At 32.4% G+C, this 72,089-nt stretch overlaps 5 protein-coding genes and 1 pseudogene across 8 annotated transcripts; 4 read left to right on the plus strand and 2 right to left on the minus strand.

Moving 5' to 3' along the window:
- The first annotated feature begins 2,950 nt into the window (after positions 1-2,950).
- On the plus strand, positions 2,951-5,797 carry LOC123888310 (xylan glycosyltransferase MUCI21-like). Its single transcript, XM_045937310.1, has 3 exons — positions 2,951-3,513; positions 3,632-3,709; positions 4,195-5,797. Exons 1-3 carry the CDS (start codon positions 3,294-3,296, stop codon positions 5,523-5,525), a joined length of 1,629 nt encoding a protein of 542 aa, XP_045793266.1. The 5' UTR covers positions 2,951-3,293; the 3' UTR covers positions 5,526-5,797.
- A 2,342-nt stretch (positions 5,798-8,139) lies between these two features.
- Positions 8,140-15,797, minus strand: LOC123888311 (kinesin-like protein KIN-14L). Of its 4 annotated transcripts, none has more exons than XM_045937313.1 (19): positions 15,524-15,797; positions 15,205-15,362; positions 14,811-14,957; positions 14,164-14,416; positions 12,767-12,867; positions 12,598-12,681; positions 11,982-12,089; positions 11,778-11,852; positions 11,566-11,647; positions 11,368-11,463; positions 11,084-11,257; positions 10,868-10,974; positions 10,528-10,706; positions 10,220-10,381; positions 9,863-10,113; positions 9,586-9,749; positions 8,845-9,485; positions 8,558-8,745; positions 8,140-8,230 (listed from the first exon to the last, which is right to left on the minus strand). In XM_045937313.1, exons 1-19 carry the CDS (start codon positions 15,597-15,599, stop codon positions 8,157-8,159), a joined length of 3,120 nt encoding a protein of 1,039 aa, XP_045793269.1. In that variant the 5' UTR covers positions 15,600-15,797; the 3' UTR covers positions 8,140-8,156. The 4 variants fall into 4 exon arrangements, with proteins under 4 accessions (XP_045793269.1, XP_045793267.1, XP_045793271.1 ...); XM_045937311.1 differs by having other exon boundaries at positions 12,767-12,870; XM_045937315.1 differs by having other exon boundaries at positions 12,598-12,669; positions 15,524-15,796.
- Positions 15,798-21,359: 5,562 nt separating this feature from the next.
- Positions 21,360-23,139, minus strand: LOC123888312 (annotated as a pseudogene).
- A 1,363-nt stretch (positions 23,140-24,502) lies between these two features.
- LOC123888313 (short integuments 2, mitochondrial) lies at positions 24,503-31,543 on the plus strand. Its single transcript, XM_045937316.1, has 6 exons — positions 24,503-25,006; positions 25,089-25,308; positions 25,809-25,879; positions 26,529-26,625; positions 30,192-30,406; positions 31,197-31,543. Exons 1-6 carry the CDS (start codon positions 24,737-24,739, stop codon positions 31,443-31,445), a joined length of 1,122 nt encoding a protein of 373 aa, XP_045793272.1. The 5' UTR covers positions 24,503-24,736; the 3' UTR covers positions 31,446-31,543.
- A 1,037-nt stretch (positions 31,544-32,580) lies between these two features.
- On the plus strand, positions 32,581-40,143 carry LOC123891815 (ABC transporter G family member 15-like). The gene is made up of 9 exons (XM_045941699.1): positions 32,581-32,804; positions 33,809-33,888; positions 34,320-34,781; positions 34,862-34,975; positions 37,208-37,333; positions 37,444-37,713; positions 37,990-38,262; positions 38,363-38,470; positions 39,669-40,143. The coding sequence occupies exons 1-9, from the start codon at positions 32,651-32,653 to the stop codon at positions 40,023-40,025; spliced, it is 1,944 nt and encodes a 647-aa protein (XP_045797655.1). The 5' UTR covers positions 32,581-32,650; the 3' UTR covers positions 40,026-40,143.
- A 7,782-nt stretch (positions 40,144-47,925) lies between these two features.
- On the plus strand, positions 47,926-55,307 carry LOC123891816 (ABC transporter G family member 15-like). Its single transcript, XM_045941700.1, has 8 exons — positions 47,926-48,158; positions 48,349-48,428; positions 48,950-49,411; positions 49,492-49,625; positions 52,461-52,734; positions 53,301-53,573; positions 53,743-53,850; positions 54,631-55,307. The coding sequence occupies exons 1-8, from the start codon at positions 48,005-48,007 to the stop codon at positions 54,997-54,999; spliced, it is 1,854 nt and encodes a 617-aa protein (XP_045797656.1). The 5' UTR covers positions 47,926-48,004; the 3' UTR covers positions 55,000-55,307.
- The last annotated feature ends 16,782 nt before the right edge of the window (positions 55,308-72,089 follow it).

Here is a 72,089-nt window from a genome sequence, read left to right on the forward strand (position 1 = left end):
GAACGTGAATCCCATTTTTTCAGCCGTCACAAAACTTCCTAATGGTTAATTAGGCTTGACCCTTTCTATTAGGTTCTTTTTTTTTTCTCAAAGGACTTAACACTTATATAGCAAAGGAGAATAACTAATGCTACATAATAGGAACACATGCTTGACTTTTTCTACTACTCTTCCTATTATTATATTTATACTCAAAATACACATTAGTATATAATACTATAATACATACTAATATGTTCTAATACCCGATGTGGGACTCAAACATTTTATTTTATTTTCAATTCACACAATATTGTGCTCTTTGTTCCAACAGTTCTCAAAGAAAGGAATAACGTGATCCCGCACATGAAGGATCCAAATGATTTTTACAGTATCTCCTAAATTCACCATTATTGTATTCAGTTTATTTTTGCCCATATCTTTGTTTGTATAACAGGATTGGAGAATGTTAACTTGTGCCCTTAAGGCACATGTTAAGGAAGTAAAAATAGAAATTATTAAATGTTAATTTGTGCATTTTGACTTTTGAAACATTAAATTTCTTATATCATTAAATGTTGAATTTCTATTTTGGTATATCTTAACATGTGCCCTTAGGGCACATGTTAACAAGACCCAACAGGATTTTCTTTTGGAGATGTGACCGCAGTGATTTGGAAGTGGTTTATGCAAAGTAGATAGGACTTCACCTAAAATAAAAGTTAGATAAGCCATACATGATGCACAATTTCTCAATAAATGTATAACGAATATAATTTTATAAAATTCATGGTTGGATTGAAAGTTTATATTATATAGATTATTCATACAAAGTTAGATAACACATCAAATTATTTTTAATTTTTTTAAAAATTTGTATGAATAATTCATATGATATAAATTTTCAATCTAACTGTGAATTTTGTAAAATTCGTATTCGTTATATTTTAATAGTACATTTGAACTTAAGTAAAAAAAAATAAGTACATTTGAATCTTAATATAAGAGCACATGTTAGCAACTTTACAAAAATTGACCAAATGTATTTTGGCGTCTTTAAGTTTAAAATTTATAATAGATGGCTTTCTTTTAGTTTCTTAAAGTTTTAAATCGATTTTTTTAATGTTTCTAGTATCAAATTGGTCTTTAACTTTATACTACAGATTGTACAGTTACTCTTTTAAATCAACTATTATATAAAATGTTTATAAGTGTTACTCATCACTGCTATTGTTACCGATAACATTTGATTACTTGGATCACTACCAACCGCCGCAAATAATGTACTATCATAATATCCCTTTAGAAAACATTCATCAAGCTTAATGAATGATCAATATCTTCGGAAACATTATTTACAGCCTTCAAGACACATGCGCACAATGTCATATTACTCGGTAAACTATTATATGAACATTTTTATAACGAATGATCATCATTAAAATAATAACGTATATTCTATCACAAAATTAAAAGATCAATTTAAAATTTAAAAATATTAATAAAAATCAATTTATTACAAATGTTAAATTTAAGAACCCATAAATACTTTTGACCTTAAAAATATATAATGAAAAACTATCCAAAGCAAAAGCACTATGTGTCAACAAGACTCAAGAAAACAAAAGGTAATTACATGTCATGAATCCTAACTCTAAGGTCAAAGACAGTCAAATAAAAAACAAATTAATACGTCTCATGAACTTAACTCCGTTGGCTGGACATTGCAGGACATTGCATTATAGTATATGTAGGAAACTGGAGCTCGAACTCCGATCATCCGGTACTTATCCATCTTAAGGATGAAATTTTTAATCATTTGACTCCTTGACAAAAAAAAAACAAATTAATACCAAATATATTCATAAATACTTCAACCTACTTCTCCCTATGTTCCTAACTATGTGTCATTGTCATTTAGCAAAAATGGTTTGTCTAATTTCATATGCCATCTTATGATACCAATCAAATATTAATGTTTCTTTTCTTATTATAAATTTATAATATTTATTATTTTTACTATTTTTTGTTTATATTTTCTCTATCATTGATAAAGAATAATTTTATAAAATAATTCACAATTACTTGTTCTCGTAGGAAATGGCTAGAGTATATATAATTTGAAACAAAAGAAAATAATAAAAAGTATAAAACATATTCCGATAAACTTAACTCAGTTGGTAAAGACATTTCATTATATATGTAGGGAGTCAGAGTTCGAACCTCAATCATCTCACTTATCGATCTTAAGGATGAAATTATAGCTACTAAACTACTTTAAAAAAAAAAAGTAGTCCAAATTAGAAGGACCTTAGCCTCTTTTTGTAAAAAAAAAGTACAAAGTAGAATAACGTGTCCAAAAAACCCAGTCTCTCTATGTTGTGGTCTTATGATTGCCGTTGGTTTTGGCATGGTGTTTTTGGTCTCCGGTTCGTGTTCTCGCATCTTAATTTTTTGATTGTTTTCAGGTCAACTAATGTATCTGAGACACTAATTAAAAAAATAAATATGATATTGTAAAACGATATTGAAAATTCAATCTTTTAAAAATATAAAATATTTTTTTATATAAAATTATTTTTTATTTTCTTAATTAGTGTATCAGAGACACTCATTCCTTAATTAATGTCTTAGGATATGACAAATAAAAAAAAATTATTGAACTTTGAATTATCAGAGTCTCATTCCCCTAAAAAGCTAAGGGTGTTTTTGATCTATAAAAAATAAGGGACTGGACATGATAATTTTAGTTATACTATGTTAAATTTTAAAACAATTCATGATACCGCACATGCTGGAGTTAAAGAACCGGACAAAAACTGAAATTTTCGTTTTTTCATCAAATCAGGTGACAACTTTTTATTCTAAAATAACAAAATAACTTTTTGTAAAAAAAAAAAATATGACAATATAAAGTTATTAAAAAAAATAAAATTGAAGGAATATAGTGAAAGTCTTAACATTTGTCCGCGTGAATAGACTGGACAAAAGCCATTAACCAGCCAACCAGATATGAACGAGTCGAATAACGTAAACAAAACCACTTCTCTCTGTACGCTGTGTATTGCTATCATATCATGTATGCGTGTCTGTGTATATAGCTACAACTACACTACATACATAGAAAACCGAGTTCATTTCACTTTCCCCAAACTTTCAAACCTTCCTTCATTTCTTTCTTTCCTAATTCTTTCCTTTCATTCTCTTTCTCCTCCTCACAATAAAACCATCTCAACTATACTACTAACTTTCTTCCAAAAACCCTCTTTTCCATCCTTCTATTTTTCTCTCTCAAAAAGGTGACAACAACAAAAATGGTTCATCACCACCGTTACCATCAATTCAGAAAACCAACAGACTACATAATCAAAGATGAAGAGTCACTAAATCATCTCATGGATTGTTCTAGTTCTGTTTATTGCAAAAGAACAAGACCAAAGTTGTTGTCTTTTCTTTTCCTCATCACTTTTCTCTCTTGTTGCTATGTTTTCGCACCTTTTTTCCTTGGACCCTCTTTCTCTTTATCCCTATTATGTAAGTACTATCTCTTAATCTAAACTTGTTTTTTCAACTTGTTTCTTTTTCCTCTGTTTTTTGTTTTTTTGTCTTCTATTTTGCTTTGTGTTGATCTTGTTTTCTTACTTTTTTTCAGATTCTTATGGACCTGAAAATGATAGCAACCAAGATGGTGTTGATGTAAAAGCTTCTGCATGTTCTTCTGTTTCAACTGGTAAACCATTATTTAGTTCTTCTTGTTTTTCTATGATTGTTTAGTGTGATTTTACATGTTAAGTCATATAGCATCCACATAAACCAAAGTGGTTAAGTTTATCTGGTTAACGAGCTTCGGTTAAAGTCGAATCAATCAGGAGAACCCGAGTTCAATACCTGTCAGGAACAATCTTTGGTCATATGTTATTTTTCTTTTGAACGAACTCCGGATTAGTAGAGCTTTTTTCCTTAGGAATTGTAGGGTTAAGACAATTACCATCTCGTTCCTATAGCAAGGAACCCTGGTAATTCGTGGTTGAGAGGTAATTAAAGTCTGACTAAGATTGCTCTAGCAGGGATTCGAATTCGGGTTCTCCCAAATGATTCGACTTAAACTAAGTAATTTATCGAAATGGTACTTATTTTCCATTTTCCATATTCTCATTGTAACATTTTTCTTTATATTATTTTCTCAAAATAATCATTTTTCTTACTTCATTACAGGAACTATATGTTGTGATAGAAGCGGTTACCGTTCTGATATATGTGTGATGAAAGGTGACATAAGAACACACTCTTCATCCTCATCAATATTCCTCTACAACTCAATAAGCCATGTCGATAATGTTTCACGGACTGATGAAGCTAGAAAAGGCGAAAATGAAGCGGAACAAGTGCTCCAACATGAAAAGATAAAGCCTTATACTAGAAAATGGGAGACAAGTGTAATGGACACCATTGATGAATTGAACCTTGTTGCAAAGAAAGTGAATTCAGGTAATGTGCAAGGTTGTGATGTGCAACATGATGTTCCTGCAGTGTTTTTTTCTAACGGAGGCTACACCGGCAATGTTTATCATGAGTTCAATGATGGAATCATACCTTTGTACATCACTTCACAGCATTTCAACAAGAAGGTTGTGTTTGTGATACTTGAATATCATAGTTGGTGGATCACAAAATACGGTGACATCCTTTCTCATTTATCGGAATTTCCACCGATTGATTTTAGTGAAGACAATAGGACTCATTGTTTCTCCGAAGCCATTGTTGGTCTCAAAATCCACGATGAACTAGCTGTGGATTCTTCATCGATGGAAGGTAGCAAAAACATTGTTGATTTTAGAAACCTTTTGGACAAAGCTTATTCGCCTCGGATTAAAGGACTAATTAAAGACGAGGAAAGGGAAGCTCAAGAGAAACTGCGCCAACAACGACAAATCTCCTTATCTCCATCATCAGAACCAGGATCAAAAGCCTCACAAAGATTACATGAAATTGCACGGACGAAACCAAAATTGGTTATTGTCTCTAGAAGCGGTTCAAGAGCTATAACTAACGAGAATTTGCTAGTGAAAATGGCCGAGGAAATTGGTTTCAAGGTAAAAGTTTTAAAACCTAAACAAACAACAGAATTGGCAAAGATTTATAGAGTACTAAATGAAAGTGATGTGATGATCGGTGTTCATGGAGCAGCAATGACACATTTCATGTTCATGAAACCTCGTTCAGTGTTCATTCAAGTTGTTCCTCTTGGTACAAATTGGGCTGCAGATACTTATTATGGCGAACCTGCAAGGAAGCTTGGTTTGAAATACATCAGTTACGAAATTCATCCAAAAGAAAGCTCATTATATGGTAAATATGATAAAAATGATCCTATTTTGAGAGACCCTGATAGCATTACAGAGAAAGGGTGGGAATATACAAAGAAGATTTATCTTGATAGCCAAAATGTTAAATTGGACCTTAGAAGATTCAGAAAAAGGTTGCATAGAGCTTACGAGTACACCGTTCTCAGATCAAATTTGAATCTTCAACACCAACCACAGTGAAATTTTCGATTCCACGGTTTCACATTCTTTGATGTAAAAAAAAAATTCTTTGGTTTTGAATTGTTTAACATTCTTATGCATATTATGACAACCTGTAAAGTTCTTAGCATGTTGTGTACAGCAAGTACTTAGGACTAAGTATACATACTATGATACTAGGATGTGTAAGTAAGAAAAAAAACAGCAACTTGTTATTCTATCATTTTTGGTGTGTTGATAATACTCATGTAACGTTGTTTATTGTTTGCTACAATTCAAATTCAATTGTCAAATTTGGATGGTTTCATATTCTCTTGAGAGATTAAAGTTGATTATGATGATGTTTGCCAAACTAACAAAGTTTTTTCTTTCTTTTATTTTGTTATAACTTCAGTCAATTATTGTGGGCATTGTTAGGTTAGATAAACTTTTTCATGAGTACTAATAGGAAAATATTGCAATAACTAATCATTTTTCAAAAGAAAAGCTTCTTTTATATAATCTGATATTAGTCTATGCATTTTAACTTAATTTTTTCTGAAGTTGTAAAGAATGAGTCCATGTTTGACACATATAAAGAATTGGTCTAATATTTGTATCTGTTTATTGCCATTTTAGTAAAAATTAAACCTTGATTTCCAACACATTATTTGTAAGAGGATAGTTTTTTAGAATTTCACTAATAAGTGGAGTGTTCGAGATTTGAATCCAGACCCCTCTATATATAATACGATGTTCCTACTAACTGAGTGAAACTCACGAGAACGAGGAGAGTTGTCCTATATCTATTCAAAACCTAATATTGTATTTTTGGTTCATTTTCTAAATTGAAAGTAAAGGACATAATGGGAATCTTTACAACAGTGCAAAGCTGCCATAATATGAAAAGGATGTCTTGGATTCCAAACTTGGATTCCTGTTTAACATAGGCCAGAAGGCACTAGGATATGTCACCATTGAAGGCAGAAATGTATCTTTGAATGTATATAAAGTGGATCAAAATTTACTCTTAGTTAAAATTGAGTTAACTTTGAAGTGGTTTTACTTGTCTAGAATCACTTTTTGTTCTCCCTATTCTAAAACTAAACACACACCAACAGTTATGTGGTGAAATTATAAGATTCTCTTGCTAATTATTATCTTAACGAGCACAACTAATCGGAGATTATGCAACAAATTTTTATCTTATTGAACCTAATTCAATCCTACCAATCCAATTTATAAAGTCGATTGCCACAATTTATAAGCATATATTTTAACTATATTTCATTTAATACGAGACTCTTAAACAAATAAATGAAAATCTACCGAATATCACAGATTTATCAAAGTGCATGATCACAAAGTTTTTCTTTGTACTCAACAAAGTTGCTTGATGGAACGTAAAAGTATGTATGTGACATTTGTGACATGTGCTAACGTTATCTTCGAGGATTATGTACTACTTAGTTTGTGCATGTGATGATACCTTGGTGAAGACATGATTGAATCTCAGTATGGCAAGTGCATTATCCACATGTGACTTTGTTAGGCAGATTCAATAGGGACCACTAACGTATTATGAACTATGAAGAAATGGTACTACGCAACATAGATCCTTGTTCTATTCTGTCTTTCTCATTTACAAAATCATCGATTCATCACTATAGTCTATAATTAGTAATATCTAAACCAAACAGTTATCAGAATTTTTAGGTTTGTTAACTAAACCGAATACTTAAATGGAATGTTTTAGACTTTTAGTACATAAGTTCTATTTCTAGGCTAATGTTACGGTGAACTACCTTCACAACTGGTCCACCGTGGACAAGTGATCTACCGAATATGAATTTTACAAAATTCATTGTTGGATTAAAAGTTTATATCGTATCATCCATAAATTTTTTAAATTTTTTTGAAAATTATTTTATATGTTATTGAGACCCGTCAAGATTTACGTTATTTAATAAACCGTTAATCTTAATGTGTTTCAATAACATATCAAATGATTTTCAATTTTTCTAAATTTTTCTATGGACGATCTATATGATCTAAACTTTCAATCTAACAGTGAATTTTGTAAAATTCGTATTCGTTATAATGTTATTCGTGACTGATCCACCATGGATCACTTTATGAATGCAATGAATCCTGGTCCCATAGTTCCATACTTATGTATTATTGTTAAGTCACTTACTGTTATGGATAAATCATGGTTTTACATTAGATGTCAGTTGATAATGTATGCAGATTAAACTCTAAAAAATTAAGAGTATCATTTGCATTAAGACATACTACTATTGCTAAAGAAACCCTGCAACATGTTAAACTTAAAATGATAAAATTGAATATTTTTTATGAAAAATTATTACAAGAAGTCAAGAATGCCCTTATGAAAAATAAGGTAGACAGCCCCCTTGAATATTTTTTTTAATCTAAGTATCTACACTGACTCTCTTTCCATACTTGCAATTTTCACTTCAAATTTCCCTCCCCCAATTTGTTTTTTAAAAAAAAAAAAGGCATCTTTGTTAATGTGAAAACAAAAAACTCCAACAAAATTGGAGCTTGTCCTAAATTAGAGTCAGGTCAGGTCCATCCAGCCTTGGTGTGCTTCAAGTCAAAGCAAAGCACCTATTTTTTTGAACAACAAGCAAAGCACCTATTATCCTCCTATAGCCACCGTTTTGAAGTTTTGCTTTCTGAATGAACAGGAGGAGGTGTTCTAGCATTTCTCTCCTTCTCATCTACATGCATGAAACAGACTCAGTATATTAACATTAAGAAGAGTATAAGCTCAAAATGATGCTTTACAAAAAAAAAAAACTTATTTGGCCTATGATAATCAAAAGTATTAAGTTAGTCTTTAAGAATCTCAAATACTGTCAATGTAGTCCATGATGAGGACTAAAGTATCCTTACAAAGAACCAATATTAGAGACTTTTGAGGATCAAAATTAGTACTTCTCATTTCTCAAGACCCAAATAAGTTAAGTTACAATGATTATGTCAAATTGTCAACTATTCCATATCAATGAGAAATGAAAAATGGCAATTCTGCAGGTTTAACTTACATGCTACTGGGACCGGTTTCACTCCTCCAAGAGAAGATCTTCGCGAATTGTTAGGCCCGGATGGTTGAATTCCTGTTAAAGATTGCCTCCTTTTTTTCCTCTCACTTGCTGCTATTGGCGACTTTATCTGATTTGCATGATTGCTGCTCTTGATAGGTGACTTCACTTCAACCATAATTTGTTGGCTCCTGCATATTGTTCAAAGTAGAAGATTCGGTAAAACACTTGAAACACTGAGAAATATTAAAAACAAAAAAAAACTTAGAAAGCCTCTAAAAAAAATATACTTCTTATCAGGGCCATTAATCAGTTTCCCAATTGTTCTAAGGGATCTTCTTAGCTGGGATCCTTTTCCATTTGTGCTACCAATCGCCTTTGTTGTTATGGAATCAGCAAGGTCAGTTGGCACAATTCGGTTTGAATCATTTTTATCTAGCAATTGTTGTTCAGGTGTTTTAGGTAGTTGAAGAGGGTGTATTTGGACTCCACTATCAACTTTTATCAACCTCTTCTGATACATGTTTGTAGGACTTGAAGGAGCTTTAACATGCACATCTGATCTGGAATTGCCATTGCTCAATTGGCCATTTAGCTTTGACACTGCTTCTGGATCTTGCTGTAGACGATATTTCTGTTGAGACATTGGCTCAAACTGTAAAGTTTTGTTTACATCAGATGATGCTTTTTTAATAGTTCTTGGACCTTCCAAGCTTAGCCGTCTTGAACGGGGAATGTAAGAAGGTGATTTGGCTCCAGTTTTATCCTCAGCTTTCACAGGTTTGTCAGTCTTTACCGTGCTGCAATTCTCAATACTAAGTCTTCGCAGGCGCAGTGGAGTTTTTTCTACTGGAGTGAGAGGCTCTTTAGTTTTATTAAACATTGGTCTTGAATTTTCTTTGTTTGCCAATGCAATCTTAAGGTTCTCAACCTATATAGCATTGATACAAAAAATGAGGAAAACATGGTTACTTTAACTTTTCGTCAGAATGAAGCAATCAAATGTTGTGCTTTTAAGTAGACACTCTTACCTGTGCTTTAAGTTGCATAACTTCACTGCTTTCTTTGTTCATCCGGGCTGCACCAAGTTCCACAGTGGAAACCCTCTGAGCAAATTTTAGAGTACTCACTGTTTCACTAAAGGAATCTGCTTCGGGACTCACATGTGCAAACATCAAAGTTTTAGCATGTCCACCTATAATGCAGATATTTCCATTGAAAACATCAAGATATTGTTTTATGGTGAAAAAACAAAGGTGTAGAGAGTCTTCAAAGCTTTTCTTCGACATAATGGACACCAGTACGTACCTAACGAGTCCTGCAAAAGTAGTGTGAGTTTGCTATTCCTGTAAGGAATGTGAGAATTCTTCTGTGCCAGTGCTGTGATCACATCTCCCAAACAAGAAAGAGACTTGTTAATATATAGCGCTTCCTTAAGTCTATCTCCTGTGACTTCAGACTTGTCAACTCTTTCGCTTCCAGCAAGGTCTACTAAATGAAGACAACTTCGAATGGAGTTGCCAGATGTATCTTTGCCATTGATATGCACCGTAAGTACACTGAGACACATTCAAAAGCCTTATCAATAAGTGCCTAAACCATACAAAATCATTATATATAGAAAGGGAAAGAAGTTTCTAGAACTCCTGAAAAATGAAAACTCACCTGTGTGAACGACTACTCCTATTGTTTATTGCTGTAGAACTGACGGCGCGGTTAACCTCGCCAAGTTTCATGAGGGTCAGAACATCAGTGGTAGAGTTTACTGACCGCAATCTAGCATCAGGAAGGCTCAACCCATCATCGTTGCAGCTCCGGATCTCTAATGTGAGCTTAATTAAGGATATAAACTTCTTGCAAGAAGTAAGAACAAAAGACAAGAAATAAAACAGATTTCTCTGCTTTGCATTTTGAACAAAAGCATGAAAATATTTCTGACCCTATTTAATAATAATGAATAAGAAAAAGGATATTTGTTTTCTGTTTTGTCCTCTGCAAGTAGGTCTCTTACTTGTTCATTGTAAATCTCAACCATTTGGACATAAATGTCATACTTTATATTGTCCCTCCTTTCATTAGACATTTGAAACAAATCATTGAGAGCCAGATAATTGATCCCCATATCCTTGGATGTTCCGTCGGAAGGACCGCTCTACCACATGAGAAAAATATTAGATGGAACCACTCTCACTTTTCATGTGCAAATAAAATATAGTAAAACAGTTATTGCTGGTTCTTGCATGAGTTAATGGCTAAAGATAATACGAACGAACGAATAATAATTTAAAGCAAAATTTATATCAAGTATCTTACCATGGTGTGAGTCTTCCCAGATCCCGTTTGACCATAAGCAAAAATACAAACGTTGTATCCATCCATCACAGACCTAATTAAAGGTTGAGTGTCTCGATAAACCTCGTCTGAGTACAAAATAGTAAATTTCATCAACAAAGAGATTGAAAGAAAGAGAGGGTGCTGGTTATGATAAGCGCACACAAATTCTACATTATTTAGCTTTTAGAACTCTACCTTGGCCAGCTGTTGGACCGAAAATCCGATTAAATTGAAAAAGTTTTCTTCCATCTTTTAGTGTTTTAGATGGATCTATAATGAATAGAGAACCGTCTTCCCCAATGAAATCAACAACATTCTTGGATTCGGAACTGAATGCAGGTCTGATTCTGCAGTAAACTCGAATATTACCTGCATTTTGCATTTGAAAAGGTAGACAAAGTTAACTTAGAGACCAAGGATAGTGAAAAAGATACAGAACTTTAAGTTTTAACTACAATTAAATCTAAAAGTAAATCAACCTTTCAAATCTTGGACCATGTTGTATAGTTTTCTGTTCTCTTCTACTACTTTGTGATAACCAAGAGCTTTGGTTGACATCTCATTTACTTGACTTCCTAAATTCATGTAGTAACACAAAACCATTAAAATCCATCTCTTATTTTTGTGAATGATTGATGTAAAAATAAGAAGCTTGCAAAGTTAATGGCTATTCATACCTATATCATTGAAAAATTTCTGAACCTGTGATTGCATCTCTTCAAACTCATTCTTAACTTTCAATTTCAAAGCCTTGAGATCCTGAATAAAGACATGATTTATATACCTTGCCTCAAAAATGCAGGCCGTGCTATGCTTAAAAAGTAAATATATACGGTACACTATCTGAAAAATGCAGTAGAACCCTATTGCAAGCTGCGCAAATGCCTACCTGAAGTTCTTTTTCCTGTATGTCTATGAGATGCTTGTGATTGCATGTGCACTTTCCGGGGCAAGCTCTGTAACACTATGAAATGCACATTGACCATATTAGTACTCAAAGTTGACATAACTGTAGTAAAAAAAAATCGGAAAATAATTTAATTGAAAGCGCAAAGAGAAAGCATTTAAACAAAAAAGAAAAAACAGATGGTACCTTGGAAATTTGACTTGCAGAGAGAGCATTTGATTCTGTCGGTTTGGAAGTGAAATCAGGTGGTAAGCTACTCCCTTCTTTTGTAAAATTCTTTAGTAGCAATGGCAACTGTTTTAGGCCAAGAATTCATTTGTTAGGTATCATAAGAAAACTTTGGCATAGAAAGAAAATATTTACATTCACAATATTTCATGAAATAGTCCTTTTCAAAATATTTAAATTGTTTCTCATAATAGAATGAAGAGGCATAATGGAATAAGAGAATAACCTTTATGTATATCCTTTCACATGTTATACCTTAAATTTTCAAAATAGATTGGTGTGATAAAACATGACTTGTAGATTAAGGAATTGTTTCCCTACATATTATTAATGAAGAGGGCATTGCAAACAATAAATAATTTCTGACCACGACATTGGTTCATGAGCTTAAGAAGACCACAATATACATCAAGGATTATAAATTATAATATTGACAAGAGCATTCTTCAACCAAAAAATAAAAATCAAGGATGAGTGTTTTCAATTATTTATCTTAACCTCACATAATTTGCAGTATATGACTCATTAAGAAATTAGCACCAAAAAGGATTACTTTGGAAAATCTCCAACTAACCTCAGGGACCTTCATAGATGGCTGTTCCCCACAATAACTAGTCAAAATCTGATTAAATAGGATTAATGGATCCTGCAGTAAACACTAATAATGATTAGGCAACTGATGTATTTCAATATGTTAATTAAACCCATTTGTTTACATGGTTACAAGTACAACTTATGATTACCATGTCTCCATTACAAAGAGAAGCAACAAGTTTTCCGTCGATATTTTCTTTGGCATCAAGCATACGGTCAACTAGTATCTTGACAAGTGATTCTGTAATTTCTGCTGCATCCAATGAAATTAGTTTATAAAGGTCCGCATCCAATGCATCAAAACAAAATACACATACATACACACAGGTGCTTTCTTTTTCAATTGTCAAAGTAGAATATCTTAATTTTTTTTCACATAGTAGGAAATGTATGAATGAACGAATCGGGAAAAAGGTTAAATTATTTATTTAAATTAAAAAATTAGCCCATGATGTACACAACAAGTCAAATATATTTACAGCCTCATGTTCATTGAGTTTAGGCTTAAAAATTTATTACAAGGCAATTGCAAAAAAATTAAAAGCAGGAAGCCTAGGACCTCATGCATACTACCCAAATCCCTCACCACTAGATCAAACCTAATTGCTTTCAAAAGCAGTAATTTTTTTTTTTTATAATGGAACTAGAACTTTGACCCATGCGGTGCATGGGTCTAATTAGGTGTAATATGTAACAATAAAAAATAAAATACAAAAATTCTAAGAGCATTTTCAATAAGAGTAGTATAGGAAATTTCATGGACTAATTATTCTATATTTGTTAATGTGCTTATTTTATATTTTATATATTTTTTAAATAATTTTGGAACCCCATCGTTTTGTTTACTTATTAAAAAAAAAATTGCTGATAACTAAAGGTTAAAAAATTGATGATAATTAAAGGTTAAAAAAAAATTAAAGACATAATCAAGAACATAAACTTAAGTAGACATCCATAAATAAATAAAAATTGTGATTAATTCCGCCGTTCAAATTTATTGAAAACATGGTTAACATATTAGGATTCCTAAATTCTTTCATAATTGAAGCACATGTTTTAGGGGTTCGAATCATAGTCAAGACAAAATTGTATTATTTTTTAATAAAAATTGCAAAATAAAATGGAGGGAAAACATCGAAAACAAATTAGGGTTTAAAGTTTGCTTATGTATACAAACTTATAATATAAAAGATTTGTATAATTGAACATACAACTTTTACTCATTAATGTATTGAATGCTATGATTTCAATAAAAACTTTCCATTTCATTACCAGTGCGTAAAGCAAGAAGCGGTTGACAATTTTAGTAACTTCTACAGATTGATTATACAGCCAAGGAACATATCAATTAAGTTCTCCATCATTCTGAATCAATTATCCATAAAAAGTGCAAAATGCCAACTAGCAAAGTCAGGTAATAAATGCCAACTAGCAAAGTCCGGTAATTAATGTTATACTTTAGAAGCTAGCCATCATCAGCTAAAGGATTCAATTTCAATTCAAATTCAAATCAGATACAAATATGAGTAAGGTTGAGAAATCGAACCTTCCCGTTTTTGAGAATTATTCTCAGCAGGAGGCTTTTTTTCCGATGTTGCAGACAAATCCAAGCGCCTGCATGCATCAGAGGGTAATGCAGTTGTGGCTCTTTGTTGCAATCTACTGATTGATTGCAAAACTAAAGGAGATTTCACGTGTTTGCTTCCACTCTGATTGCCCATCTGCTTTGACTCATGAAACCCTTTAAGTGATAGAATGCAATCAACAATTTTTCCTGCTGATCCATTCTCTACACTTTCCTGAAAACAAATACCAGCATACTTGTTCAAATTCAAACACACTAATTTAAAACCAAAAGCTTAACAGCAACTAGATATATCTAGGTTTCAAAACATAAGTCATGACCATTGACCACAATCTAGGCCGCAACATCAATAATTTCTCGATGACCACAATGCGACCTCAATTGAGGCCGCATTAGCCACATTTGACCATGATCCGTTGCTAATTGCTATATGAAAATGATAATGTGAAAGTCATTCAAAACCTTGAATTTATCCAAATTTACTAATAAAGCACTAGTTTTTTTTTTTTCTTTTCTTTTTTCCATTTCCATGACACTATTTGCTCACACATGAAAACAAGCACAATGGCATTTGGACATGTATATGGAATGGAACATAAATTACATACCCTTTCGAGATCAGAAGCTTCGAAAGCTGGAACCTTTAATTCTGCAGCAGCATCCAGAAAGTTTCTGACATTTTCAAAATACTGATAAGCTGGCAAAGGCTGGGAATCCCATGTAAGTGATTGCAATGGCACTTGATTATCCACAACCTTACAAAAACAACATCAAATGTAAGCATTTATGGCAAAAGTAAAAATCCAATGGCAAATTCAAACAATCAAATTCAAATGTCAAATGTCAAATCTTATCTTAATCTTAAGTATACAAAAATAACATCACACATATTATAAGCATTTATGGCAAAATTAAAATGAAATATCAAATTCAACCTGTCAAAACATGTAATTAATCATTGATCACTAATCATTCCATAATTATAGAATCAAAATGCAATACCTTTGGCACTGCACCTGGATGAATCTTGTTAATAGCCTTACAAAGAATCAAACCATTTCTCAAGCAAGAAACAAGATCTCTCTCAGTTGGTTGATTTGATATTCCAAGAGGACCCACTTGATTTTCAAGCCATTGTGTTGCCTCATAACGTCTCCAAGCTACACAATTCAAATCAACATTGCATCAAAATGGAAACATAATTAATCAAAATAAATAATTTAAAAAAAAAACTTTTTTTTTTTTTGCATAATCAACATAATCAATGTAATGATGAAAAAGATTGAATTGAATTGGGGGAAAATGAAAATTGAAAACTTACTTGCTTCTTCAGCTTTTCTTGAAGCCATAGTGAAATCATGAACACCACTTCTTGAACAATTCTCCATGATGATCATCAACAATCAACAATCAAAATCAACAACAATAGAAGAAAAAACAAGAAATCTTTGTTCTGTGAAAATTGATCACAGAGTGAAAAACAATGAAACGCAAAATTGCATTTTTCTTCGAAGCTGAAGAATGAAAAGAGAAAAAAAATGAAATTATGATTTGTGAAGTTGGAATGGGACAGTGTTATTTTGCTTTGGTTCGGATTATAGTGAGGGTTTAGGTTCGGGTTACGAAGCTTAGGTACAGAATCGTAACGTTGGGTTGAATTTGAATTCAAATTGGTAGGGCACGTTGGACTGAAGGATCATTTCCGTTCGTTGGATATACAAACTCAATTGATCCAGCGGTGTTTGTTTTTCTTGTATTTGTGAAGTTCTCAATTTCGGTTCAAAAATGACTTATGGTATAAAATTATGAGATATTTGACTGAATATTCTATGAATTGTTTAGTAAAAATGACACTATAGTTTGATTTGATTAGGGCGAATACATTCTTTTTTAGGGGATTATTATAATATTAGCTAATTTTAGTATATATAGTATATCTATGGAAATTTCATAAAAAAAGAAAGAAAGTGTATTTATTTATGGATCCTTTATTTATATATGGAAATAAAATAAAATCTTTGATTTTTTTTTTGTGTGGATAATTTGACAATTAACCATTATAATAAACTAGTGGCCAAACGGGCACGTTCCGTGCCCGTTTGTGTGATCCGTATTTTTTATTCTGCTAACGTGTATATATTTGACTATTATGAGTGGAAAAAAATCATTTAAAAAATACACACATTGTAGTAGAAATAAGACAAAAAAAATTCAGCACCATAAGTAATACAAAAAACTTAAAAAACAAACATGTTAGCAATAGAAACCAAAGAAGAAGCTATTAAACCACTTGAAAAATATAAACATTGTAGCATAAATTGAAAGAGAAAAGAAAATAAAAATTCTATTCTTTTTCTCAAATACTCCAATAGAAAGCACTTGCTCCACGTATATGTTTGTTGATCCCATGATCATACATTAATTTGTGAAGACAAACATTCACATTATCCATACTTGAATGAAACTTTGGATAGAAAATTGCATCATACAAAAATAAACGTTCACATTTACTCCTTTTTTTTTTGTCATCGACAATGCTGCTTAACATGAAGGTTGAATATAAATTCAATCAAGAGTTAACAAAACATCACTAAAATGTAAGGACTTGATATTCTTATATACAACTTTAATCATGAGGTAATTCAAGAGATGAATAATCTTATATTTTTCATCCAACCATGACATAAAGGAATGATTTAACACGCCATAAAGGCAAAAAATTACAAATAATATACTACTAAGAAAATGCACTTGTTTGACCCTATAAAAAAATGCACATGTTAATTTAAAATATGCTCACAGCTACTCATAACATTTGTTTGTTCACGCCATTATTTTCTTCACCATCTTCATTGTGAGTGATTTGAGACTGCAATTTCCTATTGAACTTATATTTAAAGAAAACAACAACCTATAGTATTGATTTGATAAATTATTCCAAAGTGGATTGTTAAAATATTTAAAAGGAAAAGGGCTAACATTTTATCAAGTAGTCAATTCTCACGTACACAACTTAAAAAAATTCCTCCTATGCATGATAAACTTTATGAAATCAAGAAATATTATACTTTTTGAACATTAGATTTACTCAACAAAAAAAAATCAATTTTTTTTTATTGAATAGGAAAAGTAACTAAAAATTGAGTAGTACTAAAAGAAAGACAAATAATAAGACAACATAAGAAACTCATTAAATCAATCGAAAAATACAAAGAAAAACATGTACATCTTTCACATCATTATAGAAGACTACTTTTTTATCTCCCACTCTCGCTCTTTGTCTATAATTATAATTAGATATTTCAATTATAATGCAATCATTTCATTCATTTTTTTACTTTTAATTATAAAAAACTCATTATATTGAACTATTCATTTGTTTTTCTCAACGTTGTTATTTTGTTTTTCTTACCGTAACTTTTCTTTCTTTTGCAAAAAATAAAAATCAGTAGTGTTCTTTTTATTCAAATTCTTTTCATTGAATTTTGATTTGAATCTTGATGTAAACCGTATTTGGGATGACCTTTTTATTTTACTTTAAATGTTTTGGTGTGAACAAATTTTTTTCTCCCGAATTTAAAGTTTGAGAGTTGAGTATGTGGTATCAAACATTTAAAATTTATATTAGATTACTATTGGTTAAGTTTTCATTTTTAATTTTCATGTTGAATTGATTGACATGTGTATATTTTTTTCTTTAGTCAAACCTGACAGAACGTTAATTTCTTTTGATATTATAAAAGGAAATTTTGAGACTAATGGTGCATGAAAAACAAAGGTAATTAAAGAGAAAAGTAATAATTAACTACCATAAAAGAGATGACTCAGGAGAAACAATTGAAGGATTGGAATGGAGACGACGGGTGGAGGCAACAAATACAAAAATATAGACAAAGAGCGAGAGTGGGAGATAAAAAAGTAGTCTTCTATAATGATGTGAAAGATGTACATAGGGGTGCTCGCGGTTCGGTTTGGATCGGTTTTGAGGCAAAAACTCATCCGATCCAAAAATAAATTCATTTGCGGTTTGGTTCGGTTTTGGATGACAAATAAAAAAAATCCTATCCAATCCAATCCAATATTATGCGGTTTAATTTGGATCGGTTTTTGGATATCCAAATTATAAATTGTAATTTTTTTTAATAAATATAAATATTATAAAAAACGCTACAAAATAATAGTTTGACATTTTTGACAAAATAAATATTAAGTTTAATGTAAAATATAACATATAATATATTGAAAATTAATATTTTAGAATGACAATTACCAATTATATTCGAAACATATAAAAAGTAAAATAAAAATAGATTAAATTAAACTAACATATAGTATTAACAAAATTTAAAATGAAAAAAAAGGTTAATGCAATATATATATTTATACTAATAAAAAGATAAATAAATATTAAAATATATGTATGCGGTTTGGTTCGGTTTGGATCGGTTTTAAGAAATCAACCCAAAATCCGATCCGATCCAGCGGTTTTCACAAAAGAACATCCAAACACATCCAAAAAACTTCGGTTTTTTGCGGTTTTCGGTTTTTTTGGATCGGTTCTCGGTTTTTATTTGGATTGGTTTGGATTTGAGCACCCCTAGATGTACATGTTTTTCTTTGTATTTTTCGATTGATTTAATGAGTTTCTTATGTTGTCTTATTATTTATCTTTCTTTTAGTACTACTCAATTTTTAGTTACTTTTCCTATTCAATAAAAAAAAAATTGATTTTTTTTTGTTGAGTAAATCTAATGTTCAAAAAGTATAATATTTCTTGATTTCATAAAGTTTATCATGCATAGGAGGAATTTTTTTAAGTTGTGTACGTGAGAATTGACTACTTGATAAAATGTTAGCCCTTTTCCTTTTAAATATTTTAACAATCCACTTTGGAATAATTTATCAAATCAATACTATAGGTTGTTGTTTTCTTTAAATATAAGTTCAATAGGAAATTGCAGTCTCAAATCACTCACAATGAAGATGGTGAAGAAAATAATGGCGTGAACAAACAAATGTTATGAGTAGCTGTGAGCATATTTTAAATTAACATGTGCATTTTTTTATAGGGTCAAACAAGTGCATTTTCATAGTAGTATATTATTTGTAATTTTTTGCCTTTATGGCGTGTTAAATCATTCCTTTATGTCATGGTTGGATGAAAAATATAAGATTATTCATCTCTTGAATTACCTCATGATTAAAGTTGTATATAAGAATATCAAGTCCTTACATTTTAGTGATGTTTTGTTAACTCTTGATTGAATTTATATTCAACCTTCATGTTAAGCAGCATTGTCGATGACAAAAAAAAAAGGAGTAAATGTGAACGTTTATTTTTGTAGGATGCAATTTTCTATCCAAAGTTTCATTCAAGTATGGATAATGTGAATGTTTGTCTTCACAAATTAATGTATGATCATGGGATCAACAAACATATACGTGGAGCAAGTACTTTCTATTGGAGTATTTGGGAAAAAGAATAGAATTTTTATTTTCTTTTCTCTTTCAATTTATGCTACAATGTTTATATTTTTCAAGTGGTTTAATAGCTTCTTCTTTGGTTTCTATTGCTAACATGTTTGTTTTTTAAGTTTTTTGTATTACTTATGGTGCTGAATTTTTTTTGTCTTATTTCTACTACAATGTGTGTATTTTTTAAATGATTTTTTTCCACTCATAATAGTCAAATATATACACGTTAGCAGAATAAAAAATACGGATCACACAAACGGCCACTAGTCCTCAATTCTCTTTAAGTTATAACAAATAAGTCCTTCCGCCAAGTTTGGCCGTTAAACATGCTTACTTGTGGCGTTAAACAGTGATGTGTCATTCCATATCACATTTCACATGTGCAAGGACATTTGATAGGAAATTTTGATTATTAAAAAAAAATTCAAAAAGAAAATTCAAAAAGAAAAAATTCAAAAACCGAAAAAAAGAACAATTTGAGATCCATTGCCACTATTTATCTTAGAATAAACAAAACAAACCAATTCGTCACTGCCATAAAATTAAGAGAGCTTATCAAACAACTCCACCACCATCACATCTTCACCACCATCACATTTGATGCATCAATTCCAGACTCTATTCGTTTCAACTTTTTTGAACACTTTTATCACCGGATTGCTATCTCGGGGAATAAAAGTTTATTGTACTTGGTCAGAAGGATTATGGGCGGAGAAACAATGCATGTGAACAGTGGTTGTGCGGGAGGTTTGTACTTGAAAGACCTTTGATGCTCAAGTAAAAATGTGCGTGAAGTATAAGGCTTAAGAGTACTTGATCCCTTTGCATGAAAGAGATATATAGCTTCAGCGCGGATCCATGACTGTTAATGAGAGGGAAAATGTGACAACCTCGATTCTAATGGTTGTTGGAATAACAGTTTAGATGCCATGATTGACATTAAACACCAATCATTTCGATGTAGGCCGTTACATAAATAGAGAGCTTTGTGACTGTTGGGTGGGATGTGTGGTCTTGGACCAACATGTAATTAGGCCGAACACCGCGTTGAGTTTGACCGAGCACGACACCGAGTTAGACTCAGGCCCAGTCCAAAACAAAAGTTACAATGCTTGTTAAAATGACGTTGTTTAGAAACAAAATTAAATTGTAATGAGTAATGAGAATAGTATAAGGAGAGTGACTTGATATTCTTAAACTCTGCCTCCAACAACAAGACTCTTCATCTAAAAATTAATTTATATTAAGTATATAAAAAAATAAATATGAATATAAATGTTTACGTATTAACTACATAAAAGTCATTAGGTTTGGTAGAAATTTGGGTAATATGCATGTGAATTCGCTCTGGTGTAAAAAAAACATATATTAAGTACATGAAAAACTAAACTTTTCATTGTTTTTTGGATTTGGCTTTGATTGAGCCCACAACAACTTTTTCAGTTTGTTCGGAGTGCAGCTTTGCTCCATTTTGGAAGGCTCCAATTATTCATTTTCATTGTATAAACTAGAAGATCAACCCGTGCAGTGCACAGGTCTGATTAGCTGTAAGATATATAATGATTAAATAAGATGTGATAATTCCAATAATGTAAGGTATATGAAAAAAGTTGAGTAACATTAAACGATAGTTCAATAATAATTTTGGATAAATATTCATACAAAGAAAATTATGTTATATTACGGAAGACTTCTTTATAGACCACATTCGAAGTCTTAGTCGTATCTTCACGGTTGTCATCGATGATCAATATTTTTAATCCTTTTATAGAAGTAACTCTTGAAATTGCAACATACAACTGACCATGTGAAAACACTGACGACGGAAGATATATCCCAACATGCTTTAAAGATTGTCCCCGACTCTTATTAATAGTCATCGCAAAAGAAATCATTATAGGAAATTGTCTCCGTTGAAATTTAAAATGAATTCTCACGTCAGATGGTGTCAGAGAAAATCTAGATATGAAAACCTGATCACCAATATTACTTCATGAAATAATTTTTCCTTCAAGAGCACGTTATAGGAAATTGTCTCCGTTGAAATTTAAATTGAATTCTCACGTCAGATGGTGTCAGAGAAAATCTAGATATGAAAACCTGATCACCAATATTACTTCATGAAATAATTTTTCCTTCAAGAGCACGTTTTCCCAATCTCGTAATAATAAGTCTTGTTCCATTGCATAATCCTAATTTTTTATTTAAATTCCTTAATAGCATAACTGGAACTCCAACTTTAAGTCTCAACTTGTGATTTGGAAGTCCAGACGTAGAAATTGTGTTCAAAAATTCGGGAGTATGAACATCATCAACTGTTTGGCCGTCTACATTTTGTGTGAGTGGAGTATCATAACTCAAATATGTTTTTTCTTCGTCAGGAATTAAATCTAACATATAATCATTTATTGTGTTGATTATTAAATTTTTAGGAGCTAGTATAGCTCTATTTTTTAAATACGTTATATCATTCATGTTTTGTAAAAGTTGGGGATAAGTGTTTTCAACGATAGAAGCAAGAGGATCACATGAATTTGGAATCAATAAATTTGATGGAATGTCAAGTTCTAAATCATCGTCGTTGTCATCTCCAATTTCTCCATCGCCAACACCCAAAACTCATTCAGAAAACAATCTTCTTTGTTCAACGTCTGCACTCGAAGCACCACCGAGAAGCCTCGTGTTTTTACTCAATGTTAAAACTTCACAAAAATTCCAAAGAACCGAAGAATTAATAGTAGCATGAACAACTTCTGGCCTTGTACCTTTGGGTATTACTGATAGAATTTGTCTAAAATCTCTGCCAAAAACAACAACTTTTCCACCGAAGGGAATGTGTTTATTTTTTTCATCGACGGACTTGAGAATATCTTTTAAAGTTCGATCAACAGCTTCGAAACAATGTATGTGCATCATTGGTGCTTCATCTCATATAATGAGCTTTGCTTTTTGTATTAATAATGCCAAAGGACTTTTAGGAACTATGGTACGTGTTGAAAACTCGTCAACATTTAGAGGAATACAAAACCTTGAATGTGATGTTCTACCGCTAGGTATAAGCAATGCAGCGATCCCACTTGAGGCAACTGTTAAAACTATCTCACCTTTTGAGCGTAATGCGACTGACATGGCCCTCCAGATAAATGTCTTCCCTGTACCGCCATAACCATAAAGAAAAAACACACCAGGTTTGTTTTCGTTAACTCTTGTCATAATTGTGTCATATACTTTACGTTGCTCTGAAATCATAGTTGACATCAATCTAACATGTTCCTCAACTAATGATTGTTTGTTATAATTCAATTTGTCGTGTATTAAACTATTTTGTATATCAGGAACTAATGATGTGTCTGCTCTAGGCATTGAAGGATAATCTTTTAAACTCTTCCCACAACTACGTAACATCATCTCAATATCTGCTAGTGCATATTGTATCAGTTGATCATTGATTAATATTAAATCTGCAATGTTAAAATCAAAATAATGAATGTGATTAGTGACATGACTATGGTTGTGTTTGGTGGTATTGCAAAAAAAAATTGATTTAGCAGAATTGAATTTGATAGATTTGATTTTTGCTAAAAATGAGTTAAACAGAATTGATTTATGTTTTGATACATTAACGTAAAAATAAAGGGTATTTAAAAAAATATCAATTCTTTTTCCATTATTTTTTTTTTGACAAAATTCTTTTTCCAAATTTAAAAAACTACAATTTAATAAACTGCATAATAAATAATTTAAAAAGTGATATAAGAAAGGTTACATGAGACATTGGGGAGACATTGAAATGTGAAAGATGCTTTTTTTTTTAATAGATTTCAATATTGTTGGAGGTGTTATAGTATATATATATAACTTTCCAAATCTCACATGATAATTATTCTCTAAATTTATGATCCGGTAGAAAAAAAAATCATTGATCAGGAAAAACATAAAAATATTTTGTGATGAATAATATAGTCAACAATAATTTTGATATGATATACTTTTAAAATTTATGGTGCTTATCAATTATTGCACATAATTTTAATCGCAATTGGTATACTTGCCATAGTGGTTGGAAATATTTTCTTGCATTGAAGGGTTGCGGGTTTGAATCCTAGTAAAGACAAAATTGTATTATTTTTTAATAAAAATTGCATGATAAAATGGAGGGAAAACATGGAAAACAAATTAGGGTTTATGGTTTGCTTGTGTATACAAGCTTATAATATAAAAGATAGGTGACATGTGGCAGAAAAATTAGAGATTTACTTTTGCCACCTACTAATTCTAGGGGGCGCCCTACAAAATTACCAAAATATCTCTATCTGTTACTTAAATAGCGGATTTTACGTTTAAAATCTTGAAAATTTCATGGTAGGATAATGTTTTTCTTTTGCTCAAAAATCCACTACTTGAGTAGTGGATGTATAAAAATGAAAATTTTTCATCTTAGTGTTTTTTTTTTCCTTCCCAAATTTCACATTTTTTTAATGTCCTCTACTTAAGTAGAGGACTTATCTAAAAATCTTGATTTTTCATGTATGATGTTTTTTTTTCCTCAAAAATCTCCTAGTTAAGTAGCCGATGTATAAAAATGAAAATTTTTCATGTTAGAGAGGTTTTTTTTTTCTTCAAATTTCACATTTTTATACCATCTGATAGTTAAAAAGCAAATTAATCTGCTACTTAAATAGAGAACTGGTAAAAATCTTGTAGAGTATTTTTTTCTCAAAATTTCTTATTTTTTATAACGTCCGTTACTTAAATAGCGAAAAAATAAAATCGGAAACTGCGCCGAGTAATTAGCCAGGTGTAAAAGTAATTGTCGAAAAATTAAGGAACGGTTTGAGATCAAAATACCATATTTTTTGTTCAGTAAATAACAGAAGAAGAAAAATTGCAACCCGTTTTCCTTTTCAATCATCTTCCATACTATAGTCATAGCCGCCGTCGTGGCCTCCACTTTCTCCGTCTGTTCCGTCAGCGATGCTTGCCATTTGCTACAAGATTCTGAATCACAGAAATTGAAGGCACTAGGCAGAGAAGCAGTAACTGGTTAGAGAAGACGAAAATGGCGGCATTGAAAGGATTGTTGAAGAAAGGTTTAGGAGAAATGGACTTCAACGCCGGTGGAGGACTCATCAACTGGTTTCCAGGACACATGGCAGCCGCCACACGTGCCATCCGTAACCGTCTTAAACTTGCCGACCTCGTTATCGAAGTCAGAGACGCTCGTATCCCTATTTCCTCCATCAATTCCGATCTTCAATCTCATCTTTCATTGAAACGGCGCGTCATTGCACTCAACAAAAAAGACTTAGCTAACCCTAACATCATGCATGTAATCACTTTTTTTCTTCTTCATGATTTCTCTTAAGTTATTGATTAATTAATGATAATGATAATTAATGATGATTTTGTAGAAATGGGTGAATTATTTTGAGACGTGTAAGCAAGATTGTATTCCTATAAATGCTCATAGTAAGAGTTCTGTTACTAAGCTTCTGGAACTTGTGGAGTTGAAGTTGAAGGAAGCGATTTTGAAGGAACCTACTTTACTTGTTATGGTGGTTGGTGTTCCTAATGTTGGAAAATCTTGTTTGATTAATTCTATTCATCAAATTGCGCAATCTCGTTTTCCTGGTAAGGTTTTTGAATTCTATCTCAATGATTAATTCTATACAATTTTCACTAGTGTGAACTTATAAAATAGCATAAAACCTACCTAATTTATATTGCATAAGCTGTTTGCATAAGCTCAAAAATAAGCTAATCCAAACGGGGCCTATGTAGCTATTTCTATAACAAAATATAGAATAACGTCAAACTATTTTCATAGGCTACCCTAGAAAGCTTATGGAAATAAGCTGAAAACAGTTTATTAACATGTTATGAGTTGTTACGATAAGCTCTCCCATACAGCCTCACAATTGCTTATGGAACTAGATAAACTGAAATAAGTCAATCCAATTCCAAACAAACTCAAGCATTATCTGATTTGAATGTTTAGTTTTAAAAACAAGAAACAATTTTTATTCTTTTTTGCAAAATAATTTAATCAAACAAGCTTTTAAATTAGAAAACAGTTTTAAAACGGGAATTCAAGCATGCCCTTAGTAATGTGTCTTGATTTGCTTTCGTAGTGCAGGAGAAGAATAAGCGAGCTGCTGTGGGTCCACTGCCTGGTGTTACTCAAGATATTGCAGGATTTAAGGTCTGGTAATCTTTGTTTCTGTAGTTTCATTATTAGGTCAGTGCCTTTGTGCCTAAATGAAATGTTCTTATGGAGGAACTGAATTGAAGTGTTTCCTTAGAGCATTATAAGTGTAACATATTGCTTGCTTTGAATTCTTGTTGATTGTTTAATATCAAGATTACTTTGAAGTGAGTAATTGACTTATGAATTGAAAGATATATTTAATGTAATAAAACATTAAAAACAGGAAACACCTACTAACAAACAATATAATTGTCAAAGTTAACTGTGTTTTGGGTCATGGTAGGTTGCATATTTGGTATTGACAGCATTGTGCCGAACTACTTATTGTTTGCCTATTCCAAAGAGTATTGCATACCTGGTCATTATGTTTGGGAAAACGATTGTAAATTTCTGTTTGGTTAGTTAGAATGTGACAGAGATTAAATTTTAGTGCTTCCCTAATCCGAATTTGTGGTAAGTGATTGAATATTTAAAATATGAATGAATTATTATTTGAAAAGGAGTATAGGGTGAAAAAATGGCAGTGCTTATTCCACCCTTCTTTATTTTGTTTTTATTATTATTGGTTTGCCATCTGTTTCTATGTTGAGTTGGTGGTGCTGCACATAACTAAACTATGAATTTCTTTGACCTGATGTTTCAGATAGCAAACAAACCGAGCATATACGTCCTAGATACCCCAGGAGTTCTTGTTCCAAGTATTTCAGACATAGAGACGGGGTTAAAGCTTGCTCTTGCAGGTACTATATCAATTGAAGTTATCTATATAATAATACTTTGTGCCAAAAAGGAAAATCATTAGCATCTTTCTCTTGATTCTTAAATGTAAATAGCCAAATAAGCATTAGGGTACTGTGGATCAAATAAACTCTTTCGAGGAGGGATTTTCAATGAGTGAAAAAAACGTATTTTCGCAGTTAACGACTTTCATGTTTAAAGGAAAAACAAATTATGGCATTTCAAACCACTGGATAATTTGAAAACGTATTTTCGCAGTTAACGACTTTCATGATTCTTGTATATTCCTTTTTTGTTTTTATACAAATGTTCTTAGAAATAGAATGAGTGTCAATTAGTTAGATACTCTGTGGGTGATAGAAACATGGATCAAGAGATGGGCCTTGAAGTTGAGCCCAAACCAAAGAAAGGAAAGGGAATTAGGAATGATGAGGTGGACAAGTGATGATGTGCATGGGAGTGAGTGCTATAAAGGTGGTCTCAGCGAGGGAATAATATTCATGCAGAAGTGGATATTTTGTGGGGTCACTTTGTGACTTGGGGAGCATTTTGTGCTTTTGGGGCTAGTTGAATTTCTCTGCTAGTTTGTTACTTTGATTGTTATTCTGTTTTACTCATTTTCCACTATCAAATCCTTGTAATTGTTACTCTGCTTCGTTAATACAATTACATCGCAATCCATTTACATTCCTTTTTTGAGTTCACTGTTCTATTAATTGGTCCGACCTACCGGATCCACATTCCCAGAACCAGTGATCGTAAGATGTCACGACAACCAAAAATGGGAGATCGAATTGGAGCTTGGGAAGAAACAATGAGTGAATTGGAATCAACGATGCAAGAGTTTGCTCACCAACTGCAACAGAGAGGCTTGATTCTAAGTAAATTGTGCAAACCACTTGGCTTGAAGGAGACATCGCAGGAAATTGAGAAGTCATTTCCGCAGAGAGAAGAGATTCAGAAGGTGAACTGTGTAGTGGAAGAGATTAAACCCAGATTGCTGCAGAATTTGACCAATTTTGAGCAATCATCGGAGTCGACAAATCAGGAATTTCCGGTAACTACCACATTAACACCACCAATCGGGAAGAACCACATGAATGAAGAAAATCACTATGACTCTATGAGTCAAAGAATGGTGAGGGTGTATCAGTGTTAGAGGTGACGAAGAACGGCGGAGAAGCAATGTTTGGCGAAACAGTGAGTGTGGTACAAAGAAGGAAGGAAAAGACGAGTGTGTTCGAGGAGGCACCGCCGGTTCCAGATCCGCCGGATTCCGGCCGACTTGCAGCGGCTCCACCTAAGACAAAACCACCTGATCCACTCTCGCCGGAATTACATCCATCAAAATTGCGGGACTTCGATCAACTCGCGACACTTCCACGGTTAGTGAACAACCATCACCATGGGATGCCACGACCTCCGTCGAAACCGCCGGATGCCGGTAAACCTGTGATGATGACGGCCATTATACTTGTGACGGCGGAAGAGTCGATCTCAGGTGAGTCGATGCGTTTCATGTCTCTTTTAGTTGAGAAGGATCTAGAGAGAGTAAGGGTATAATGGGAAATTAATGATGCAGTAAAGGAAAACAGGTCAATGGATAGAGTTGGTATCTTCTTCAACCCAATGGGTCAGACCCACACTAATTTTTGTAGAATTTTGAAGGGAGTAACAATATGGGCTGGAATAGAGTTATTGGACTTGGTTCAATTTAATGATAGCAATGGGGTTCTGAAAAAGGGGGTGCATATAGCTGAAGATACTAATTTGAAAGAACAAAACATAGGATCAAATTGGTCATGCTGTAAGTTGGTTTCAACTGAAAACCAAATTGGTCAGGCCCAAAACAATTCTAGATGGGTGAGAGAAATTAAAAGATGGAGTAATGTTGGATCACTTAAGCTGGCTCATGTGAGTGTTGTTCCCTGTGTTGGAATCCGACTCGACGCGAAAGTGCAGATGAGATGCTTTAGGTTGATCCCACCTCTGGTACGTGCCTCTATTTGTAATGTAAAATTCACGGTTTTTAAGCAAGTTGGAAGGTTGGAGGGTGTTGATGAGACCATGTGTTTGAAAGAATTCATTAGGACGTTGCCAATGTGTTCCCATTTTTCTCTGCTTCCAAGTGTGAAACTGTTGCAGGAATACGTGGTGATAATTTGTGTTAACTGGGGTGATTTTCCGACAACTACTTTAGTTGAGATGTATGGGGAATATAGTCATGTTTCTCGGGCATTTGGAATTTGTGATCAATTTAGTACAAAGCATGATAGGTTTGCATTTTGGTATGCATTACAAGGAGCATGTTACATGAATGAAGTTTACTAGTCTACTTTTGAAAATCTTGGTGACACGTGGGCTGAAAAGGTGTCACCAAAATCAACAATTTGGAACTCATGGATTGATGAGTTTGCACAACAAGGGCTGCAAAGGGAATTTATTTATGCTTTGAAATGGTTAATTGTGATGAAGGGAAATTATGGGTTCCAGGTGAGTAAGCACTATGATCCTTATGTCTTAGCCAAGGTGAAAATGATGTTATTATATTCATCAGTTTTGAGAATAGCATGGGATCCGGGAAAATTCAATGTTTTTATGTCAAAGGCCGCTTATGATTTTTGCTGGAGAATTTTCTTCATTTCTCATGGGGCTTGTATCCATATTGTTGTAGAACCATATGACCTTGCTTTGTGGCATACAGTTATATGGGGCTATGTAAGTGAAAGAAACTTTGTACTTCCTTTCAACATGATGTCTTGGGATTCATCATTTTTGGTGAAGGAAAATTACTCTATAGAATTCAAATTTCCAATGGTAGTTGCCGCTGATAACGGAGTTTGTTGGAGAATGTTCTTCATCTTTTATGGATTGCTTAACTTTGTATTTGATAGAGGCAAAGTTGGATGGATGCAAATTTCAACTTTGAGGACAAAGTTGTTTCTAAGGAGGTGGGAATTGATAGAAACATGGATCAAGAGATGGGCCTTGAAGTTGAGCCCAAACCAAAGAAAGGAAAGGGAATTAGGAATGATGAGGTGGACAAATGATGATGTGCATGGGAGTGAGTGCTATAAAGGTGGTGTCAGTGAGGGAATAATATTCATGCAGAAGTGGATATTTTGTGGGGTCACTTTGTGACTTGGGGAGCACTTTGTGCTTTTGGGGTTAGTAGAATTTCTCTGCTAGTTTGTTACTTTGTTTCTTATTCTGTTTTACTCATTTTCCACTCTCAAATCCTTGTAATTGTTACTCTGCTTCGTTAATACAATTACACATTTTCCATCGCAATCCATTTACATTCCTTTTTTGAGTTCACTGTTCTATTAGTGGGTATGGCACATTTTGTCATTCTATTAATCAAGCATCTCTAGCACTAGCTGTTTCATTAGATCTTAGTTGTTCTTAATTTTGTTTTTACATCTCTCATTGCTATTACTTTATTTTCCCAGAACAGTTTTGGTATTTGAATATCTTATCTGTATCTGTTGGGTTTCTGAATATGATATCTTTTGCAACAGATATTTGTGTATATTTTGTCATGTAAACTTGGTTGTTTCATTAACAGGGTCTGTTAAAGATTCAGTGGTGGGTGAGGAGCGTATTGCTCAATACTTATTGGCAGTTTTAGATACCCGGGGTACTCCACTTCACTGGAAACACCTACTAAATAACAGGAGGATAGATGGGATTTCATATGATGAAGAAAATAATCGATATAACTTGAAAACTCTTAAGCAAAGGAGAAGTTCGCCTAATAGATCTGACTTGGTATACGTAGAGGTAACAAATACCCTTAATGGAATATGATATTTTTGAACTACTAATGCTTGGAATTTTAACACCATGGTTGACAAATTCCAAATTATATTACATTTTCTAAGCACTTAGATGCTCTTGATGTTTAAACACTTAGATGCTTACTCCTAAGTTGTTTTATAATTTATTAGTGTCTTGAATGATGTTAGGTTATTTACTTTGTGGGATATAATTTGAATCCACTGATAATGTAAAAACTAAAAGGTTTTACCTTGTGCACCTATTTGAATAACTGTTAAAAAGCTTATTCTTGTAATATAAAAAACCCGACTTTTTACAAATGCTTTGCAATACTTTTGTTAATTAAGTTGGGGATATTCGCCGATGTATCTTCTGTTAATAGCAACCAAGAACAACAGTCTTCTTGAAATTAATTGCGTATTTGTTTTTGCCTAAAAATCTAATCAGATGCAGTTCAACATGAAAAGAGCAATTTATAGTTGTGGTTTGAACACATGTTCGAGTGTCTTTGATGTGAAAATGAACACACAATTGCAAATAATTTATTGCTGTTAGGACTACAATTGCAAATAGTTTAGTGCTGTTAGGATTGGTTCTCTTTTTTTGTAATCCTACTTCGTTATGCATCTGAAGTTACCTTGAAAGGTTTTATATTGAATTATGTTTCTCACTTTTGATGTTGCAAGTTTGTGATGATGAACCTTAGACAGTATATCAATGTGAGTAGCTATCCGATAATTGTGATCTATTTTATTTTGTCGTTTATGACTCGCTGGTTCTTATTCCATCATAGGATATTGTGTTGGGAGTTCAGCATGCACTCTATTCAACTCTAGCAGAATTCAATGGCAATGTAGAAGATGAGGGAGACTTGGAGAACCTGATTGACGAACAGTTTGGTGCACTGCAGAAGGCATTGAAGATACCTCACAAGGCTTCAGAAGCACGGTTGATGGTATCCAAAAAGTTCCTTACTTTATTCAGAGCTGGTAAACTAGGACCTTTTATTCTTGACGATGTCCCCATCGCCAAACCTGTGTAAAAGATATATATGACTTCTTGTATTCCACATGTTATGGCAAATTTGCTGTAACTTGCAAATAACAATGGATTCAGCAATAGATTGAGCCTACTTATATATCCTCTGGATGTGTGTAAAACGCTACATTCCAGTCTCGAGGCTAGGTAAGATTGATGACCAACTTGCCCCATGACTATGCAAAAGCAAAACCTTGGAGCATAACTAAAGAGTAATGTCCGTGTAGTCCAGAGTCTGTAAAACTCGAAGGTTATCGTAAAATACACAAAGAAAAAGCTGACACCATATTTGACATCAATTTTTTGACGATAAAACACATATCTTAATAATCAATAACATATTTGTGGTTGATCATGGTGGATGGCTCTGGCTGTCGGTGGTTGTTGTGTGATTCATATTTAACAGAGCTTAAAACAAATTGATCATGGTGGATGGCTCTGGATGACAAAAGAAAATATCTTCTTACGATATCACACCAACTTGATAAGTAGCCGACTAATCCATATACAAAATTATTACAACTATGGGACGTGGCCCTCTCTTTCCTCTCAAGTAATTAAACACTTTATAATTTACAAAAATTATTACTATAATAATACAATTATTAATGAGAAATAGTCCTTACCAAAACAATTATTAATGAGAAATAGTGTTTTTTCCATAAAAATGGAAATGGAGACCCATCGACATTCATGTGACGAGAGTTGTGACCAGACATTTGATAAAACAAGAATAACTATAGTAGCAGGTCCATCCCAAATGTTTCTTTCTCCCATTAACTAAAACTTGTCGAAAGAAAACTAAAATATTGAATTCAATGATTAATTAATGAGTTTTTTTTTTTAAGACAAATCGTTTAGGAGAATCCTAAGTTTGATTTCTAATTGAAATAATTTTCAACCCAGACTTTACATACCTTACAGTCAAACTCTAGATTATCGGAGCCTCATTCCCTTAAAAATCAGAGGGTAAATAAAAAAATGTAACATTATACCGTAGATATTATTGGTAAGGTAAAATGTAACACTCACGTGGAATATCATTTATGTAACATTATACCATAAGTATTGCTTGTTACTAGCACGGCATAATAATAAATATATAGCAGAGTACAGCAAATTGAATCAGAGTTGTATGTGACCACTAATGAAGTAATAGAAAGAAGAAAGAAGCAACAATAATTTTAGTACAAAAAATTATTCAAGGTGATGGTGATGATATGGGAAGATCTAACAGTAACAATTGGTGCAGACAACAAGAAGTTGCTTGATGCTGTCACTGGTTTTGCTCAACCTGGTAGGATCATGGCTGTTATGGGTCCTTCTGGTTGTGGCAAAACTACCCTACTCACCTCATTGGCTGGTCTCTCTCTCTCTCTCTCTCTCTCTCTCTCTCTCTCTCTCATATATTTCACGGACACCCACATTTTCATACACATGCAACATCTGGTTAATTATACGTAAAATTTGTGATTAACTCGTCAACTGAGTAGATGATTAATTTAAATAACGTTCAAAATTATATTATGAAAGGTGTCAACTAAATTAAATGGGTGTATGAATATCATAATTCCTATTATATTTTCAATATAAATGTTTGGGATAATAAACTGTTTTATATTTTCATTTAAGTGTGTATATTTATTTAGTATAAAAATTTAAAAGTTTTCTATGTCCTAGAAGTCATAGCTGAGTTAGAAGGTGGCAAAATTAATGAATTGGATTAATTTAGACTAAGACCCCGTTTGGATTAACTTATTTTTGAGCTTATGCAATTTTTATGTATTATTATAAGTTTGTCAAAATAGTTTATGATAAAATAGTTTATAAAGATACAATATTTTCACTAGCGTGAACTTATAAAATAGTATAAAACATAATTTATATTACATAAGCTATTTGCATAAGTTTAAAAATAAGTTAATTCAAACGGGGCCTAAAACAACCGATTAATTTACGATCCACCGAAAATTCATCAAAAAAGAAGAAGAAATGCTCCGCATTGAATTTCATGAATGAAGTGATTTATTGAATTTTTTAAAAATATTGGATGGATCACCAACCATCCTTATTGTTAAATGGGTGGATTGGAAAATTTGGTTCTATCCTTGTGTGGTGGATGAATTGAATGTACTTTTATTAGACTCAATTATCACTCATTATTAGACTCACAAATTGGTCAATAATATTTGTTTATTGAGTCAACAAAAAATATTTGTTTATAAAAATATATATTTTTATCTTCTGTTTTTATTTTGGGTTGCAAATTTTGCATAATTTACAAAGTTATTTATATAAAAAAGGTATTTATTAGCATTTAGCATAAGAATTAGTCTCACTTGCTGCAAATGTATTCTGTTTTTTTAGGAACACATGCTGCAAATGTTGCAGTGACCGGCAACATTCAAATCAATGGGAAAAAGAGAAATTTGTACTCCAAAGAAGTGGTAAGATAACGTATACTCCCCCGGTTTTAAATATAAGAGAAAATTTGGTTTTTAGATTCATTGAGAATTCAATGTATTTGGTCCATATTATGGACTAGATGCATTAGGTTCTCAATGAATCTAAAATGTAAATTTTCTCCTATATTTAGGATCGGAAGGAGTATAGTATATACTAATAAAATGATGCAATCATATATTAATGATTGAGCTAGGTTATATAAACACCTTTTTATGGACAAAAATACGACACATGTACCATTCTCTATGCACGGTTTCTGAAATGTGCAAAAAATATTTAAAAAATTAAAAAGTGACATGGATAAGTAGGTTTGTCGTATTTTTATTTGAAATTTTTGTGTTGAAATAACATTTTTCTTAATGATTTTATTTTATATGTATGGTAATGTCATGTATATCTCTTCAATTTTCAGTCTTATGTGGGTCAAGAGGAACTTTTCTTAGGAACTTTGACTGTAAAAGAAACCCTCACATATTCTGCAAACATGAGGCTACCTTCTAAAATGACAAAACAAGAGATAGACAAAGTTGTGGAAGACACAATAATTGAAATGGGACTTGAAGATTGTGCTAATACTAAAATTGGTAATTGGCATCTAAGAGGTATTAGTAATGGTGAAAAGAAAAGACTTAGCATTGGTCTTGAGATTTTGACACAACCCTTTGTGTTACTTCTTGATGAACCAACTAGTGGACTTGATAGTGCCTCAGCATTCTATGTCATTCAAGCTCTAAGTAACATTGCTTTTAAAGGAAAGATTGTTATTTGTTCAATTCATCAGCCTGGGAGTGAAACCTTTAATATTTTTGATGATTTACTTTTGCTCTCAAATGGTGAAACTGTTTATTTTGGAGAAGCTAAGATGGCTCTAAAGGTAATATTTTTTGTGAATGTGACCAAATGCAATTTATTTTGTCAAGTGACCATCTAAAAATATCTCTATGTTGGGATTAGTTTTTTGCTGATGCAGGTTTTCCATGTCCTACCAAAAGAAATCCTTCAGATCATTTTATTATGAGCATTAATTTGGATTTTGACTTGATTAATGAAGCTCTTGCAAGATGCCATGTAAGCATACAAATTTTATTAGTTTTAATGCTTGCAAAATAGTTTATCCTTTAATTTTAGTTTAATTTTTTAAACTAAAATGTTGGTGGTTAGTTTGTTAGAGGTTAGTTTGTCAGAGGGAAGTTGTGGCGGAACTGGAAAAATAATTTGAGGTGGGCCGTTAAAAATTCATAATATATAATATAAAGAAAAAACAAAATATGCACCGATTATTGTAAGCAAATAATGCGGGTTTGATTCCCACTGTAGACAAATTGATTTTTTTTTTAATATAAAACTGCAATAAAAAGAGAAGGAAAATGATTAGGTTTAGGGTTAGCGTATCAGAATAAGCTTAGAATATAAGAGATAAGAGAAGATTATAAATGTATTTAATATTAGGTTACACATATTAGGGTTTTTAACTTTAATGACAATTGAAGCACATGCTCTAGTGGTTGAAAAACTTTATCGTAAGCAAATGATGCGTGTTTGATTCTCACCGTAGACAAATTAAATTTTTTTAATATAAAACTTCAATAAAAAGAAAGGAAAAATGATTAGGTTTAGGGTTAGCTTATCAGAATAAGCTTAGAATATAAGAGATGTTCATATTTCCCACTTAAAAAGTTTTTCTTTTCCTAATATAATAGTATAATAATCATTACTGTTTCAGAAAAAAGAAAAAAATAGTATAATCATTCGTATCAATATTAGATTTTTATTATATATTTTTGAGATAGTATTTGTTGTAAAAAAAAAAGAGATAATAAAAGATTTTTATTATATATGTTTTATATTGATGTGTTGTAAAAATCAAATAATGGTGGAGGTAATCAATTTAAAATGGATGGACATGATTTATTTAGTTTAAATGGTTGAGATTAGAAGAAGAGGTGAGGGGACCACATAGAAAAAGAGAGGGAAAATGGAATTAGGGTAAAACTTGTTTTTTGGACCAAACTTAGAATATAAGAGATATGTATTAGCACGACAACATCCACTAGACTATCGTTTTTATTTAATAATTTTGCGCCTAAACAAATATATGTAGTATACATTTATAATTTTATAAATGTATCAGTGGTATTTTAGTAATTTCTCATTTTTTAGGGGTGGTCGTGGCCCACCCTAGCCACCCCCTAATTCCACCTTTGCGGAAAGAGAAATCTTACTAACGAAGATTGAACTCTAAACCTCTTGCATAATACTCTTTCAATTTCCAACCCAAACTATTAGACTTATATATAATTCTTTGAGAACTTCTTCTCTAGTTTTTTCATTTTCAAAATTATGCTCGGTTGCTCACAGAAGCTTCATTTAGATTATTTATATATTATCCTTAAAGAATTGTGGTAGTTTATCCAAAAAAAGTAAAAATAAAATTAGTCACGTAAATAAATTTGTAAATGAAGTAAAAGTAGTTTATGAATACTACATATAAATCAAAATATAGTTATATTGTTCTCATTGTTGAGTAAATATGTTCAATTTTTGGAAGAGTAATGTATGTCCCATTTTATATTCTATGAGAAGGAATGATAGATAGATAGATGTCCACAAATCCTAGATCAACTGGTAGAAATGCCGAAATTAATAGTGTCAGACGTCAAGATTATGGTTCAAACTCCGGTCCTTACTTTGTGTGTGTGGTATGTCTTAAGTTTTCTATATATATATATATAGCTCTCCACTTGCCCACTTTTTCCATCTACCATTCAATTCATTCTTCTTAATACTCTTAAGATATACATAGAGCTATAGCTAACATGTAAGCCAATATACCGGGGATACAAAAATTTAATCACATGGAGTACTTTTTTTTTTACAAACGATCACATGGAGTACTTAAATACACTCAATTAAGTACTTTCAGCTTATTCTCCGCCCCGTTGACATCTCTAATTAGAGAGAAGGAGAAATGTTAGTAACAAAGATTGTACTCTAAACCTCTTACATAATAACTCTTTCGATGTCCAATCCAAACTATTAGACTTCTTCTTTGGTTTCTAACATTTTCAAAATTAGTTCTTTTAGTTTCCTATGTTAGTCGATACTTATTTTTCGCGTTGAGTTGTCTAACAGAAATACATGCCAATATTGTCACATAGATACATATGTTTGGGTCATTTTGAAAATGCAATGTTAGAGATCAACAAAGGAATTTTTTTTGCAAGAATAAAAAATATATTTAAATCTTTTTATATCATTTTTATTGATAATATTTTTGAATGTGAATATTCTCATTGACAGCCTACGTCATCCAATTCTACGACGGGAATGAGAACGACAGACATTAGAAAGGAACTCATAAAGAATTACAACATTTCAGAGCTATTTATCAATACAAGACTAAAAGTTCAACAACTAAAAAACAATGTATTAATATGTTACTCAATATTTATCTTTCATGATATTTTAATACCAATTTTACTTTCTTTATTTTTTGATTTTATTAATCAATTGACTAATTTTAAATGCAAATTAAGGTGATGGAAGGGGAAGCAACTAATTCCAATATTGTAAGAAGCTGGTGGAGGCAACTTAGCACATTGACCAAAAGATCTTTCCTTAACATGAACAGAGACTTGGGTTACTATTGGCTAAGGATAATATTCTACATACTTACAGGAATTACTATTGGCACCCTCTTTTTTCACATTGGCACAGGCAACAACTCAATTTTGGCTAGAGGAAAGTGTGTATCATTCATTTATGGTTTCATGATATGTTTGTCATGTGGAGGATTGCCATTATATATATATATATATATATATTTTTTTTTTTGAAGAAGCTAAATTAGCCCACCCAAATTGGCGCCAAAGAGAATCTAACCTCAGACCTCAAGAGGAGCACACTCTCAGGTCCCAAGCCAATACCAATCCACCAACCCAAATGAGTTTATATATATATATATATATATATATATATATATATATATATATATATATATATATATATATATATATATGCTAAAATTAATATTTTTTTTTCTTTCTAATTTTCTACCTATTGAATTTTCCAATAAAAATTAGGTATTTTATGGTGAAAGATCCAAAGGACATTGTGGAGAGGCTGCATTTGTGATATCAAACATTATATCATCATTCCCTTTCCTCCTTCTAATATCACTATCCTCTGGAATAATAATTTACTTCATGGTGCAATTTCATCCTGGTTTTATAAATTGTACATTTTTTTGTATCAACTTATTCTGTTGTCTATCGGTTGTTGAGAGCTGCATCATGGTTGTGGCCGCAATTGTCCCGAATGTCATGATGGGTATAGGAACAGGGACCGGTTTTATAGTAAGCAAAAATCCTTTATTTCTTTCTCAAACATAACACACATATGCGCGCACACAAAGACACACTCTAGGTGATGAATTTGTTTGGTGGTTTGGTGTAGGTTTTTATGATGATGCCCTCCCAAATATTCAGACCACTAAATGACCTTCCTAAGTTTTTTTGGCGCTATCCAATGTCCTATCTCAGTTTTGCTGCTTGGGCAGTGCAGGTAAAACATTCATTATTTATTTTAAAAAAAGTCATATTTACCTAAAATTCTTTAAAAACTTAAGTTTATAATTTATTAATTTGATTTTATTTCTTTTATAAGAATCAAACTTGAGTTTAATTGATATGTAGTGCTGATGTAAAAATTGTTTACACTTGCATACAATTATATCTCAATAAAATTGATAATTATGAGGAATTAATACATCAAAGTCATGTAAAAAAGATCGAATAAATGAGAAAAAATAAAATGAAATGGGTCGGACCAGACCCATTAGCCCACGTGACCCATACGGGCTGGGTCAGACTCATAAATGTGTAGCCCAACAATATCTGGGCCGGGCTAGGCTAGGCTAGCCCACATATATTGTCCGACACACTGGGTCGGGCCAACCCATTTAACAGCTCTAGTTGTATCATAAAACCGACTATAGAAGATGTATTCCTTCCGTCCCAAAATATAAACAAAAGTTGGTCAACAAAACTGAATGTATTTAATTCAAATATTTAATCAAATACATCAAGTTTCTTTGACTCATTTTTTCTTATGTTCATCTATTTTCGTTGGGATGTTTGCATTAGTGACAAAACATTTTTCTCACAAACGTGCAAAATTTTAATATATCTTTAAGGGTTAAATAAGTTTTTAATCTCTATAAATATTTCGAATTTTGTTTCTAGTCTATATAAAGTTTTTTAGCAAGTTTTGGTCCTTCAAATATTTTCTGTCATGATTTTAGCAGTACGGACCAAAAGTTGTGGTCAAAAATATTTGAGGGACCAAAAGTTGCTGAAATTTTTATATGGACTAAAAATGAAATTTGAGATATTTGTAGGGACCAAAAACATATTTAACCATATTTTTAAATCCAAAGCTTTACACTTAACCTTTCGATTTATATAAAGATGACTCTTTAGATTAGGGCCGGCCCAACACTAAATAAAGCATAAAGCGAATACCAAAGTGAAGGCAAAAATAGTTGCTTGAATTTTTGAAGAGTTTGCAAAGTTATTGTCTCATTTTTATAATTTGTTTTCTCACATGCCTGTATATTTTTCTCCGAGACCGTTTCCTACCATAAACTAGCATTTTTTCCTTAGTAATTTGCTTTTCTTTTTTGGGGACCTAAATTCTTTACTTGAGCTGTCTTACTAGATGTGGCCATTGCATGATTGATAATAATTAATTGTTGCTATAGGGACAATACAAGAATGACATGTTGGGGGTTGAGTTTGATCCTCTACTACCTGGGGACCCAAAAGTTACTGGAGAACAAGTACTACCAATATTATTTGGTGTTCCACTAAATCATGGAAAATGGTTGGACCTAACAATTTTGGTTATCTTACTATTTCTCCATAGATTGCTTCTTTTCTTGGTGCTTCGATATAACAAAAGAGGAATATCACATTTCCTATGGTTTTATGCTAAGAAAAATCTACAATTTGCAAAACAGCATTTAACGAAGAACAAGCCATCAATGTCTTCTAAGAAACAAGAACTGCCACGTCCATTATCTTCTCTAGAGAATGCTATGTCTCCACCACAATATTAACACCAATGGCTGATCTTGTGTTATTTTATTGGGAGTGTGAAAAATTTATGTTATATATGAAAAGAAATTATATTAGTATAATATAATTCATTAGTTGGTAATGTGTGTATGTATAAAACCGTACTAGTATTAAATAAAGTATAAGAGTCTGTTTGAATTTGATTTATTTTTGAGCTTATGAAAATAACTTATGTAAATGAATAAACTTTATGTTAATTCATAAAGTTTAATGGATATAGGCAGACAGTAAATAAAATTTACACATTCAACCAAACACAACCATATTTTCTGCCACGTCACTCCACTTAATAATCCCACTGTCTTGATATGACAATGAAGATTGAAGCATTCTTATTGGTTGAGTGTATAAAGGTTTTTTACTCTGTCTGTTTATGTCCATTAAACTCTAATTCATAAGTTTATACTAGCAAAAATTGCATCTCTATAAGATGTTTTTTTTTTCATAAACTATGTTCAAAAACTTATAATAATACATAAAAATTTATTTATTTGCATAAACTATTTCGCATAAGCTTAAAAATTAGTTAATCCAAATGGGACCTAAATCATTGATTATTTCAGTGGCTAATATTCCTCTATTATTATTTATTACCTTTATGGTATGTTTGGTTTAAAGGATTTAAAAAGGATGATATATATATATATATATATATATATATATATATATATATATATATATATATAGGGCTGCTAACTTAGACCCAGTTGGGTCTAAGTTAGCAAGGTGCACCTTTTCAGTTGGACAAAAATATCCATTTTTTTTATTTTTGAAAGAATAGAGCAACAGGGGCATTTCTGTAATTTACCCAACAGTACACGCGCCCCCACCTTCTTTTCCCACCCCCCAGGACACGTGGCAGCGTGTGATTGCACAAAATCCGCGCGCGTGCATCACACGCGCCGACAGGCGCGCGTGGCTGCAGCCCACACGCGGAGAGAGAAACTTTTTAAAAAAGAAAGGCCACGTGTCAGCATATGATTGGCTGCGTTAATTTTTTTTTCATTTAATACTTTAAACTCAATTATTTCATTGTAAATTAATTTTTTATTTTTTTATTTTTATACCAAAATTCATATTTTTTTTTGTCTACAAATAGAGACTTGGTTCGTTTGATTTGGACACAGAAAAAAAAACCCAATTTTTCACTACCTAAATCTCATTTTTCACTACCTTACATCAACTCACTTAAACCATTCTACTAGGAAAATGGTTTCAGAGTACAAATCTCTGAAACCATTCTACATGCTAAATGGTTTCAGAAGCAAATAACTAATAATCAACTTACTGAAACCATTCTACCAGCAAAATGGTTTCAGATTACAACTCTCTGAAACCATTGTACCAGATAAATGGTTTCAGAAGCAAAAACAATTAATAAATTACTCACTGAAACCATTCTACCAGTAAAATGGTTTCAGAATACAACTATGTGCAATCATTCTACAAGCTAAATGGTTTCAGAAGCAAATGACTAATAATCAACTTACTGAAACCATTCTACCAGCAAAATGGTTTCAGATTACAACTCTCTGAAACCATTGTACCAGATAAATGGTTTCAGAAGCAAACACAATTAATAAATTACTCACTGAAACCATTCTACCAGTAAAATGGTTTCAGAATACAACTATGTGCAACCATTCTACAAGCTAAATGGTTTCAGAAGCAAATGACTAATAATCAACTTACTGAAACCATTCTACCAGCAAAATGGTTTCAGATTACAACTCTCTGAAACCATTGTACCAGATAAATGGTTTCAGAAGCAAACACAATTAATAAAATTACTCATTGAAACCATTCTACCAGTAAAATGGTTTCAGAAGCAAACATTAGTTTTTAATTACCGTTTTATCTCATTTAATTAACTAAAAATAGTTTCAGGTCTCCAAAAATTTCATAAAATACACCAAAAGTTCCAGAATATTATCTACTATTTTCCTGGTATAATGGTTTCAGTGAGTTGGTTGAGTGGTGCGTGTTAAATTACAACACACAAGTAACGTATTTAGTAGACAAAAAAAGAGATTAAGGTAGTGAAAAATTGCGTTTTTTTTTCGGTGTCCAAATCAAACGAACCAAGTCTCTATTTGTAGACAAAAAAAAATTATGAATTTTGGTATAAAAATAAAAAAATAAAAAATTAATTTACAACGAAATAATTGAGTTCAAAGTATTAAATGAACAAAAATCACGCCCAGCCAACCATTGTGTGACACGTGCCCTACTTTTAGAAAGCAAATTTTTCTCTCTCCAGGTTGTAATCCAGTGTGGCGCAGGCGCTGGAATCTGATGGATCAGGATGATCTGGGTTGTCTGATTGATCAGACAGTCTTGATGAGATCAGATCTTGGCTGTCTGATGGAAATCAACGGTCTGTAACCATGGTCCTTTGGTACGCGCGCGACACTGGATCCGCGTCTATTAATGGGTATTTTGGGAAAAGAATGTGGGGGCGCGTGTATATGGTTGGTAAAATTACAGAAATGCCCCTGTTGCTCTATTCTTTCAAAAATTAAAAGAATGGGTATTTTGGTCCAATTGAAAAGGTGCACCTTGCTAACTTAGACCTAGCTAGGGTCTAAGTTAGAAAACCCCATATATATATATATATATATATATATATATATATATATATATATATGCAATCAATTTAAAAATCGGAGGAGTTTGTTAAATGACGAATGAATATGACGGCTCATTTTCTTCTAAGGACAACTATTTTTTGGACTAGTCACCACTATATTGATGTTATTCCTCTTTATATCGAACATTTAGCGATAAATGAAACGCATTAAATTTATTTGCTTAAAACAATTCAAACCAATTGCTTTTTAAAGAAAAAATAAATTAACAAACGTGTACATGTGCTGATGTGCATGTTATTACCAAATATAAATATAACAGACAAGTAAGTAATGTGCACCATCAAACACTTGATCCGTAAGGTCATACAAAATTATTATAGCAGGGGGATATGGGCCTCTTTCCCCATAAGTAATTAGATCATTTCTCTCCCAACCCTGCCTTTCTTTTATACCCTCAAAAATTTTATTTTGCCTTTTGCGGTTTGAAATTTTTTTGCCATCAAACTTCGGTTTTTACGAACCGAAGTTTTTAAACATGGAAACAAAATTCGGTTTATATAAACCGAAATAACATATACCCCCCAAAAAGAAGAAAACTTTATGTGAAAATTCGTATAGAGCTACCTGTGGTAAATTTAGCATATCTCTCTGAATATAAGTTGTATGCTAATGATTTTTAATCTAGTGTAAAGAAGACAAAATTTACTACAAGATTGAAACCGGAATTGTTAAATTTCATTAAGTATAGTATGAGAAAATCTACCTACAAGTTTGAGAAAAGTTTCTGCAAAATGTTGTAGAGATACCTGCGATAAATATATCATAGCTCTCTGAATATAAGTCGTATGCTAATAATTTTTAATCTAGTGTAAAGAAGACAAAAGTTACTACATGATTGACACCGGAATTTTTAAATTTCATTAAGTATAGTATGCGAAAATCTACCTACAAGTTTGAGAAACGTTTCTGCAAAATGTTGTAGAGATATCTGTGGTAAATTTATCATATCTCTCTAAATATAAGTCTTATGCTAATGATTTTTAATCTAGTGTAAAGAAGACAAAATTTACTATAAGATTGACACCGTAATTGTTAAATTTCATTAAGTATAGTATGAGAAAATCTACCTACAGGTTTGAGAAAAGTTTCTGCTCTGTTTCTATACCAGTACCCATTATTTGGTCAAACTGAACCAATTGGATAGTTAACCATCAAAACAAAAATTATATTTGTATTCTTGACACCCTAAGCTTTCAAACGAGTGATCGTTTACTCAAATCGGACATCGTTTAGTATTTCAAATAAATTGTGGAAGTTGAGGGTCTCATGCAGAATTTATGCAGGAAATCTGGAAAAAAATTTGGAACACAATATTTCGATTTATATAAACCGAAATATTTTTTTTGTTAAGATTACCCCTTATCTTCCATCCATTTCCCTCCATCTACTTCGAACCAAATATATTCTTAAGGTGAATTTTTTAGCTATTAGACTACTTGACAAAAAAAATACACTTATAAAAGTGGTACCCTTAGAGCACACTCAAAAGATACACAACGAGCCTTATAACTATTTGTCTATGAGCTCGGTACAATGCGGGAGTTCCACATTTTTTTCATTTCACAAAATATTAGATCTAAGGTTTGAATTTGGTGTTTATATCATACGTCATAATTCTCTCAAAAAATCCGATTACAAATTAATGTTTATATCGATAGATAATATCAAATAAGTCGATCTAAATTATAAAATAAAAAATGGGTGTTGCCCATACAACATAATGAAAAGAGAGATCTAGGACCATTACATGTATACATGCATGTGTTGTTATTGTCACACGGCATTTGATAAAGAAAGAAGGGGTATTAATTACAGTATGGTCCATAATACGAGTTTTACAATGAATGATATATTAAAAAAAAATAAAAATTACAGAGTCAATTCAAACTATTTAAGAACATTCACGATAGATCTCCTATTTTTTGAAATTTAACGTGTACACATCACTCATTTTTTTAGTATCTAATAAATATTTAATCTCTCAAACCCAACATTTCTTAAAAAAATTTAAATGAGATCCATCAATAACACATCTTATCAATAACTCTATGTGTATGTTTGGTTTCAATTCTGGAGCATCCAGAATTGATTCTGAACGTGTAGAATTGATTCTGACTTGTTTGGTTTCTCAAAAGTAGAATTGATTCTGCCTCTAGAATTGATTCTACTTGAAGCTAGAAATCGTAGCTTCTGATTCTAGAATTGATTTTTACACTCAAATTTTTTGTTCAACTCACTTTTTCATGAATATATCCAAACATAAACCACTTCAGCTTAAAATCAATTTTGGCCAGAATCAATTTTACAGAATCAATTCTGCCAAAATCAATTCTCTCCGCCGCAGAACCAAACACACGCTATATCGTTATAAATTTGGTTCCACCAAAATAGTATAAGTATCGTTGCTTTTGTAGAATCAGTACCTATTGAGTACTCATTTGTGTTTTGCTCCAACAAGGGTACATATTAGGTACTGATGCTTCGAAAATAGGTACCCATATTTGGAGATGGTTTAAATGTCCTATTTGAACAAGATCATTTCTAAGTTATTGATATGCTTAATTAGTATCTAGAGAGCACTGTTTAACATTTTTCGGGGTCATACTAAACGTGTCCTCGTGGCACTTGTTAAACATACTAAAAAAGAAAATCAAACACAAAATTAATATTGAGAAGATAACTTTTTATATTTTTAAAGTATTAATGTACAAGTTCCAAAACGAAATTTCCTTATTAATATACTTAATAACTAGTGCTTTGGGGAGCTGTTTAACATTTTCCTAAAACATTGAATATTTTATTTAATATCCAAATACTCAATATTAATTTTGTGTTTGAATACTTAATTAAAAAAAAAAGAGATCATCTTCATCGACATCCAATAAATCCTTATGAGAAAACACGGTCTTAAAATATGTACAAGATATTTTTAATTTATTATTATCCAATAATTTCAATATTTTTGCATCAAATAAAAATGTAAATACACTTATCAAATACTTCCAACCACTTAAATCTAGTTTTCAATGAAGTTATTGTCCTATAAACATACACAAAAAAACTAAAATTGATACTTGATATCAAGGAGGGATACATACAAGAGAACTTGATCATTAATATGTATGTTTTTCACCCCTATAAATTTATAAATTTTGGTTTTCGTCCCTATAAAAAAAATCATATGTTTTCATGTTCCAAATTTTTTATGTTTGTTTAGTTCATAATAAATAATTTATGTTCATTTGTCAATATTATGACTCTTTTATGTTGAAAATATGTCTATGTTATATATTTTTTTGGTTACAAAAAGAGGGCAAGGCCCAAAGAAACTAGAACACTACGCGAACACTCCGAGGCATGCAAGCGCCGGTTATGTAACAGCCTGGGCCCCTTTTCTACGTATTTAGTAGGCAATCCCGGCTGTCACCTCACGATCTTCTCCACCCCCCTCTCTAGTGGAGTTTTTGCCTTCCGTGGGAATAGAACCACGTACCCTGGGGTTCAAGTACATATTCAATCCATTCCCACTACCAATTGAGCTACATAGCCCAATTGGTAGTGAGAATGGATTGAACATGTACTTGAACCCCAGGGTACGTGGTTCGATTCCCACGGAAGGCAAAAACTCCACTAGAGAGGGGGTGGAGAAGATCGTGAGGTGATAGCCGGGATTGCCTACTAAATACGTAGAAAAGGGGCCCGGGCTGTTACAAAAAAAAAAGCTCAATTGGTAGTGGGAATGGATTGAACACGATTTCAAAGTAAATGCTTGGCACCTCTGGCAGAGAAGGTAGGTTTGCCACATATTAATTAACATTGAATCATTCCAGACAATAATGTTGTTGCTGTCGAGTTGCTGGTGTTGTTACAAATTGGGCTTTGGTTTCAATGAATCATGATACACAGTCTTATATGGAAGCTAAGGTTGTTGTTAGTTCTTGTGGACACGATGGACCTTTTGGTGCTACTAGTGTTACGAGGTTGAAGAGTATTGGGGTGCTTGATTTTGTTCTTCGAATGAAAGCTCTAGATATTTATGAATATTGCTGAAGATGCTTTTGTTTGTCGTTTCTACCAATGTTCTGGTTTGCAATTGTTACCGGAAAATTTAGCCACGTTTAACCGTGTCTAAAGTTCCTGAACTTATTTTTTTAGTTTTTCGGTATGTAATTTTGACTAAACATAGGGATGAAGTCAAATAATAGAAAGGGTAAAATAGAAATATTGATTGTTTTTTGTAAGATTAAAGGGTTAAATGTAGGGGTAAAAGGAGAATTTTTCCTTGACTTGATAGGCCTATGTGGAGAGGTAAAGTTTTTTAAAATAAAGAGGGAAACTGGGTTCCTATGCTCAACCAAAAACAACACCACTACGCAAACGCGCGCCTGGTATAAAGAGAGGTAAAGTTAACATTACAAAAATTGGTAAGAAAAAATATAATACTCATGATGGAGGGTCCGTTTAGGTTGGACACATCACAGTTTTGGTTCATGATGGACCATCCAATTTTTTTGTGAGAACCATTAGATTAAGTAGGCTTATAGATCTTGTGGGTCTGATTTGGTCAACAACATGAGGAGGGTGAAAATATTAATATGAAGAGTGAAGGCCTAAGCAAGGAAGGAAGAAGGGTGTAAAGGGTCAAGAGTATTAGAGTATTAGCATGGAGATTCGATCAATCCAAAGATAAATGATTATGGTCCACAATGGACCAATTTTTTTATTGATCTATTTTATACTGGTCCCACGATGGAATCTCCCCTCAAAATTTTGAGGCCCTGTAATATTACTTATATATTATTTATACCTATAAAATATCAGATGTATATTAATAGATTAATTTTTAGGCCCTAAAATAATAGTTATATATTAATGTTCATAAATATCATGAGTATCAATATATTAGTTATCTATACTCGTAAATATAGTTCTAGTCCACTTTAATCTTTGCATAAAATTTAATCTTAGATTATGATATTCCTTTTTGACGTTATATACAAAGATAATTATTTTATATTTCTTGTTCCATTTAATTTAATGCAAGATTTAATATTGATAATTTATATGTTTATAAGAATATTTTTTTTATATTATATGCAATTTAAATCGATAATTTTTTTTATTAAAGAGTCACTTTTATATTTTGCACAAAGCCTCCTAAAACTCGGAGACACCCTGTTAATATTTATATATAGAATATAGAGCAGAGCACAGTATTGAACGTAGCAGAGTTATATTTGACCACTGATGAAGAAATAGAAAGAAGAAAGCAGCAGCAATAATTTTAGAACAAAAAATTATTCAAGGTGATGGTGATGATATGGGAAGATCTAACAGTAACAATTGGTGCAGACAACAAGAAGTTGCTTGATGCTGTCACTGGTTTTGCTCAACCTGGTAGGATCATGGCTGTTATGGGTCCTTCTGGTTGTGGCAAAACTACCTTACTCACCTCATTGGCTGGTCTCTCTCTCTCTCTCTCTCTCTCTCTCTCTCTCTCTCTCTCTCTCTATTTTTTTTACATATAATTAGGGACAAAATAGGTATTTATTAGTACAAAATTAGCCTAAGGATTGATGATTAAAAACCTCACTGTCTGTTAATGTTCTATAGTGACCAGAGCATGCAATAAATATTCTGTTTTGTTTTATAGGAACACATGCTGCAAATGTTACAGAGGCTGGCAACATTCAAATCAACGGGAAAAGGAGAAATTTGTACTCCAAACAAGTGGTTAGACAATATCATATCATATACTAATAAATTGAATGCAATAATATAGTAATGATTTTATCATTTATGTATATATACATAATTAGAGGTCTAAAGCAATCTTTATTGTGAGACCTTATGAAATAAAAAAGTTTACATACGACTTTCTGAAAAATAAATATAAAATCTAAATATTACATACTAACTTTTATGTAAAAGGATTTGAGACTCAACTAAAGAAATACTTGAAATTTAACTGTAGTATTATATATTTATAACCAAATGAAATTTTTTTGAAGCCATTTTTTAGCATAAAATTTTGGAACTTAAAAACCTTCTTGAATCGCTTGACCCTTGAACCGAATCGATCCCCTGAGTTTAAATAAAATGCATATATAGTTTTATATATTTTGTATTTTGAAATTTTTTATGCACTAGTTCTAAATATAATGATTATTTAAACTGATTTCACTTCCACTAGTTCTGACTATGCCATTTGTGTCGCTTTAATTAATAATAATGTATATTTGTTAAATTTTCAGTCTTTTGTGGGTCAAGAGGAACTTTTCTTGGGAACTTTAACTGTAAAAGAAACCCTCACATACTCAGCAAATATGAGGCTACCTTCTAAAATGACAAAACAAGAGATAGACAAAGTTGTGGAAGACACAATAATTGAAATGGGACTTGAAGATTGTGCTAATACTAAAATTGGTAATTGGCATCTAAGAGGTATTAGTAATGGTGAAAAGAAAAGACTTAGCATTGGTCTTGAGATTTTGACACAACCCTTTGTGTTACTTCTTGATGAACCAACTAGTGGACTTGATAGTGCCTCAGCATTCTATGTCATTCAAGCTCTAAGTAACATTGCTTTTAAAGGAAAGATTGTTATTTGTTCAATTCATCAGCCTGGGTGTGAAACTTTTAATATTTTTGATGATTTACTTTTGCTCTCAAATGGTGAAACTGTTTATTTTGGAGAAGCTAAGATGGCTCTAAAGGTAATATTTTTTGTGAATGTGACCAAATGCAGTTTATTTGGTCAAGTGACCATCTAAAAATATCTCTACGTTGGGATTAGTTTTTTGCTGATGCAGGTTTTCCTTGTCCTATCAAAAGAAATCCTTCAGATCATTTCCTTATGAGCATTAATTTGGATTTTGACTTCATTAATGAAGCTCTTGCAAGATGCCATGTAAGCATAGAAATTTTATGGTTTTGATGGTTGCCAAATAGTAGTACTTTATGAATTTCTAATAGTTAGTTGGAAAGGAGAAATGTTAGTAGTTCGTATTTGGTGGTTTGTTGCTTTTCAGAATCTTTTCTAGCGTTTTTTTTATGTATATCATTTATTTTATTTTTATGCATTTTTGATACTTCTGCTATGCATTCTGGTTGTTTTATCCGTTATACTTGTATATTTATCTATTTGTCATTCGAAAAAGAAAAAAAAAGTAGTGGAGATGAAACTCTAAATCTACATTATACTCCTTTGAGAACTTCTTCTTTAGTTTCTAAAATTTTCAAAATTAGTTCTTTTAGTTTCCTATGTCAATACTTATGAGAGCTTCTACAGTACATTTGAATCGGTACATTAAGTTATTAAATTGATAAATTAACGATTATTTTTATGAATTAAAAAATTATTAGCTAGTTATTGTAATTTAGAGATGATAATATCAAAAGAAAAAAACACGATTTCATAGTTTATGAGTATTAAACTAATTTTTTAACATATTTTCATAAAAAAATTCAACATTGACTATCATGAGGAATAAAAATTCAAAAACTTATCAAATTTTATATTTTTGATAGTTTTGATAAATATCATTTGGTTATTATAATTTTTTGAATGATAGAAAAAAATGATTATTTTTTAAACAAATTATTGATTTTTCTATTAATTTGATGACCTAATGTATCGGTTCATTCGAAATTATCAAATGTACCATAGAATTACCCCATTTTAAATATGTAATGTTAGAGATAAATAATGGATTTTCTTTTTTGCAAGAACGAAAAATATATTTAAATCTTTTTTATATCATTTTTATTGATAATAATGTTTTTGAATGTGAATATTGTCATTGACAGCCTACATCTTCAAATTCCACGGTAGGAATGAGAACGACAGATATTAGAAAGGAACTTATAAAGAGTTACAAAAATTCAGAGCTATTCATCAATACAAGAAGAAAAATTCAACAACTAAAAACCAATGTATTAATATGTTACTCAATATTTCATCATATTTAAATACCAATTTTACTTTTTCTTTATTTTTTTATTTAATTAATCAATTGACTAAATTTAAATGCAAATTAAGGTGATTGAAGAGGAAGCAACTAATTCCAATTAGGGGTGTGCAAAATATCCGGTCATATGGATATGACTATATCCAAATCCAAAACCAACCCCAAATAACCAGTTATTTGGAAACAGATATTAACCAGACCATTCTAAAAATGGTTGGGTATCCATTATGTAAATCCGGTTTTTTAATTAAATGCCCATATCCATGTCCAAATCCATTGGATTAGACTTTTTGCGCATTTCTTCATTTTTTGATATGGAACTTTTGACTATTTTTTTTATGCTAATTATCCTATAAAAACCTAAAATCGGCCGGCAACCCGAAAAATCGGCAAAAAAAACCTTAAATTAGCCAAAAGCCCAAAAATCGACTATAAACCCAAAAATCGGCCAAAAATCCAAAAAATTTGCCGAAAAACTTAAAATCGGCCAAAATTCCAAAAATTGACTATAATCCCTAAAATCGGATGAAAACCAAAAAAATCGGCCGAAAAACCAAAAATCGACCGAAAAACCCAAAAAATCGGCCGAAAACCTAAAATCGGCCAAAATAAAAAAAATCGACTATAAACCCTAAAATTGGCCGGCAACCCAAAAAATTGGCAGAAAAAACCTAAAATCGGTCAAAATTCCAAAAATCGACTATAAACCCTAAAATCGGCCGAAAACCCAAAAAATCGGCTGAAAAACCAAAAATCGACCGAAAACCCAAAAAATCGGCCAAAATCCAAAAAATCGACTATAAACCCTAAAATCGGACGGCAACCCAAAAAATCGGCAGAAAAACCTAAAATCGGCCAAAATTCCAAAAATCGACTATAAACCCTAAAATCGGCCGAAAACCCAAAAAATCGGCCGAAAAACCAAAAATCGACCGAAAACCCAAAATCGGCCAACATCCAAAAAATCGGCCGAAGAATCTAAAATCGTCCCTAAACCCAAAAAACTCGGCCGAAAACCTAAAATCGACCCAAAATCCTGAAATTGGCTATAAACCTCAAAATCGGCCGAAAAACCTAAAATCGACTATAAACCCATTTTTCGGCCGATATTAGGGTTTATAGTCGATTTTTTTGTTTTTCGGTCGATTTTTTGTTTTTCGGTCGATTTTAGGGTTTATAGTCGATTTTTGGGTTTTTTGCCGATTTTAGGTTTTTCGGCCGATTTTTTGGGTTTAGGGTCGATTTTTGGGTTTTCGATTAATTTTTTGGGTTTTCAGCCGATTTTAGAGTTTATAGTCGATTTTAGGGCTTTTGGTCGATTTTAGGTTTTTCAGCCGATTTTAGGTTTTTCCGCCGATTTTTCGGTTTTTCGGTCAATTTTTGGGTTTATGGTCGATTTTATTAAAATTAAATGAAGGAAATTCAATTATGTTATCCAAATAAAATATAGGAATTTATTCTATGTATAAAATTTTGATTTCTTTACTATTTTTTTACGCAAGTTTTACTAAATTTAGATTTTTTTAAATTGTCTTAAAACCAGTTTTTAAAATGAAATAACTGATTTTTTTTTATCAGATTTAAAAATAACCGGTTAAAAATTGGATTTAAAAAATGACCACTTTTAAATTTGGTTTGGTTAAAATAACTGGTTATATATCCATAACTAAATTTATAACCAGTTTTATAACCGGTTTATAATAAAATATGGTTATGGTTATGAATCCAAATCCAATTAAATGGTTTCGGTTTGGATATGGTTTGGTTTGTCAAATTATCCGACCATGCACACCCCTAATTCCAATATTGTAAGAAGCAGTGCCAATTGGTGGAAGCAACTTAGCACATTAACCAAACGGTCTTTCCTTAACATGAACAGAGACTTGGGTTACTATTGGCTAAGGATAATATTCTACATACTTACAGGAATTACTATTGGCACCCTCTTTTTTCACATTGGCACTGGCAACTCCTCAATTTTGGCTAGAGGAAAGTGTGTATCATTCATTTATGGTTTCATGATAAGTATGTCATGTGGAGGATTGCCATTTTTCATTGTAGAATTGAAGGTATAATTTTGAATAGGTCTAATTCTACTTCTACTCCTCCTATTTTTATAAAACCGTAGTACTCATATTTCTAATTGCGCAATTTTGATCCTCCATTTTAGAAATTTTGATCAAATCCATGAATTTTTTTTTTTGGTGGTCAAATCCCTGATTTTAACCATCCAATTTGATGACATGAGAATAAATTAGGTGACCTAACATTATAATGAAGGTCTAATTGTTAAGGGTCTTCAATAATAGTGTGTTAAAATGAGTCGTGACCAAGCTTACAAAGTCAAAAGAATATCAATTAAAATGAAACAAGCGGTTGAGAGTAAACAATATATTGTCACGTCATCAAATTGAATATGTTCAAAATCATGGATTGATCAAAATTTCTGAAATGAGGGACCAAAATTGCAATTTTGACAAAATAGGGGGACCAAAACTATATTTAAGAAGCCTTTTAAGTAATTCATTTTTTTTTATAGATATACATTTATTTAGAATTGAAAATGAATATCATATTGTTCTATTGTGTTTCCTGCCAACCTAATGAATTAATGTCATGTCACAATAAAATTTAGGTGTTCTATGGTGAAAGATCCAAAGGGCATTGTGGAGAGGCTGCATTTGTAATATCAAACCTTATATCATCATTCCCTTTCCTCCTTCTAGTATCAATCTCCTCTGGAGTTGTTATTTATTTCATGGTTCAATTTCATCCTGGTTTTGAAAATTGTACATTTTTTTGTATCAACTTATTTTGCTGTCTATCGGTTGTTGAGAGCTGTATCATGGTTGTGGCCGCAATTATCCCAAATGTCATGACGGGTATAGGAACAGGGACCGGTTTTATAGTAAGCAAAAATCCTTTATTTCCTCCTCAAATGTAACACACATGCACGCACACAAAAACACACGATATATAAAGATGAAAAACATATTTAACCTTATATATATATATATATATATATATATATGCATTTGTAACTCTAGGTGATAAGTTTGTTGGATGGTTTTGTGTAGATTTTCATGATGATGCCTTCCCAAATATTCAGACCACTAAATGACCTTCCTAAGTTCTTTTGGCGCTATCCAATGTCCTATCTCAGTTTTGCTTCTTGGGCAGTGCAGGTACAATGTTCATTATTTTTAGAAAGATACTTACCATTAGTACCTAATGCAAAATTGAGAACACATTTTAATTAGCATAACTATATAGTACCATGTACACTTTTAATTTTCTCCATATAATGGTGGAGCTTGGAGGATTTGGACTCCTTGCATTGGAATATGGAATATTTCAACCGTTCAATCAAAGTTGAACGTTTATTATTTAAACTTTGTCAAACAAGTTTAAAATACAAAACGAAAATATGGACTGTCCGATCAAAATAGATCCGCAACAATATGTAAATTTGATACAATATTTGCTATAAAGTGACAAAAATGAAAACTTTTCTTGCAAATATGCGGTCAATCGTAGACCGTTAGATTAATTATTTTTTTCCGAACATCTACAATAATGACTATACCATAAAACGGACCTTTGATGCGACCCAATTTGAGAATGAATGACTTTTTTTTGTCCAGTAGTTTAGTAACTAGAATTTTATCTTTTAAAGTGAATACGTGGGAGTATCAGAGTTCAAACTCTGATCCTGCATATTACATACAATATCCCTACCAATTGAGCTACATTAACAGAAACAAAAATGAATGACTTTTGATGAACCGATTCTGTGGATTCTCTGACCACATTAAATTTGGGTCCACATAAATTAAATAAGTTAGCTCCAACTACTTACTCACAATAATAGCATATAATTTTAATGGGGAAACTCTTCCTTTTTTTGGTATGAAATTATATACTCCAAATAACAATGATTGTTGCTATGCATTTATCAACTATAGGGACAATACAAGAATGACATGTTAGGGGTTGAGTTTGATCCTCTACTACCTGGAGGCCCAAAAGTTACTGGAGAACAAGTATTGCCAATATTATTTGGTGTTTCACTAAGTCATGGAAAATGGTTGGACCTAACAGTTTTGGTTATCTTATTATTTCTTCATAGATTGCTTCTTTTCTTGGTGCTTCGTTATAACAAAAGAGGAATATCACATTTGCTATGGATTTATGCAATGGGAAATCTACAATTTGCAAAACGAGGTTTACTGAAGAAAAAGCCATCAATGTCTTCTAAGAAACAAGAACCAACCCGTCCACTATCGTCTCTAGAGAATGCTATGTCACCAGACTATGCAATATTAAAGCTTTGATATAATGCATATTGTATTTTATTGTGTATTTACTCTGTTTTTCATATCAAATAGTCTGGTGACTCGACTCACGTACCGTAAATGTGGAGAATGAAGAATCTCGAGTTCGAATTTAAACCTCCTGCAAATAATGTCTTTGAAAGTTACCAACTGAATACACTTACATGAGGCCTTTATACTTGTTTTTAATGTGTGTATTAAGTAATCCATCTCAATAAGGATATAATTATGCATTATACACTTATATATTTGTATACTTCATTTTAATGTGTACACTTAATTATGCATTATATAATGTCTCCCTACTTTGGAATATTATTAAAGCTTTGATATCATGCTATTATATATTATATTTTAAGGGCACATGTTAAGCTACCTAAAAATAGAAATATAGCATTTAATGATAGAAAATATTTAATGTTTAGAAAATTAAATACACCACAAATTCAATAAATTTTTTCCACAATCACAAATCTTTGTCGTGCTCTTCGATTACGCGGTGGTGCTCTTCCATTCTGATGGCGGTGAATAATTTCATCAATGTTGGCGGTAATCTATTAAAACAAGAAAGTCATGAAATTTTATGTTGTATCTTCTTTAAGCAGAAATCATATATAAAACGAGACATTCATCAGTTTTGACTATAATTGATTAAAATGAATAAAGGTCATTGTGAATCTGAAATGACACAAGAACAAAGACACAGTTGCGGTGGCGTGTGGCGGAGCGATGACTCTATGGTGGTGAGGCAGCGCAACAACAAGGCGCCGAGTTGCAGGTACAGTAAGGGGAGGTGAGGCGTTGGGTTTTGATGGAGAAGATGAAAATGAATTACTCGTCTGCTTTATTTAAAAAATACTGAAAAATAAATAACTTAATCTCAGCCGTTGATTTTTTCTTTTGCCACATGTCACACATTGATGCAATCAATTGGCTAAATGGAGGATATAGCAAATGGAGGGAACTTGAATTCCATAAATAGTGTCCATGAAAACTACCAACTGGACATATATACTTGTTTTTAATTTGTGGAATAATTAATCCATCTCAATAAGGATATAATCATGCATATATTTTTGTCTATTTTTAGTGTATATACAAGAAAACAGCAAGTTAAGTTACTGGCGGTCAAAAGTCCTCTAAAAATGACTAAAACCGCCGCAAAATTAACATTTACTGGCGGCCTCAAAACACCAATAAATTAGGCGTTGGTAAATTTTGTGCCAGCCAAAACCGTCAAAAATGAAAAAGACGAAATTTACTGGCGATCTGGACCCCCGATAAGTAAAAGCTATATGTCCAGCCATATATACGCGGCCCAAGCCGCCACTACCTTGCAATATTTATATTAAAATATTGAAAAGCAAATTCCTCTTTTTCATATTTATTAATTAATCATATTTATTAATTAATAAAATAAAATTACTCAAACCAAAGCAATTTCTCATTATCCATTCATTCTTCTTCCAAAATGCAGAGAATGGTTTTTAATTGTTGTGGTTTTTGTGTGTGTTGATATGAAAATAAATGGACGAGTAGGAGTAAAATGGGTTGAGAAAAAGGGATATTATTAAGTCCCTGAGCATAAGAGAAACGAATGGTATTTAATTTTGTATTGCAGGTTACCGGTGGTTTAGGCCGCCACTAAATTATAGGCGGCTTTGGCCGCCACTAAGTTACAGGCTTGCACTAAGTTACCGACGGCTTAGGCCGTCACTAAATTATTGGCGGTTTAGGCCGCCACCAAGTTATATGTTGATTAAAAAAAAAATATTTTTTAATGTTTTGAGGATTTTTTCTCACTTATTGAGAGGGCTTAGGCCGCCAATAATTTATTGGGGCTAAAACCGCCAATAAGTGTAAATTAAATTCGCCAATAAATTCAAGTATTCTTGTAGTTTTGTTTGACTAAATGAATGAAAGAGATCCTTGCGCGCGCCCTTGCCACTTATTATAATCTCTTGCAAGCAATAGATTTTTATAGATACTTATCAAATCATATTAAAAAGTAGGTACATATATTTAATGTCATAGATTGCTATATACTCACGATTGGTGTTAATTGCACCGTCTCAATACACAGTTTTGTTTGTTTGTGTTGTTCTGATTGAGATTGTTGAGACATTGTCCGTCAATGCTATAATCCTAACCCTCGTATGGTGGCAAACCTTAATCATTGCCTCTACATCTTTGCTCTTTTATTTTTCTATGAATAAAAACATACCCCCGCTACATCTTTGCTCTTGGACTACAAACACCAACACCCCAACAATGGCACGATTGAACTTGAGTTTTTATTCTTATGGTGTGTAATGTTAGATAATAAAGTATTGAGCCTAAGCTACTGGGCTTTTATACTAGTAAGTTAGAGTCCATTAGGTTATATTATAAATATTTTCTTATCATTTTTGTAATGTGAAGCTATCGTAATGTAATGTAAACTCTAGCATCCTTTGTTCCTTTCTATTCCTCTCTTCTTTTTGATTGATTGTGTAGTTAACATGGTATCAGAGCTGGGTTAAGCACTGCAATGTGGACATTTGACCTTGGATCACGCTAGGCGTGTGGGTGGGTGTTGAATATGTTGGTTGTTGTGTTTGAAGTCTCACATTGCTTAAGTTCCCTAGATGTGAAGTGTATAAATATGTGAGGGCAACCTCATCCTTTGAGTTAACTTTTGGGGTTGAGATCCAAGCATATTTAACATGGTATCAGAGCATGGTTTGATCCTCCTTGAATTGTTCTAGCTTCCGCCGTTGAGTTCCCCAAAATTTGGGAATATATTTGTTTTTTTGTTTGATGGATGGTACTCTTGATTTGTTCTTTCCTTAGTTATTTGGTAGTTCCCTATTGATTGTTGTAGCAGCTGGGTTTTCAATTTAGATTTGTGGGTAAGTTTTATTGGTTCGATTATATGTTGTTGTCGCAAGAGATCTGTTGGTTAGGTTTTAGTTTGCCAAAGTCTGATTCGTATAAAAAAAAATTGGAATGTTGTTAGCTTAGCTACTTTGATGTCATAGCAGTACTACTAGGAGATGATTATGATTATGTATTAGGTAAGCTTTGAATTTGTAGGGATGAAGAATCGGTGCATTAGAAACGGCGCACTGCTTGCGATCATTAGTTGAGCTATAAACTTTGAAGTTGTTGGTAGCCATTGTTTTGGGAATATTGGATTGGAAGAAAATTTGTGGGAGCATGTGATTAAGTTGGTTTTGTTTGGTGCGGTAATGTCTCACTAATTTTTTTTTTTGGAATTTGGGACTCATTGGTGTTGTTGCTGCCTTTTGAGTATTCTGGTTGGCTTTTGGAATATATTTGGAACCAATTCGGTTAGATTTGTTTGTTTGCAATTGATTCGGTTTTGGTTAGTTTGGACTGGATTAGATTTCTCTTTGGATGTTGCTCATCTACTAGATACGTCTCTCTTTTGTTGTTGCTTCTCTCCGATGATTTTCTCCCTCTATTTGGATGCTTCTCTCTGATGATTTCTCTCTCTGTTTGAATGTTTCTCCCTGATGATTGTTTTGTCTGAGTTCTGTCTTATTGCTTCTCGTTGATTTCTTATGTATGATGAATTCTCCCCGCTGATTTTCTTCTATTTGATTGTACTTCTCTCTATTGATTCTTCTGATTGCATTGCACTTCTCCCCTATTTGATTGCACTTCTCCCAATATTGATTCTTCTTATTGATTGCATTGCATTCTCCCTCTATTGGTTCTTCTGATTGATTGTACTTCTCCCTATTGATTCTTCAATTTAGTTCTCTCTATTGGTTTGTTTATTGTTAGCTTAGATTGCATTGGATGATGAATTGGTTTGACTTGGTTTGTCTCTCTCTGATGATCTATTTGAATGCTTCTATCTGATGGTTTCTCTCTTTGGATGTTACTTCTTTCGGATGATTGTCCACTTTGGTTGCTTCTCTCAATTGGTTAGTTATCAGTTGGTTTGGTTTATTTTATGGGTTAATTTGTAACAAGCTTAAAACTTAGTAAGCTTTAACTTGATGGGTGTTAGATAATAAAGTATTGAGCCTAAGCTACTGAGCTTTTATACTAGTACGTTAGAGTTCATTATGTTATATTATAAATATTCTCTTATAACTTTTTGTAATGTGAAGACATTGTAATGTAATGTAAACCCTAGCATATTAAACCCTAGTTAACATGTAAAATATCCAAGTAGTTCTTATGTGTAAAATGCCCAATCACATGCATATATTTTACTCACATTAAGTTACTTGGATATGAATATTTTACGTACCATAAGGACTTACTCTTAATTGAACACATTATTCACAAGTCACAACTATATTGTTGTGAATTGTCAATAGGATTAATTGCACGATCTTAATACAATGTTTTGTTTGTTTGTGTTTTGATTGAGATTGTTGGGACATCATATTGTCCATCACTGCTTTAATTCTCAAACAATCACGATCATCATCAATTCCTTCACGCACCCTCAATTATGATCCGCGAAATATTTAAATAAAAAATTATAACAAACTATTTTGCGCATGTGAATCAACATTGTTCTTTAACATTTATTTGCCTCAAACAAAAACTAGTTCTCTGATAATTTGTTTAAGAGGACCAAATTTTTTACTACTTGAATTAACTTATTATTGATTCATACTCTACACTTAATTAAATATAAATAAAAAACGATAATTGCTCTTCTCTCTCCTTAATTGCTCATAATTTCTCAATCCACTGAAAGATATATATATATATTAATTAACAGCAATATATTATTAATAGACCAGGTCTCTGCACAAGACGAGCAGAAATTGGTAAAATAAAGACTACAAAACAAAAGTGTCGTATATAGACGGAACATCAATAAAATTAATTACCAAAACATACACTACCTAAAAAATGTCTAATTCTAATCCCTCAACCGAAAGATAGTATCTTCTAATAATATAAATTCTACCGAAAAGTATCTTTTGATCCTCATATTTTGTCAAAATTGTAATTTCAATAGGAAGAAATCCAAAAAGTAACTATATTCCTTGGAGTCCTAAAAACAAGAGTAACTATAGATTTTTTCTATGATTCATTAGATTCATCATAATTGCTAGCTAAATTGTGTTGAACTCACAATGCATATGATTTTCATTATCTCACACTGCCTTTTACCTATTTTCACCGGTTTTACGGATAAGATTTTTAATGAGGCAGTTATATTTGTTAGCTGTCACTTAGGTATTGGCCTATTCACCCCCTCTTGTATTTTAATTTATTTGAGAGTTAGATTGTTTGTAGGATGGGTAAAAAAGTGCATGTTAAAATCAGAGATAGTGATGGCTAGGGTTTCAATAATATCAGAATGACATTGCTTAACAAAATAAGGATTACAAGACAATTTATAATAATTCCTAATGGACTACTAGACTGCTAACACATAAAGTCCAATACTTAAAACCCTAATAATACTATTATCTAACACTTTCCCTCAAACTTATGAGGCATTAACAGATAATCGTCGAGAGTTTGTTAAACAAAAAACGAAAATCATACTAACTCTAACTAAATATTTTATTTCTAATACTACCTCTCAAGCTAAAGCTTAGTAAGCTTTGAGCTTGTCACAAAATCAACCTTGAAAATAAACTAAATTAACTAATTGCATTAACCGAAGTGGGGAACTAGATTCGACTTCAGCTTCAGATTTCAAACTTCAAAGTGTCAAATTGTGAGCATTCCCTCGCGCCGGATTCAAATTGTGAGCATTCCCTCACCGGATTCAAATATTCAGATTCATATTTCGGATTCAGATTTCAGATTTCAAGCTTCAGAGATTCAGAGTTTTAAATAGTCATATTGTGAGTATTCCCTCGCCGGATTCAGATATTCAAATTGTGAGTATTCCCTCACCGGATTCAGATATTCAGATTGCGAGCATTCGTTCACCAGACAGATTGCAAGCTTTCGCTTACCGGACAGACAGATTGTAAGTATTCCCCCATCGGATTCAGATTGTGAGTATTCACTCACCGGATTCAGAGTTTCAAATAGTCATATTGTGAGTAAAATAAAGATTACAATACAATTTATAATAATTCATAATGAACTCCTAGACTGCTAATACATAAAGTCCAATATTTAAAACTCTAATAATACTATTATCTAACAATTCCATCATCATTAAAATGTCTCTTTATTTTTCCTGCTAAGCTTTTTCTTTTTTACCTTTTAAAGAAAAAGAGAATACTTTCAGGCACATGCTAAAAAACTATAACCAGTCTAGAGAAATAGGTCATTTTGATTCTTATGTGTCTGAATCTGAATAATACAGTATAGAGTTCGTTGTTCAAACACTCCTCTGCCTTTTTACAATTCAAACTTTGGAAGTTAAGGTTATTCTCTTACTTGCATAAAGTTGTCAATAATTTGGATTACTTTCTGTTCATACTCATTGTAGCTTCTGGGAGCTTTCCTAGCTTTAGTAACTAGTCATTAGCCTAAAATCACTCTAGAATCTAGAACCCTTTAATAATTGTATCTTAGCCTAAAATCAGGGACACATTGTCACCATGCTTTTGAGAGGCTTGGAGAATTTAGCTTAGCATAGCACCGTCGAAAAATTTAGTGTTAATAAAGTTTAAATTTATCAATTTGTATAGTTTGAATAATATAAAAAAGGCTTAATTAATAAAATGGTCGCTTCAAGATATTTTTGGTTTTAGATTGGTCCCTTAAAGAAAAAAAGGTTCAAATAGGTCCCTTAAAGAAAAAAAGTCCGAATAGGTCCCTTAAAGACATCTCCGTTAATCAGTTTGGTCCCTAAAAAGAGGTCTAAATAAGACCAAACTGATTAACGGACATGTCTTTAAGGGACCTATTCGGACCTTTTTTTCTTTAAGGGATCTATTTAGACCTTTTTTTCTTTAAGGGACCAATATGAAACCAAAAATGTCTTTAAGGGATCATTTTATTAATTAAGCTTATAAAAAAAGAAAGACCAAAAAAGGCATGAAAGAAGAATACCTTTCAAAAAAGCCACGATTAAAATGGTGGCAAAGTTTAATGTGTTCTCTTGTTATCCTAGTACTGTTTTACCAAATATAGTGATAAAAATACTTTTTTTTTTTAACAAAAAAATACATTCATTTTAAAAGCTTTATATTCAATTTCTTAAAAGTTATAGTATTATCTTTTTTACATAAATTAGTGTTATTTTTTGTACATAAGCCGGTGAACTTTTATTAGGTGTTGTTTTTAGCTTTATTCATTGGTGTTTCGCCTGTATACGACACTTTTGTTTGTAGTTCATTTTTGTTCGGTCTCTGCTCGTCTGCTGCAGAAACCGATTATTATTAATAATATTTTTGTTGTTAAAAAAGAAAAATATAAAATTTGTATTTCTAAATTCCTTAACATATATCCTTGTGTCACCAAAACACCCTTTCGTTTAATTAAGATACTTTGTCTTTCATAGGCATGGCTGTCTGTCCAATTAATTCTGTGGCCCTTCAAGTTGTTCAACTATGCGAAGATGTGACTTGTGGACCAAATTAACATTTTCCAATTTAAACATGAATATTGGCAGTGATTATCCATTCAAAACATTTTCCAGTCAACGAAAACAAAATACCGTCCAATCTTTCTAATAAAACAATAGAAAATTATTTTTCATGACACTGAAATAACACTAATTATCTTTGCTATACTTGTATTTTTATAGCTCCTATTCTGTAGTTTTTAAAATTACATTTTATCTTTATTGTTAAAATACATAGAAGTTATGTGGAAATTGCAATAGTTGATTATAATTTTTTATTTAACATCTTAAATATTATATAAATAAATTTGTAAGTTTTAACTAAAAAAAATAACTGCCACATTATCTTTATGGTCAGTTACTATATTTGAGGGAAAGAATAAAGACCGCAATTTAAATTTAATGGATAATTACCACAATATGCACTTAATAATAACTATTTCTTATTTAAATTAATAAATAAAAGAAGATAAATCCAACATTCAAGGCATATTTCAAAAGCAACCAAACACCAACACCCCAACAATGGCATGATTGAACTTGAGTTTTTATTCTTATGGTGTGTAAAATATCCAAGTAGGTTCTTGTGTGTAAAATGCCCAATCACATGCATATATTTTACTCACATTAAGTTACTTGGATATGAATATTTTACGTACTCTTAATTGAACACATTATTCACAAGTCACAACTATATTGTTGTGAATTGTCAATAGGATTAATTACACAGTTTTGTTTGTTTGTGTTCTGATTGAGATTGTTGGGACATCATATTGTCCATCACTGCTTTAATTCTCAAGCAATCACGATCATCATGAATTCCTTCAAGCACCCTCAATTATGATCCGCGAAATATTTAAATAAAAAATTATAACAAACTATTTTGCGGTATGTGAAGATATATTTTGTTCCATTCAGCATGCAGGGTGTGAAACTTAATATTTTTTATGATGTGCTTTTGCTAACTATTTAATTGTTCCGGAGAGATATAAGGCTAACTATTTAATTGTTATATTTTAAAATGAGTGTCATTAGCACAAACAAAATTTGTTTTAAAATAAATCTCATTTATACTTTTCAATGTAAAATAATATATTATTTTACTTTCAAATGTACAGTACCTTCAAATTAATTGAGTGCACACTATTTCTAAAATAAACAGCCGCCGTTCTCTCAACTAGCTACCACTCTGATATGGTTTTTTGTGTTTTTGTATTGCGGAATTTGGTGAGATATAAATTTAGGGAGAAAACTCTCCTCAAATATAGAGTTATATGAAGAATACTAAAGTTCTTATTTTATTCATTATGCTTATGGCTCTATATATAGAGCTACATAAAAACAAATCATATATTTTTAAAACAAAACTAATCCTATAATAAATTCTAAACAAATCTTAAATATTCTAAATAGAAATATAAATCATAAAACCTAATATTATCATATTTTAAATATAAATCTAAATAATATTTAAATCTAAGATCTTCAGAAGATATTTAGGCATATTATTCTCAACACTCCTCCTTGACTGAATATCTTTTGTGCGTATCCAATCTGAGCTTCTTGAAAAATTATTTTTCTTGTTTTGATTCTTCTTCTTATCGCAAGCTTTAGCATCTTTGTGTCTTGTGGACTTCATGGTAGAAACATTGCATTTGTTATGACTTTTAGGTGATTTTTCACAAGCATATTTATTCTCCTCCTTAACTTGAAATTTCTTCAAAATACCTGAATCTTCGCGATCTTCTTTGAATTTAAGTTCTTTTTTCTCTTCAATAATATGATCATTCTTCATTAAATCTAAAACAAATCTTTTGCCTTTAATCTGAGATGTGATCACTTCCTTATTGTTTTGATCCTTAATCACACAACTTTTATGTTCAAATATCACTTTATAATTTTTCTCCAACAACTGAGCAACACTTAAAAGATTCTGATTAATTTCAGGAACATATAAAACATTGGAAATTTGTTTCATACCTGCATGAGTTTTAATTGAAATTGTTCCAATGCCTTCTACTGCAATTTGTTCTCCATTCCCAATTCTGACTTTGGAAATAGAAGTTTTATTGAGCTCTTTGAAAAGATCTCGATCATAAGTCATATGGTTTGTGCAACCACTGTCAATGAGCCATTCTTTTGACGGTTTGTTGGTTGTAAAACCTGAGATTGCAAGTAGTAGTTCCTGGTCTTCTTCATATTGTTCATGAGCAATGTTAACATCTCCTTGTTGTTGTTGTGATGTGCATACCTTCATCATATGACCTAATTTACCACATTTTTCACATTTTGCATCAGGCCTCCACCAACAATTCTTTGGTGAGTGATTATCCTTTTTGCAATGAGGACATGATTTGTGTTGGTATTTCTTTCCAAAACCTTTTGCTAGACATATACCATCTATAGTTCTTTCTTCCCTCATAAGTCTTCTTTGTTCTTGTGCATGCAATGCATGTAACACTTCTGGCAGAGTGATTTTACTCAAATCTTTTGTGTTCTCCAAGGCGGCTATAGAGGCTTCATATCTTTCAGGTACCGTTACAAGGAGTTTTTCCACAATTCTGGAATCAGAAAATTGAGTGCCTAGTAATCGTACCTTATTAGCAATACCTAATAATTTATCAGCGTATGTCTTGATTGTTTCATCCTCCTTCATTCTTTGCAACTCGAACTCTCTCAATAAATTCATAACTTGCATGCTTCGAATCCTTTCATCTCCTTTATATTCTTCTTTTAGGTAATCCCAAATTTCTTTTGGTGTTTTGAGAGTCATGATTTTAATAAAGACGGTTTGTGAGACACTTGCAAACAAACAAGTCTTTGCCTTTGCCCTCTTGGTTTTTCTTTCTTTATGAGTTTTCATCTGTTCTGCTGTGGGATCTTTTGGTAACGAAGAAACATCGTAATCATCCTCCACAGTTTCCGATAGATCTAGAGCATCTAAGAATGCCTCCATTCTCACCGCCCAAAGATCATAGTCTTCTCCATCAAAGATCAGAGGAGCAACCTTTGAAAAATCCATTTTCACAGGTCCTTATGAACGTTGGCTCGGATGCCACTGATATGGTTTTTTGTGTTTTTGTATTGCGGAATTTGGTGAGATATAAATTTAGGGAGAAAACTCTCCTCAAATATAGAGTTATATGAAGAATACTAAAGTTCTTATTTTATTCATTATGCTTATGGCTCTATATATAGAGCTACATAAAAACAAATCATATATTTTTAAAACAAAACTAATCCTATAATAAATTCTAAACAAATCTTAAATATTCTAAATAGAAATATAAATCATAAAACCTAATATTATCATATTTTAAATATAAATCTAAATAATATTTAAATCTAAGATCTTCAGAAGATATTTAGGCATATTATTCTCAACACACTCCACCGGTTGTTTTCAATATCCCTTCATCCAAACTCTAAAGTGACGATTGTTTTCGGATTTGTTGAAATCTGCAGGTTTTAAGGGTTTGAGTTTTGTGTTGGTGTTACTTTTAATTCATATTAGACTTGTGATTGATTACGAACTGCTTAGCTTTCCTCATCATTCTTTTTATTTGATGTTGGAGGCTCTGGCTTGAAAGAGTCGTTTTGCTTGATGCCGCTGTAGGGAGTTGTTTGTTCTTGGACTTGTTCTGTGTTGATGGTCAGTTCATATGGTTAAGCTTGGATCAGCTTTGAGTCAAAAACTCATCAAAACCAAGGATAAAATTATTTCACAAAAAGATATCCAAAAATATTCATTTTTTTTGTTTGCAATATTCAGTTTTTTTTTAATCAATTTTTCGGTTTTAATATAGATTTAAACATTACTGGTCCATCAAGTTTTAAACATTACTGGCCCCCACCTTAACCTAGTTTTTTTTCTTCTTGATCTATCAAGGAGGGGTGGTTTTAGGGTCAATTTTTGACCCAAAATCACCCCTCATAATTGTTTTTCCTTTTCTTCTTTATTTAAATAAGTGATCTTCACATTGATCAAGTTTTTCTTTTGTGTTTTCTTTTTTGTGATTTTGCCGTCTGAGTGTGGCGTTATGTTGTTCGTCGTCTTGTGCGACGTTTTTGTTGTCCTGTATTGTGCGGTGTTCATTTGATTTCTATTGAAAAGATCGACTTCAGTCAATTACAGATTCAACCAATGATTTGAGCTTCAACGCTGCAGATCCGGAGGCATGGATACTTCGGTAACTTTAACTTTATCATATTATTTGTTGTAGGCATTTTGCCGTTGTATACTATTAACTCGGATGCTGTGAGTTTTGTTCGCAGATTCATCCTTTACGTTTTTAGCGATGTTGATTATGTGGTTATTTTTTATATAATCTATCAATTTGAATGAATGAATATCATTTTGTTATTGTAAAAAAAAAACATTACTGTCCATACACCGGTCTTTAATTTTGCAACTTAGTTTCTGTACTCATGTGTCCAAAGGTTGTGCTTGTGATTGTTGTTCATTTGTTGGTATATAAATAAACTAGGGACTAGTTGTACCAGCGTTGATTTAAAAGTATTTATTATCCGTTTGGTTTGATTTAATTTACATTTTTTGTATTGTCTTATATTACTGGGTCATGAGTTATGTCCTACACTTTTTGTACTCTGTTGAGAGTTCATCATCAATGCAAGAAGAAATTAAACATATATCTAAATAAAAACCAATGTAATAATTTGCTACTCAATATTTATCTTTCACGAGTTGATATTTTAATACCAATTTTACTTTCATTTTTCTTTATTACATTTATTTTTTAATTTTAAAGTATTGAGTACCCTTATGCGTGGAATGTTCTGCGTGCTTAACTCAGTTGGTAGGACATCACATTATATATATGCAGGATGTCGGAATTCGAACGCCGGTCATCCCACTTATCCATCTTAAGCGTGAAATTTCTAACAACTAGACTACTTGACTAAAAAAATAAAAATAATGGAGGAATCAGATCTTCGATGCAAGACGGCTGCTCTCATATCTATGAGGTTGATGTAGGAGGATTTCTTTAGTATTTCATTATTTTAGCTAGTTTTAATTATATTATATTTTAGCTAGATTTGTCATTTTTATTTAGCTAGATTTGTTATTGGACTGGGCAATGGGCTTAAAGGCAAAATCAAACTAGCCCAATTAATATGAGAAAGGAAACAGGCCCAAAACAATTAAATTCTAAACGTCCATTTGGCGATATAAGGCCTGGGCGAGGTAGGCAATGACGGATAACGCCCATAAGATAGATTTACACACGACAACAAAATATCTTCATCCTTCTCTGCCTTAGCGATTAACTTGGGAATGAAGAAACCAACTCCTTGAAACTGCCATGGCTTGGAGACCAAGGTTTTATTCCTACTTTCACGCTGCATCACCGGAAAAGGCGCTGCGGACCGAATTTCTAGGAACCCTAACTTGGAGAAGAAGACTAGAGGCTCTATAAATAGCTCCATACTTTCATTTGTAAAGAGATCGAATTCTGACTTATAAAACTCCCAGGGTTGTTGGGATTGAACTGAGTGTAATCACACCATTTAATCAATAATACAAACCCCCTTTGTTTTTTACCAGAACATTTTGGCGCCCACCGTGGGGCTGCGGTAAAATCATTTGATCCCAGCCTATCACATCGAACTAGACAAAAATCAAACATCTCCACAAGCACACGGTGATACTGCTTTGCCGTCATACCAATTTTTCCATTTGAATTCTGATGATGTCACCGTCGTTGTCAATCAATTTGGGAAGTCATGGTTGATTCACGAAATCCTTGTTCTCATGATACTCTCTGGAAGCCATTATAGAAATAAAGAAAAACATCCACTGCGTGTTTTGTTGCTTCAAATTAAGTTATCATCTGGGAGTGTGTTGTTTTCTCCCCCAGCATAGTATGGTCGCCGCTGGCCAAGCTTCATGTGGCAACAACGAAGCCGCCGCCGCAGTCGGTTGTGGAGAAAATGGCATCGCCGCAGTCAGACTTGTGAAGGAACCGTCGAGCCGCCGTCGGATTTGTGAAGGAATCGCCGTGTCATAGTTTGATTCGTATAGAAAACACCACATTGTCGCCAGGTTTATGAGGAAATCACTCCTGCGAGCACATGGGGTTCTCAACTTAGAAGTCAATTTGAAAGGACCAACAAGCGACATGGAGAATACGAATGAAACGCTTGGAATAAGAAAAGGTCAAATACAACTTAGAAGATCGGATCCGTCACGTTTGAATTGAAATGATGTCGCCATAGTTGTTGTGAATCCAACTCGCCGAACTGGCGCCACAGCAACTTACCGTCCAACATCGTCATCTCGCCGTAGAATCGTTTTTGTTGCTAGGCGACTCCCGATCCAGGTGTTAATGTTCTTTTCCTCTAACTTACCATTTAATCATATAGTTCTCGCTCTCTCTATTGTGATAATATATTATTTGTGTATATATATGTTATCAGTTTTATTAACATAGTTAATTTATAGTTCATGAATCACATTCTATCGCCATCTATAATAATAATAATAATAATAATAATCTCATCAATGAGTAAAAGAAAAGAACATCGGTACTTATGTATTTCAAGGTTAATAATCACTAGAATGAGGTTTGTTTTTTCTTTTGGTGTGCCACTTTACAAGATCTAAATTCAAGAATCGCTGTTCTGTTTGGTTCAAAACTGTTTGTGCTTATTTGATATGTGATATCTTTAATCCTGCTATAAATTATTCTAGCACACGATAAAATATTTTGTGTGATTGTATGAACTAACTTTCTTAAGACCTCATGTAAACATTTCCAACATGAAAGAACTTTTGCACGAAAGAACTTCAACTCTGATAAGTAAGTCAACACTTTAAATTAAATGACCAAGACAAATATAACCAACAGAGAAAGTATAAAAATTTTCATATGTTTCTAACATTTTTTCGGTTAAGAACTAAATCAGTATTCTTCTTACAAAGTATTTTGCTTTATACTTATAACTAACATGAATATGCTTTCTCTACATATCACATTTTTATTTGTTTCGTTTATCGATTAATTAAAATTAGTCATACATGCAAAACTAATGGAGTATATGAGACTTATTAGCCGACCTGTTTTTAGTGCAGATACTTGAACCACTTGCTATAATGTCACCTTCTTTGAAATTTATTCTTTTGAAATCTTGATTAGGAAATTTAGTTTGTTCATCTATGATTTCTATTTTGATTCATTGATGTTAATCATAGTGCAGGACAACGAACAAATGTGGAAAATTAACATGAAAATTCAATAATTATCACTCGGCGAGATAGAAGCCGCCAACTAATATTTCAGGTTGAAGCATATTCCGCGATGACTACCGCAATAGAACTCAGTCTCGCCACGCCAAAACATAATTGTTTTTCTTGCTAGGCGAGGAGCGCCGCGACAAACCGCCCATGGCGGTATCATTTTCGTTTGTTTTATTTTTCATATATTATTATTGTTGAACCTCTAATGTATCAAAGCTTATTTGCAGTAATCATGATTAAGCTGCGGGCTCTGAACAAAAAATTATTCAAGATCAACTCATATGAAAGCTCTGAAGAAAAACAAGGTTGAAAGGCCTTGGCGTTACCTGTAAACCTTACGAGTTGGGTACGTCAGAAAAAGAAAAATTAAACAAGGTTGCAAGGCCTTGGCGTTACCTGTAAGTCTTACGAGTGGGGTACGTCAGAAAAAGAAAAGAAAACAAGGTTGAAAGGCCTTGGCGTTACCTGTAAGTCTTACGAGTTGGGTACGTCAGAAAAAGAAAAATTAAACAAGGTTGCAAGGCCTTGGCGTTACCTGTAAGTCTTACGAGTTGGGTACGTCAGAAAAAGAAAAATTAAACAAGGTTGCAAGGCCTTGGCGTTACCTGTAAGTCTTACGAGTTGGGTACGTCAGAAAAAGAAAAATTAAACAAGGTTGCAAGGCCTTGGCGTTACCTGTAAGTCTTACGAGTTGGGTACGTCAGAAAAAGAAAAATTAAACAAGGTTGCAAGGCCTTGGCGTTACCTGTAAGTCTTACGAGTTGGGTACGTCAGAAAAAGAAAAATTAAACAAGGTTGCAAGGCCTTGGCGTTACCTGTAAGTCTTACGAGTTGGGTACGTCAGAAAAAGAAAAATCAAACAAGGTTGCAAGGCCTTGGCGTTACCTGTAAGTCTTACGAGTTGGGTACGTCAGAAAAAGAAAAATCGAACAAGGTTGCAAGGCCTTGGCGTTACCTGTAAGTCTTACGAGTTGGGTACGTCAGAAAAAGAAAAATCAAACAAGGTTGCAAGGCCTTGGCGTTACCTGTAAGTCTTACGAGTTGGGTACGTCAGAAAAAGAAAAATCAAACAAGGTTGCAAGGCCTTGGCGTTACCTGTAAGTCTTACGAGTTGGGTACGTCAGAAAAAGAAAAATCAAACAAGGTTGCAAGGCCTTGGCGTTACCTGTAAGTCTTACGAGTTGGGTACGTCAGAAAAAGAAAAATCAAACAAGGTTGCAAGGCCTTGGCGTTACCTGTAAGTCTTACGAGTTGGGTACGTCAGAAAAAGAAAAATCAAACAAGGTTGCAAGGCCTTGGCGTTACCTGTAAGTCTTACGAGTTGGGTACGTCAGAAAAAGAAAAATCAAACAAGGTTGCAAGGCCTTGGCGTTACCTGTAAGTCTTACGAGTTGGGTACGTCAGAAAAAGAAAAATCAAACAAGGTTGCAAGGCCTTGGCGTTACCTGTAAGTCTTACGAGTTGGGTACGTCAGAAAAAGAAAAATCAAACAAGGTTGCAAGGCCTTGGCGTTACCTGTAAGTCTTACGAGTTGGGTGCGTCAGAAAAAGAAACAGCAGAGAAAGGCGAGATTATCAACACCGCCAGAAGAAGCTTTTACACAACCAAAGCAGGCGATTCATTATAACGCCAAAAGATAACAGGTATAAAGTTATTTGTATCAATTTACAATTATTATAGAAAGTCGAAGATGTCGCAGGTGCAAGGACAAAAATTCCTAGACGAGAACGACAGAAGGCGTTACCTCACAACGTAATACAAAATTCATCCGCAAAATTATGAAGAAAGAAGATCATTGCAAATAAAGAAAATTAATAGAAACCCGTTAAAGGGTAAATTGTTCAAGCCACGAAGGGGCATACAAATAGTTACAAAAGCCACATAAGGGCAGAATTAAATTCATTACAAACAAGGTCAAATCATTCACTGGGAGGTACATAGGGAACGAGCTTTCCATCAATGATCTGGTTCATCGCATCAATTTCAGCTAAGCGCTTGGCGTCGAGGTCTGGGAAAAGAAGCTTGACTTGCTCAAGGGCATAGGCGAAGCCTTCCTCGTACTGGTTGGAGGCATACAGTTGAAGCTCCTTCACGTCAGTTTCCAACCTCTCCTTCTCTTCGCCCAAGGTCCCCACAGAGAACACCGCTGCATCTTTCTCTTTAGAAAGCTTAGAAATCATCTCATCTTGAGCAGCAGCATTCTCTTTGAGCTTGGTCTCGGAGGCGGCATAACCTTCCTTAACCTTCGCCAGCTTATCCTCATACTCCTTCTTCAACCTCTCCGCCTCGCCCTCCTGGCTCTCCTTCAGCTTCCTGATA

This window comes from Trifolium pratense, linkage group LG6, assembly GCF_020283565.1.
Source record: "Trifolium pratense cultivar HEN17-A07 linkage group LG6, ARS_RC_1.1, whole genome shotgun sequence".
Classification (NCBI taxonomy): Eukaryota; Viridiplantae; Streptophyta; class Magnoliopsida; order Fabales; family Fabaceae; genus Trifolium; species Trifolium pratense.

Coding starts and splice junctions, on each gene's coding strand:
- LOC123888310 (XM_045937310.1), top strand. CDS start 3,294: ATGGTTCATCACCACCGTTACCATCAATTCAGAAAACCAACAGACTAC. Junction 3,514..3,631: donor TTTCTCTTTATCCCTATTAT/GTAAGTACTATC, acceptor ACTTTTTTTCAG/ATTCTTATGGACCTGAAAAT. Junction 3,710..4,194: donor ATGTTCTTCTGTTTCAACTG/GTAAACCATTAT, acceptor ACTTCATTACAG/GAACTATATGTTGTGATAGA.
- LOC123888311 (XM_045937311.1), bottom strand. CDS start 15,599: ATGATCATCATGGAGAATTGTTCAAGAAGTGGTGTTCATGATTTCACT. Junction 10,382..10,527: donor GAGGACAAAACAGAAAACAA/ATATCCTTTTTC, acceptor AATTAAGCTCAC/ATTAGAGATCCGGAGCTGCA. Junction 9,750..9,862: donor ACTTTTGCAGGACTCGTTAG/GTACGTACTGGT, acceptor TCTGCATTATAG/GTGGACATGCTAAAACTTTG.
- LOC123888313 (XM_045937316.1), top strand. CDS start 24,737: ATGGCGGCATTGAAAGGATTGTTGAAGAAAGGTTTAGGAGAAATGGAC. Junction 25,309..25,808: donor TGCGCAATCTCGTTTTCCTG/GTAAGGTTTTTG, acceptor TTGCTTTCGTAG/TGCAGGAGAAGAATAAGCGA. Junction 30,407..31,196: donor CTGACTTGGTATACGTAGAG/GTAACAAATACC, acceptor ATTCCATCATAG/GATATTGTGTTGGGAGTTCA.
- LOC123891815 (XM_045941699.1), top strand. CDS start 32,651: ATGGTGATGATATGGGAAGATCTAACAGTAACAATTGGTGCAGACAAC. Junction 32,805..33,808: donor CCTACTCACCTCATTGGCTG/GTCTCTCTCTCT, acceptor CTGTTTTTTTAG/GAACACATGCTGCAAATGTT. Junction 34,976..37,207: donor AAGCTCTTGCAAGATGCCAT/GTAAGCATACAA, acceptor TCTCATTGACAG/CCTACGTCATCCAATTCTAC.
- LOC123891816 (XM_045941700.1), top strand. CDS start 48,005: ATGGTGATGATATGGGAAGATCTAACAGTAACAATTGGTGCAGACAAC. Junction 48,159..48,348: donor CTTACTCACCTCATTGGCTG/GTCTCTCTCTCT, acceptor TTTGTTTTATAG/GAACACATGCTGCAAATGTT. Junction 49,626..52,460: donor GTAAGCATAGAAATTTTATG/GTTTTGATGGTT, acceptor CATGCACACCCC/TAATTCCAATATTGTAAGAA.